Source organism: Papaver somniferum, chromosome 5 (assembly GCF_003573695.1).
Source record: "Papaver somniferum cultivar HN1 chromosome 5, ASM357369v1, whole genome shotgun sequence".
In the NCBI taxonomy this organism is placed as follows: domain Eukaryota; kingdom Viridiplantae; phylum Streptophyta; class Magnoliopsida; order Ranunculales; family Papaveraceae; genus Papaver; species Papaver somniferum.
In genome coordinates this window covers 171,252,550-171,324,638 of record NC_039362.1, presented here as the reverse complement: position 1 = coordinate 171,324,638, position 72,089 = coordinate 171,252,550, and the positions used below count along the sequence as shown (strand labels likewise).

The following is a 72,089-nucleotide window of genomic DNA, read 5'->3' as shown; positions in this document are numbered from 1 at the left end:
TCCGAATATGCATTATTGAAATATTGGGGAATGCATTGAACTATTCGAGTGACAACTTGAACATATCAAGTGGATAGTGATAGTATGCGTGTATAAATATTGTCGGTAGACGATAACTACAATGCATTGTTATAAGTCATAGACTTAGGGTTGTGAATTTTACTAGATATCCATAAATTTGTATGTTAAAAACCCATAAACAAATAAATAAAAAATCAAATAAATAAATTAAACCAAAAAAAATGAAAAAACGTAGTAACAACGTTATTTAGACCCGTTGTAACCGTTTTCACAGCTGTAATTACCGTTACATAGGAAATTCAGATCACAAATTATTTATTTTTCTTATTTAACCGTTATCACACCCGTTATTTTAAAAAAACGTCAAAAAAACGCGTTTTATTCCTACATAACGCGTTTTTGACCCAAAACGTGCTCACACCCGTCAAAACACGTTATAACGGTCACGCCTAGTACCTGTGACCTGGGCTGTGACCCGTTTTTCGAACCTTGTTTGAAACTCCTATCTGACGGTTACAACGTGCGTGAAAGCAGTTATAACGGGTCTAATAACGTTATTATATATTATTATTTTATTCTTTTATATTTAAAATATTAATTGTAATTTTTTAATCTTTAATTTAAAATATAAAGAAGTGTAAGAAAATATTTTTATATTCTTTTTTTTTCTTAAAAAACGGTTACAACTGATGTGAAAACGGAAAAAATGGTCTAAAAAACTTGCGTTAAAATGTTATTTAGAAGGAAAAAACGTAAAACTCAATTTTAGAACAACGGTTATAAGTGCGTGAAAACGATTATAACGGGTCTAAAATAACGCCGCTATTTTCTATTTATCGATAATATATAGATACGGGTGTCGGCGACCCTCACGGACACGCTACATAGGCGTGACCGTTTTAACGGACGTTTTTTTAGGAAATAACGGCCGCGCTACATAGGCGTGACCGTTTTTCAAACCTTGTTTTAACCTAAAAATTGGTCGACTTGAAAGAATGATAATAACTTTTTTCCAGAAATATGGCCCAACAGTCAAGTGAAGGCTGCCGGAGGCAATAAGTTCACCGGTCAGTTATCATATGGCCGCCAACGTAGAGAAACGACTACTTCCCATGTTCAGATTATGATGTTATGACTGTCACTAGTGTGGCACTGTGTATAGACAACGATTACGTCTATGATGGGTTAAGCACTTAAGGTAAGGTAATTAGTCGTAAATAATTATATGCATATGAGAAGAATTATTAATGCTAATAGAATTATTAAATGGGGAAATAACATGGGAGATGAAGAAAAAGAGAGACAAAAGCACTTCTAATAATAGGCCCTATATCATGTCTCCTTAGTTGGACTAAGATGTGATCTTAATATCCATTTTTTCCTCCGCACTATCTTTTCTTGATTTTACTTTACCCATCTCCTTCTATAACTCCTACTACTTCCATTTCTTGCAACATTCTCTTACCCAAACAAAAAAAAAAAAAACACTAATATTCTGTTCCTATCCAAGCTATGTCCTCGAGTGATAAAGGAAAAAATTACTCAGAAGGTTCCTCATCGAGATCGGTTACTAATCCTGATATCCATCACCACCAACAACAGCATCAACAGGCTCCGCTTAGTCGATACGAATCTCAGAAACGAAGAGATTGGAATACATTTGGGCAGTACTTGAAGAATCAAAGACCACCAATTTCACTATCACAGTGTAATTCCAACCATGTGCTTGAATTCTTGAGATATCTTGATCAATTTGGAAAAACCAAAGTTCATATTCAAGGTTGTGTTTTCTTTGGACAACCTGAACCTCCAGCTCCATGTACTTGTCCGCTTAGACAAGCTTGGGGAAGTCTTGATGCACTTATAGGTCGGCTTCGAGCTGCTTATGAAGAAAATGGGGGGTCTCCGGAGACAAATCCTTTCGGTAGTGGTTCAATTCGTGTTTATTTACGTGAAGTGAGGGAGTGTCAAGCTAAGGCTCGTGGGATCCCTTACAAGAAAAAGAAGAAGAAGAGAAACCAAGTAACCAGGGCAGCGGAAGAAGATGAATCGAATCAGCCCGCCATGTAGAACGGTAAATCTTATTACCCATATACAAAAGTTCAAGTAGTAGTTGATTAACTGAATTTCCTCATATAGCAGCTTGATCTATAAAATGTTGCTGTCCATATAAAAACCAAGTTATTCACATAAAATCACCAATTAAACTTATACAATTTCGTTAGATCGTTGTTTATGCTGATAGTTTTCACTGTTAGAACAAAAGAAATGTCCAGTATATTCACATATATAAGTTAACCATTAACAACGGCCTACAGTAGTACTTAAAATCCACCTGATCAATTACTAGGATTCACTCAGAAGAAGCGAATCTTACCATCAGAAACTAAGGAATAGCTGAAAAGTCCCTAACAGTATCCATTTTACTGAACACTGACTGTAATCTGTTATCCTTAGACGCCCCTTTTTGATAGAGATCTTTCAGTAGATAGCTCAATGCCCATCACCCCATCTTTTTGATTAGAGATCTTTCAGTAGTATTTTTATTATCTCTCTCTTGTTAACGTATATTAGATTAGCAGGAGGTGGAAAAACGTTGCTTTAGCCACATTCCAAGTAGGTCACGACGAGCATATTAGTTTGATTTGCTATTAACTACATCTTCATTTTACGCCTCTATGGACTCTAGGAGACCTCAAAATATACACAAAAGTAACCCATCTATGAATGAAAACACCATAATCTGAAAATCCTTCAACTGTAAAAATGCAGCAGGCTTTGGTGGATTTGTTTCAAAAATAAAAGCATGGAAAGCAATATGCTTTATTCGCTTTTGCTGTTAATTGAATCCTTATAACCTCAAGTCGGATTTGATTCATGGTTTTAAAATAGCTTGAGCAGAGCAACAGTGAGCTTCTTTCATGATCGTATTTCACTAAGTTGCATTATAGCTTAGACACTGTATGTGGGGTATTCATGCACATACCGTATAGTGATCTTTCAAGAGTACATTTTGTTTTTCACTCTTTATACGTTATCTAGTGTGTTGATTGTTATAGATTCCCTTTGACCAGTTTGAATGGAAAACTTCTCGCTTTTTTCATCTTAATTGGTTTGTTTGTTTAGTTGCATTACTGGCATGTCTTGATTTTCATATGCATAAATGTCTAAGAAATGATGCAAGATTTAAATTTTAGGCATATCCTTCACCTTTGTGGAGCTCTAGAGCTTCACTAATTAAGAGAAACCCTAGAGCAGAGCTTTCTATTTTTAGTTAAAAATAGTCCTAAGCCATGCAATTTGTTTCAGCCCAAATAATATTAAACCTAACTTTAAAGCTACGTCTACTGTGTCATGTTAAAAGTTCATTGTTTTTGTATGATACGATACCAAGTACACGCAAAAGAGCCTGAAAAAGGTAGATAGTTTTTCTTTTTTGAATGTCTGTACTTTTCAAACACACAGTATAGCATGTGCAACAAGGAAAACACCAATAGATGAAACAGAAAAGCACCAAAAACATCAGCGTCAATCCTTCCAAAAATAGTAAGCACGATCAATTATACAAATATACAGGTGTGTACAATATGCTTCGCCATTCATGGAAACATATTTCTACTAATGGACAAGAGCATGTTTCCAAATTTTGTACTAGCTAGAGAGTGATCTTTATCTAAGATGCAGTACGTTTCATTACACCCTACTTGCTACAATTTGTGTTGTTGATATTCTAGTCCATTACCCTTACAGTTTATGCTTCAATTAGTCTGCATATTGTTTAAGGGTTCATAACATCTGCAAGTATGGGATCGTATTTAAGTAGTATATATAATTAAAAGTCTCTGCATGAGGTGAACATATTTAATGGTACGGTACTCGTGACATATTTTATTAGCTGCTAGAGGTTTTTAATGTGTACGTACTCACAGTAAGGAAGCATGTCGACCATCTTGCCTGGGTAACAAAACCACTATGAAACTAGAGAGTAGTAATTCAGACCATCAGTACACCTTCAAATAAGTTAGCCACGCACATCTGTACTGAACATTGAAACTTAGTGACATACATATGATTCTTTTCTGTTCTTATTTCTTTTCTTATTTCTTTTTGGTGGATTTTGTGTATAATTGGTTTGTGTGCAAGTTACTCAAATATTTATGATACAGAAAGATATAGCTAACGGATTTTGAATGTTGCATGTTGCTAGTTTCATGCAGGACATATCAGTACATCTAGAACGCAGATAAAGATACGTGGAGGAAGAAAACTTACCTAGCTCGAGATTGCAGGCAAAACTATGTTGCTTGGAATGACTTACAACTTTGCTTCAAACTTCAAGTTTTGCTTCCTTTGGATTTGTTAGGCAATAAGGTTATCACTGATCAAGAACTCGTTCGTATATCTTGTCGCAAGTAATCGATTATCTTAATTAGTTAAATTATTAGTTTATTATTGCCTTTAATTCTCTAGATAGCTAGTACTCTGTAAACCTAGTTTGATAAAAATTTCTGCATAATTGGTGTCAAGTTATGCCTCATGAAAAGATGGATTATATGTTTGTTTTTCGGAAAAAGTAGCGATTTTATTATCCCTTTTCATCATCTAAACAAACAAAATTCTGTGCTGTCGAGGATGCTTCTAAGTTCTAACTCCTAGAACAGCCAGACTTGAACATGCCAATTATTGGTTAAAACAAAATATGGAAAAAATCCTACCAGTACAAGCAAAAAACATTTAATAATACATAACTACACAACCCCATTATTCACAAGTGAGGATACTCACATCATACCTTAAGAAATGGAATAAGATGCTATATTTGGTTAAGTCTCTGAATACAAGTACATGCTGGTAATACATTCCGAAGAGATTTACCCCAAAAAGATCACCATTCAATGATTTAGGGTTTTCTTGAAGTGTTGCGTCCCATGAAATAGTAACAATTTACAAGTTGGTGATGTCACACCCGATTCCTCGTGACAGCAGCATGACCCAAAGCTTTGATGTAGTGAATTCATCCATTCGTGCAGTGTGTTGCTTTTGTGATCCAACGGGTCTGTCAGCAGGACGAGTAATCAGAGAAGATCCTGATCACTAAAGACATTGAGAATATTTTATTCTTTATTTTATTTTTGAAACAAATGGGCTTTTGTTATGTGTTCTTTCTGCCAAAAATAGCCGTGTTTGGAGGAAGGAGTTGAAGCCCATCCAACAATCAGATGTGAAGAAATTGAGATGTCAGATGATGAAACTTGACAAACCATCATGTAATGGAAGGTTTTCCGTAGGAAGATAAACAGAAGAAGAACACAACCAGAAAACATGAGAAAGCCCGAAGAATATGTAACCCATTATACAAAACAATGGTTGGTACAAGTTCATGAGAAATAACAAGGAGAGTTTGAGGTCATCGAGTTACAGATGACTGAACTTTGTTACAGAAAGACACTGGCTTCCCCTTGGAGCTTGGTTCATGATATTTCATACATAGAAGAAAGAAATTTTGTTTTACTGGGAAACCAGTGTGTTTTACTATTTTGATTTCTGCAAGATAAAAATTTATACAAGAAATCGCTATAGCGCAGTTATAACTTCAGTAAGTAAATGTACAACCCTAGACTAGAAAAAGAAAAGATGCTCTAGCCTGGAATGTTGAAGGGACGTCAGTAACTGTTACACCATCTCCACCAGATCTACACAGGTATTTGAGAAGTTATATAGAATTTCCGAATCGGGAACGGTAGTAGGGATGGAGATCATTTCTACTAAAAACGGTTTTTATTCATTAACAAACATTCAGAAATGCCACATCTCTAACAAATGAGAGAATAACAGGAACCAAATGATCATACCTTTTTCACTGACTCAGTGGCTCGTGTTCAGATGTTCCTTCCTTCTTCAATACCTTCTGTACACACGGTAGCTGAAGCACGTAGCTTTCGAGCATCACCATATAGGCTGTATCCTTACTTTTCCCCCTTTTACCTCCTTCAATTCTCTCAAGTTCTTCAGTTTCTTCATTTCCTACACAAACTTACCGAAGGATATGTCTTACACTTCAATATTCTGTTAATTCAGATTAGAGGTCACCAGGAAAAAACAGAGTAAAGGGAAATGGAGTCACCTTTTGTTCCACTTTGAATTGGCAAAGGCAAGCCAGCATGGAAGTGATGTCTGAAACAAAGGTATGTATGCTGAGTACATACACAATTTCACAAAAAACATCGGATAAAGAAGTAAGTATAATTACCGTGTGCCATCCATACAGATCTCGTGCTTGTCGGGTATCTCCTTAGTAGCACATGATCTCTCTTCTGAGTTTTCAGACGAATCTCTTGCTTTTGATTTCTCTATCAGCTCTGGAGTTTCATCGCGTATTTCTTTGTACTTGCTTTCTGAATCCTTAGAATCTGAATCGTCCAGTCTTCCCATCTTGTGATAAGATACCATTGATTCCAACAGAAACTTCTTTCTCAGTCCCAGCAAGAAACTCAGAATGATGTTCTGGTCTGTCTTTACATTCTGAGTCAGCCATTCCTCTCTTTGGGTAAAGCAGGAAACGCTGCGGCTCCTTGAGAATCAATTGTGTGAGATGAATATGAAGGCTCACCTTCTGACCTGGACATCTGAGGTGTATCCAGCTTCCTTGAAATAGATTCAGTGATTGAAAAACTATTTGGATCAGAATGTACGGGACTGAGTGATTGCTGAAATACATCTTCCTCAAAGCTGAAGGGAGGGGCCTGTTTTGAAGGAGCATCAGGTGCGCATCTCTTACCAAGTGCCTGTTTGTTGGAGCATAATTTGGAACCAGGTGTATCCAGCTTCCTTGAAATAGGATCAGAGTGTACTGGACTGAGTGGTTGCTGAAATAAATCTTCCTTGAAGCTGAAGGGAGGGGCCTGCTTTGATGGAGCATCAGGTGTGCGTCTCTTACCAAGCGGCTGTTTGTTGGTGTATAATTTGGAATGAGGATATGCACTGGATAGACCTTAAGACCCAAACTTGCATTCAAAGGATGTTGGACTTGACTCCAATGGAGTCCTTAGGAAAGAATTGTTGCTTAATTTCGTATCTCCCACGGTGTATTCTTCCTCATACAAAGCATTGAACTTCGGTTCCAAATCCTTCTTGGCCTTATAGATGTCGTTTCTCCTAGACAGCTTAGTTACCCCTGTTTTCTTTCCTGACTCTTTCCCTTCAGCATATAGATGCTTCGGATTGTACATCCTTCCTGGACTCAGGTCGACATCATTTTCATGTTTCCTCATGCTGCCTTCCGGTCCCCCCATTGGGTTCAATGTGGAATGTTCAACTTTGTCTCCCTACACTAACAAAAACCAAAACCAAACATCATTACAAATAAGGCATTAGAGATAACCTGCAGTAGATGAGGAGGACTCTTCACTGTGTAAAATATGGAAAAGGTAGAGGAAACAAGTTAACATCAAACCAATTGGAAGGGGAAGAGCTTATAAAGTGAGAAGTTTGTGAGAAGTTACCTCAACAAGCTCAAGTTTTCCTTTAGGTCTTCATTTTCAAAATAAGACCAAGTGGGTCCGTTATCCCATTTCCGGTCTCTACACCTGCCAAGAGAAAGGATAAATCCTCAACAATTCAATTGCAACCTAAATACTGCTCAAGAAAATGTGGAATACCTGGTGTCATCAAAAGTCATGAAGTCCTTGTCCTTTCTTGAATGCAGGTGCCCAAAATACGGAGCAGTCGGCTCAAATTCTACAGACAAGAAAGCAAATTGATCATTGTAAATTTTAGCAGTTTCAATGTTCCTCTCTGTTTCTAAGTGGATGCCACCATGAGCAAGGGAAAGTGGAGACAGTGAGAAATATGACAAGGGAAAACAAAAACAAAAAATACCAATAGCCGATTCAACGGGGAAAGTGATAAATGGATACACCTATTCATCTTATGCATCAGTTGTGTCAAATACCATAATGCATTGGGATATGCCTGTGTTGTGAAAGGTGCCCTAGGCGCCTTCTTTTTTCTTTCTTTTTTTCCACAGGCCCCTCGCCTCGCCTAGCGCCTAACACAACATAGGGATATGCTACAAATCACGTCGGTAATTATGGATTTATCACCCAACAAATGCAACATTAATCCAAGGACAAGGTAAGACAATATGCACCGACAGCACTCTTAAGTAAGGGTTATAACTTATAATTTTATAAAACATCAATCCTGTTGAAAATTTGAAATCCACCACTAAACTGGCAGGAATCCTGTAATTTTATCACAAGAACTAGATATTGTAAAAGCATCCGATGCCTTACAACTTTATAACTATTGGTACCATCAGAAAACTAGAGGAGGAAATCATTGGAGTACCAAATTCTCTACACATGCTTGATTTAATTCCTAACTCTTTCAAAATAGTTCAAATCAAGAATCACCTGATAAGATGTCTCTTTCTGTTGTTACTGAGCTCCTGCATCTGTGTAAACACTCAGTTATGTATACAAGACATGAGCTTGACAAATGAGAAACAAGTTACATTTCAAGGAAATAACCTTTTCTGCAAATAGGGATCCTCAAACTCAAACTCATGTGTATTGTATGCGTTCTCCCTGCAGATATCAGCAGCAAGCAGCTCAGATATTGATATAATGAATATGAGCATGGTAAATGGGAAACATGACTTTTTTTGAGGCAACCTTTTCTGCAGATGGGGATCTTCAAAAGAAAATGCATGCTTGTCGGGTGATTTCTCCCTGAAGAAATCAGCAGAAGCAAAGCTCAGATATGGATACAAAGAATATGAGCATGGATGTGGGAATGAAGACACGTGTTTGAAAGACAACCTATTCTGCAGATAGGTGTCTTCAAAAGCAAATGCATGAGTGTTGTGAGATTTCTCCCTGAAAGAATCAGCAGAACGAAAATTTCAGATATGGATACAAAGAATATGAGCATGGCAGATGAGAAACAAGATATGTGTTCGATAGTCGACCTTTTCTGCAGATATGGATCTTCAAAAGCAAATGCATGCATGTCGTTTATCCTCTCCCTATGGAAATCAGCAGAACCAATAGCTCACACATGGATATGAACAGTATGAGCATGGCAAATGAGGAACAAGACACGTTTCGTAGAAGCAACCTTTTCTGCAGATAGGGATCTTCAAAAGCAAATGGATGCTTGTCATACGTGTTCTCCCTACATAAATCATCAGGACTGTAATAATCCATTTCGAACAGTTGACTCGTCGTAGATTCATCAAGCATCTTCTCATCGGTAGAATCGTCATCAAGGAACCCTGACCTAGCTGATAAATCCAAAGAAAATAAGCAATTTCATGTCCTAGTCTAGTACGCAGTAAGGCAACCACAGTAGCTAATAATTTTCTGAAGAAGCATAGGTGACAGAGCTCAATGTGACGCGAGGATGATGGCAGATTCAGCAGTTTGCAGAACAACTAACAGATATCATGTCATGTTTATACAGTGCTTTTCTCTGATGCTCATTCACCACTCTGGAACTAAAGCTAGATAAATTTGCATGGCCGGTTCTTTAGTTTTTTAATGTGTATCACATGGTCTGTACTTGGCACTTTCAAATAACAAAACTAACATGGAAAATAAAATTCTTACGAGAAAAATGAATACCATTCCATGGGTCTTCACTTTTATCTTCCAAATTGTTGTTCAAACATCCTTCAGAGAACAGGCTGTCCAATTTAAAATTAAGACCATCCAGGGGCTTGCAACCTTTTACAAAGAGATTGTTGCTCCTTGTATTGCCATGGTTATCCCTTATGTCTCTTGAGTTGAATGGCAAGTCAAAAGAAGTGTGACTAGTTGGCATGTCCGTATCATATAACACAGCATTCTGCATTTTAAGAATCATTACAGATTGTTTTAGTATACTGAAGGACTATTGGAGTGACAAGTATTAAGCTCTAAGATAGAGCAATCCGGTCCATTTCGTATCATGTTGAGAAAAACACAGGATGCAAAGTTTATATATAAATACATCCTACTCACTAACATTTAAAGTATTAAAAGATGAAGTCACGCTAACAGAAGCTTCTAATAGTCATAGCAGTTGCATATATAGACATGAATTTAAGAACAATTCGCCAAGGTGCCCAATTCTTCTTATAAGCTATTTCGCATGGTTATCCAAATGATAAATACTTATAGTGCAAACTATGTTACAGTCAAATACATACAACTTTTGACTATCAGACACACTACAGAGTACCTATTGGCTAAATGTAAAGACGTCTACAAAGGACTTTTAAGAAAATTTAGTGAATGAAAAGGATGTCTCACAAAAGGACAAAGATAGCACAATTTACTTAAACAGGCTGCTAGTCATATAAGGAATCTAGATAACCTTATCCACATGGACCAATACTTTAAAAGGTACAAATCTATGATGACTATGTCCGGACAGAAAAGAGAACAAAGGAAGAAGAAGAAGAGGAGCAAACATCGATTGCAGAAACTAAGTACGCTTCTACAAAAAATCTAACCTGTTTAAGCCCATTCGTCTTGTATTTATTAGATGAGAGGTGTCTCTTTGCAGCCTTCGGTGGTGATGGCAACCTATTGAAGAAAATATGATATTAGATATGCATAAATTATCACAACCCTAGATGAGTGAAGGTGGTGATACTAGTAGCCGTGAGTCTTTAAGATATCTTTGATTCTTTCAAAGCTTCATATATAAGTGCATCTCAATAAACATTAACAGTTAGCCAAAAGCTTCAGCAGTCAGCATATCAGGACATCTAGGTCACATAGCACACTGACATTACCTACATAATTGTTGTGGTGAATGAACTGGAGTTTCCATCCTTGTTTTACCTAAGCCTGATAAAAACGGAAAGCATGCCATAAGTAAGGTGGAAACCAACCACGTCCATATAGTCACATTCACCCCTGACAAACAAGATCAGTTGCTTTTCCTGAAGTTATTTTCCGTTGATCTTCATAGTTCGCAGCACAAGCATTTTTCATTCTCTTATTTACTTCTTCATGGAAGTATTGTGGTAACATACATGCAGGTATAACTCTCATGAATCTTTAGTGGATGAAACCGCTGTACCTTCGACTGAAAAGGCAACATGACACTCTCGCACTGGACTCCCTTCTGCTTTTCCATTTGACCCATCCTCACCAAGTAAATCGAGTAATGAGAACTCTGAGGAAGTAAACCACAGGATTAACATGGAAAAAAAAGGAAAGGAAACAAGAAACAAGAAACAAAAATCAAAAATGAAAACTGAACAACAAAATAACCCCAGAAGGCCACAATCAAAGAAAAAAAAGAACAAGTATCTTAGGCCAAGACTTGCAGAAGGGCTGAAATTGCATCAAGGGATTCAAGGGGGAAAACCTCATTTTGCAAAATTCTTAATAGCACCGGCTAACAGATCAATAAATAACAGTATAAGAAGAACGTGAGATCTTACGAGTTTCAGTTGCGTTCTTCCAGCAATCCGACTTATCACCATTTTTGTTGGAAGAGTACTTATGAAAAGTTGCTGCGTTATGAGGATCACTGGAGAATTTCCTGTTAGAGAAGAGCATAATATCAGTTTCCCAAAGGAAGAAAACATATGCAAACACAACAGAAAAGAACGCAAGAACCAGAACTCGCAAATGCAGGGAAAGAGTTATAAGTCCAGACATGAATAGAAGCATGCATAGACATAAAAATTAGCTCATCTCAAGACACATACTATAAAGAAAAATTGGTACGGTATGAGATCTCTATTGATTAATGTGCACAGTCCCGTATGATGAGATGCTTAACTACAAGAAATAGCTCACTTACTTTTGGGGGGATGCACATTTCTCTTCTTTGGCTGGTGATTTAGTCTCTACTGCAGATAAGAAGGACGTTTAAGCACGTCAAATATAGCACAAAAGAAAGAGACTTTACACAAATTCAGCAGTTAATATCTCAGCCTAGAAAAATCATTTTGCATTTTAAAGTGATATGAAAAGAAAATAAACAAACTTACTTGTGTCCTTCTGAAGCTGGTAGTTCACGGGTGAAAATCTCAGGACTGGGATTTCCGCTACCTTATGTATGTCCTTGGGGACTTGAAAATTGAGCGGGGAAACTCTAAGCGCCGGACCATCCGTTGCTTTTATCAGCATTGTTACAGGAAGGAAAATGCAAAGGGGGTGGGTGAGCAACAGCCAGAAAGTAATATGATCCTATAAAATGACACGTTAAATCAGAATTACCATTGTTGCAGCCAGAATTATCCCCCTTGGCCTCTACCGTCAAGTTCAACAAACTTAAGATATCCAACGATTTAGGTGTCCGATGGTATTCAGCAGACCCATGAGTTCCTTCAGCATCGTCATCTCCATTGGAATGTTGTTGCCGTTTCTTTTGCTCGAAATACCGTCTTTGCCTGAAATTTTGCAAGAAATGTCTCAACATCCAAATATACAGCATAACACACTCACATTAAGTCTTTCTAGAAAAAACTTACACATGTAGAACCAACCACAATCAAATCTTAACTAGGAAATTCCAGTGCAAACTAACTTTATCAATCATGATTGTAATAAGTAATCCACCAGAAACGAAAACAAATTCACAAGTTATTCAATCACCTTTTATGTGTTGATTTTCTTGTCTGAAATTTCACCATTCCATTGCCAAACAAACATGATGAAAAATCAAAATTAGAGTCACATAATCAAACATATAAGAGATGAAACCAAGAAATTAGCATCATAAATCATAATACTACAGATTCGCTTATCAAATTCAAGCTCTACTTCACTTACATTTGTAACTTTCCTCCTCGATCCACCCATCCATTGTAACATCGTCTCAGAAGAACCAAACCTAAAACCAACAAAACGAAACTAATTTGTGTAAATCTAGTAACGAATGAGCATAAAAACGTGATAATCAATCTAGATCTAAACACTAAATCCACAAAATGAAGCAAATAATCAACTAATCAAGCGTGGAGGAGATCGAAAACAGAAAAGATCGAGTTCAATTCCTCTTTCAGAAACTCTAAAACTCAAAATTGGGAAAGGTTAGATCACCTGATCGGGAAACTAATCGGAATCTGCGAACATGAAATTAGGATTTTGGGGATTTGGAGGGAAAGTGATGCGTCTGTAAAATATTTTGGGGTTTTAAAGTTTCAGATCGGGTTTCTATTTTATACTCCGAAAACTCCAGAAAGATCGGCTAGTGGTTGGGTCTTGGATCGGTCGGTACTCGCTAGGAACCGGAAAGAATGATTCTGTTTTTACTATTCCGAGTTGAATTTTGTATTTTCAGGGCTTTGGGAATTATATTATGTCGCAATGTCGCCCAAAATGAAAAAAGAAAAGAAAATTATACACAAAACGATGAATATGTTCAAGCAATTGAGGCGAATTATATTCCTGAATTTCTTTTTGATAGCATGACCAAGATACTCTTAAAACTTCATCAAAGTGCATCTTTTATGTTGTGCAAACCAATTCAGTTGATTTATTATATGACCTAATCACGAATTGTACTTTATAGTACACATTTAAAACGAGGTCGAGTTATTTTAACCAATGTTATGTAATTTCTTATGTGATCCGTTGATAATAACATCAAGCTTTTTTCTTTTTGATGATAAATTTAAGAACGTTGAGGCTACAAGATTGAGTATTACTTCATGTATGCATATTACAAGGGGCAATCATTCTTTCCGGTTCGTATAATGGGTTCATATTATTCAGATTAAGGCAGATATGATTCATCGTTTTTCTGGAACAAGAATATGAAGTGGTCAAGATATGTAACCTTCATTTCGAAAATTTTGACTTTCAGATTCTTATTTTAAGAACTAGGTATAAAAATAATGGTGGTAGTTTCCCATATTTTCTAATTAATTAAAAAAAATCACGTGTATTCAATGGTTGATTGTACGTTGAATTTGATGGCAAGCGGCTCCCTAGCCTATCAGACACGATATTTTCATTCAATATACAACCTGTTCGAAACTGGCAAGAGAGAAAACTATTTGGATACAAAGTTACTTAGTATCCAAGAAATCAATCTCTTGTAGTTATAGAAAGGTCACTCATGTTGTTCTCTTAATAATGACATCAAATGGGGGAGAGTTCATTTTGAACTTGTGCTTAGTTTTTATATCCTTGTGGGAAGTGTGGTTTGTGGAATTATAGGAGATGATTGTACCTTTTGTGTAATCTCTTATGTGATCGTCTTGATGAAGACGCTAAGTTTACTTAGTGTGATCGTCTTAAAAAGTTGGTATGTAATCTTTAATCTTGATAACTCTTTTGTATAGTTCATCAAGATCCATTTTCTTTCACCTTTTCCAATTTTGGGGGAGAATTATTTAGTAGTATCCAGAGGAATGAATTGCAAGTTGTGGGTTTCACCTAATATGCAAAAGGAACAAGTAAGAACTAAGGGGGAGAACATATCACCGCAGTATTACTTCTAAGTTTTGGTACAATTAGACCTTGAGGTAGGTAAAAATATTACGCACCGAGGTAACATCTGGACCTACGGGGAGAACATATCACCGTAGTATTACTTCAAAGTTTTGGTTCCATTGAACCTTGAGGTAGGTAAAAATACTATGCACTGAGGTAACAACCATTGAGTAGATTGACTTTGTCATTCTAGAAAGCTCTAAACGGGAATTTCATAAGTGGTTATCACTATGGATCTTTAGCAACAAAGGTGCTGAAACAATCATAGAAGAACTTGAAGTAAAAAGAATTCAAGAAGACGTTGAAGATTCAAGAAATCAAGCATAACGGAAATTTGAGCTGAAAGGTTTTATTTGAATCCTGATAGTTTTTTCACTAAAATTGATAAGGGGGAGATTGTTAGAGTATCGCTCGATGGAACTCATAAGTTTTGTTATATCAAGCTTGTTGTACATGTTAGATGTACAAAACCATATATTGATTCTAGCCTACTAAAGTCAAGTCTCTGACTAGGATTAGAGTAAAGTTGTTGAGAATAAACTTCATCAACAAAGAGGTATGTGAAGCTGACCTATCATATTTACTCACGGCATTTACCATTCTATCTTATGAGACTATGTCGTATGATTTTAGTAGAGATTTAATATTGCAAAGAAATTTTTTTGAGTTCAAGCTTGTCTTGGTTAAACTTGGTTAAACTCTCGAAATATGATTCAACAAATGAATGTTCTAGATCCTTATCAATCTAAGTTAAATATAATTTATTGTTCAAGAACTATTTTTGTTGCAAGTTGATCATTTATAAATTTTCCAAGCAACAGTGCATACTGTATACGGTTGTTGGAAATGTTTCAAACTAATTATGTGAGAAAAAGAACAGTTTGGCGATAAGTAAACATATTTGTATGATTTAGATAAGTCAGTATGAATTTCGCAGACTTTAGAGGTTCACAAAACCGGTTTGCGAACCCTTTACAGCTAAGCTTGAGAATTATACAGGTTCACAAATCCCTACCATCTAACTTTCGTGAACTTCCAAAGTTTGTGAACCCTTGTGGCTTGACTTCGCAAACTGTCAGAGGTTTGAAAACTTGCCCAGTTCCAGTTTAGCATATTTCACGAACTATTTTATATGTTTATGTTTGATTTTGCTATGATTCTCATAGACACTTCTAAGACAACTTTATTTACAAAATCACTTTATGCTTGTGGATCATTGATTAGTCTTGAGTATTATTAAACATCATATGTGCTTGTAAGTTTAAAAGCTACTTTTCCTCTATGAACCATCATTGCGTACGGTTTCAGAACCCTGGACCATAACGCATATTCTTCTATGTAATTTCAAGGTGGACTTCTCACATGCTTACACGAATTTATTTTATTCTTTTTTGTTCAATTATATACTAATAATTGATTTGTCGATCTTGCTAATAAAATATGTATTTGATGTCATTGGGAAGTATGAGACAAAATCGTATTCTCTAAAACACAAATTCAGCAAGGATTACTTCAAATAATTTTTTTCATCTATTTAATAGTTTACTAATGGTGATAAAGAGAATTTTGAACAGTGTATTACTATTTATTCAACTTATATTTAGTGTGAACAATGAGGTAAAGAACAAGTGGGTAGACCGGAACAAAAATGTGAACAATGTGTTCCTACTGTCAGTTATGATTGTCACTACTCGGTTTTCGACGTTATTGTAACTTCCATTGAGTTCGAGTATTTCTTTAGATTCTTACTATATATCGAATAAGTGTAGATTTGCTAATTTAACCAACAATTTTATTAACAGATATTAGTTCTTCCGAGTGAATTCTTAATGTTGTGGGTCATAACTTTCTACTGCTTCTTTTCTTTTTATTATTTAGAGGTTAGATGGTTCGCTCCATGTTTGGGTGAGTCCGATCGTTCCTAATGGGGTCCAATTATTGCACTGGATTCCTCCTCCGCCAGGCTTTTTGCAAGTAGCAGCATAAAGGTCATATAGTCTATCCAGGGAATCACCGAGCTATGGTGTAGTGTTGAGAGATTCTGACTGTCGTATTTAGGTTTTGTTTATGGAGGTTTAGTATTTTTGCCTTCACCTGAACTACAAGAACTTCTAGGAGCACAACATGGCCTGAAATTTGCGCAAAAAAGGCTAGCCAGAAATGTTGAGCTTGTTATGGATTCTCAGTTTATGTTGGACGTTATTCGAAATGGTCAACTTCCAGATTATATCCTCTTCTTCATCCAGTTCCACCCCCAGTTGAGGTTGTAGATGCTGGAGGTTTCACTTATGTGACTTTGGTAAGGGAAAGAGAAAAAATTTCGTTCTTTATTATTTATCGACTACTTCTGAAGAGAAACACATTATATTATATTTAGATTGATTATCAATCTTCTTCTGTGTGTAGATTCTTCAAACATGTGATTGGTAAATATCTCATCAATCCATGCTAATTATTATTGTTTACCATAAAATAAAATATATATGTATATATAGAGTCTGAGATAGGTTTTCCTTAAATATCTAGCTTAACTGAAGATTTCCTTAAGAATTTGACAAGATACACACTTAATGTAAATGATAAAATGATTGAGGTAGTAATGCAACTAATGCTTATAGTTTTTCAGGCGCAAATGTTTATATTAATGATCAAATATGTTTGATATTTTGTGAAAAACATTTTAGACTTTAAAAACAGTATCTTATTGTCTTTTTTTCTCTTTTTGCAAATCCAAATATGTTTGAAATTTTTTAATAACATTTATAACTTAAAAAAGTTATTGTTTTTTCTCTCTCTCTATTATTATTATATTATTTTTTTTGCTTGATAATCACAAAATTGTATGTACAAAATAAAAGATAAAACATATTTCTTCATTTATCCTATTTTCCTTTGTTATCTTTAAAATGAAAGCTTTCGAAATATCTTCAGTCTTATACATGTTTATTTATCTATTAGTGAATATATGTTTATCTTGATTATAATGATAGTTTACTTGAACTTTTTATCCAAACAACATGAAGATCATATAATAACATGAAGATTGTCAAAGATATTTATGATCTAATATATTTTCGGATAGTAACAATTGTTGGAGAAAGGAGCCTGGTTAGCAATTCGGGACACGAAGAGGAGTTCGGGACAACATACGTTTGAGAATTATACGGATTCAGATAGGTCGGATTCAGTCAAAAAGTCGGTCAACCGGGGAGTAGTTCGGATCGGATACGTACGTGTATAATTCGTTTTAGTTATGTGAGTTCGGTACTGAAAATTCGGCCTACGTCAAACTATGAGAAAGGATATTTTGGTATAAATTACATAGAAATATGGCTTGAAATAGGATATATAAAATGTATCTAATAAATTATCAACAACCAGTGTATGGCTCAGTGGTTGGAGTGCTCCCGTACATCCCAAAGGTCATGGGTCAAGTTCCACCTCCTTCATTTCTTATTTTTTCTTAGAATCGTTGGTTCTACACAGCGGATCGGCACTGACTCGGCTGAGTCACTACCCGAATCAAATTCGCAAATTTGATCGGATTCGCTAATAATTCGCGTATTATTCGACGCATTCATATTATACGCTACCCAGTTTGGAATTTGAATAATTTGAATACTCTCAGATTCAGACAGTTCGTTTGGATTCGTGAATTATTCGCGAAAAAATCGTTGAATTCCTAACTAGGGAAAGGAGATCGAGATTGCTATTAACAACCTCCACCGGATTAACACATATGCAACAGAACATGCTATGAAGGATGTCGAAAGCACTTATATTTTTTCATCTAAGGCATACATAACAACTTTCTAAAACAAAGACTCAACCTTGTCATGTTACGCCACTTGTCTTTCAGATCTCCAGCTCTTATGTCCACAAATACATCAAAATACTTCTTCAAGATGTATGTCCAATGACCTTTTCCATACTTGTTTAACAGAGTCCTAATGGTCTCTTCTTCTTCGACAATGATATTTATCTAATTAAATGTAGTATTATTTCTTATAAAAATTATGAATACTTTATTGAACCACCGCCACCACTTCCACAACCACCAAACATAATATACTTTATTGAAGAAACTACTTGGAATGTGAATCATATCATGAAAGAAGACTGATAATTAATGTAGATTTGTAAGTCGGTACGAATTAACTTGTTCTTTGGACTTTGGTAAAAGTATGTAATTTTAAGTGTTTATCTGATTATTACTCTTTTAAATACAGCTCAACTGTTTTAGATGGAAAAATAATTTTATATGTATTTATTGTGTGTACCGATACTAAGTTAACTATGAAAAATATATCTCATGTGTCAGAAACAAAGTTGATCTTCATTTGGTTGAGAGAACAAATATCACCATGTACTGTAAACTTTTTTTGTTGAGAAGTTCAAGATCACTTAGCAATTTTGTATTCTCCTTTTTGAGAAGATCAGTTTCCTTTTCTAGGTTATTATTCTCATTAGCAAACGACTCAATTTCATTTTCCAGAATAGTCGTATTTTAACGAACAAATATCACCTTGTAACGTAGATTTTTCTTTGGTGAGGAATTCAAGATCACTGGACAATTTCATCTTCTCCTTGTTTAGCAACTCAATATCCTTTCCCAGGTTCGTCTTCTCATTGGAAAGCGACTCACTTTCCATAATAGTTTTCTTTTTCATTTGTATTGTTGATTTTTTTTTGATGAGAAATTCAATATCACTTAATTAACAATGTATTCTTCTCCTTGTTGAGCAACTCAGTCTCATTTCGTTCAACTCTCCCTTGAACTGAAACACTTGTAAACATGGTGGGGTAAGGATTGACATCAACATCACCTCCTATATGACGTTTTCTTAATGTATTGTATATTCCCTCTCCACGGCGAAAGTAGAAGGCAATATGTCTAAACGTTCTTAGAAACGAATTAAGATGTGAGCCATCTTCACCCTCATAATCAACTTCCAAGTGATTAAATTAAAAATGATTGTTCTTAATATTAGGTGAGTGTTTTAGAGTTCTTCCGAAAAGTCTAATGTTTTAAAGTCCGAGAGTAGTAAATCTGAATCAGCCTGAATTAGCAAAGTAGGTTGAATTTGAAGTAGAACCCCTTATTGTGAACGAAATCAAGTGAAATAATTTGTTTACAGCTAGCATGAAGTATCAAAATTTCGAAATCAGAAACAATTTAGGGGTTTTTGTGGAGTTGATGTAATTTTCCCCATTGAATCAAACAACTTTTATTATGGTTGGAACAACATTGAATTGGGTTAACGAATTCAATTCCCCATATCTGTTGTTTCTCTAATTCAATATATGAGGTTTTCTTTGTTCGTCATCTCTCGTTTTTTTTTTCTCAGAGTTCTTTTAGAACGAAGAAGAAAGAAGGGAATGAAAGTCGTTGTTCTAATGTACCTTTGAGAATTATGAACTTTAAATCACTTTCTGGACCTTCACAAATATCGACGTAATTTCTATTTTTGGTTCAGTTATCAGTATTCCTGTAGTTTTTGAGTATTAATTTAATATCACATTAGATCAAATCTTTCGGGAAAAAAGAAAAGAAGAAGTTAGAAAAAGTAAGTAGTACCCATCTGGGGTTAGCCCAGTTGGCCAGGAGTCTGACTCTCAAGTAGGAAGTCACCAGTTCGAGTCTCCGCTCAAACATTGGAGATCTCGTGTAATTATACTAACTTTACTATCGGGAAGGGGGCCGAGTTTGCTCAAAGGAAGTAAGCCGGTGGCTACGCTGTCGGGACAAGACAGGCCTATGCCTAGTTTTTTTTTTTTTAAAAAAAAAAAGAAAAAGCAAAAAAAACCTTTAAAAAGTTATTTTAGTTTTTCATAACAAAACAACCCATAAATAAGTCTTCAAATCCGTTAATACCATTATTTGACCTTAAATAAGTTATCTTTAGTGATTTAAAAGCGAAACGACTTCTTTTGCTAAAGTATTTTTTTCTTTTTATAATCTTAGTATATTTATAACCCGTGAGTTTTTCACCTACAAAAAAAGAAAAAAAATATAGTTTAGCTTCTGTTGAGGTATATGTCATTCTGGTGCAACCATGGGTGACTAGATTGACATCATTAGACACGGAAATAACCAAATCTTCTTCAAAATGGAAAAACAATAATGCAAAAGAAATTACCTCATAGTCATATATTTCGTACTCCGTAGTGGACATATTTTATGAGACAAAAAAAGAACAAAGTTGTTTTAGAAGGCTATTATTGGGGCGTCGCACTCCAATAGAGGGATTTCACTTGGATTTTTAATGTCCAAAAAAGTAATTATGGGATATCCTAACACATATACAAAATGTCTAGATTACCCTTTAACTAAAATAAAAACTTAAAAATCGTAGAAGTGATTTTACGTCCAGATTATGATTAATTCCAATCGTAAAATTTTATTTGCATGTAGTTTTACGTCCAGCTTTGGATTAGTACCGTAGAAGCTCATTTTACGTCCAGGTTTCTTTTAATTCCAACCGTAAATTCCGATTTTACGTCCAATTTTCTTTTAATTCCAACCATAGAAGTGATTTTACGTCCAGGTTTAGTTGAATTCCAACCGTAATTTTCAATTTTACGTCTAGGTTTAGTTTTCTAAATTTTCCTTTCGTCAACCTAACCGTAAATTTCAATTTTACGTCCAGGTTCCTTTTAATTCCAACCGTAGAAATTGATTTTACGTCCAGGTTTTGATTGATTCCAACCGTAAAAATTGGTTTTACGTCCAGGTTTGGATTGATTCCAACTGTAGAAATTAATTATTATCTAATTAAATTAAATAAAATTAAAATTAACTAAAGGGTTATTCGGTCATCACAAAATTATTTGAGATAAGGGGTTTTTGATATTACTTCTGGATGATCCGTTTTTGTCCTATTAGATGACGTCCCTCTAATGGAATTGACACCCTAATAATAGCCTTCTTATTTTAATATCCTACGGGTTTAAGACTTGCTTTATGTACAATAATAATATGAATAATTTTTAATGGATGTTTTCCGCGCCATGGAATGGCTCTTCTGGTTGACCAAAAACTACTGTAGTCGGCCATGAAAGGGCGACTAGACTATTTCTGCCACTTCTTTTGGCATATGCTATCTTGTTCCATGTGATCTTGGGTCATTCTTCACTTGTACTAACTTTTCTTATTATTGATTTTGGAGCCATTTCTTTTATATGATTTATTAATCTATTGGAATTCGCGTTTTTAGGGGCCACCCGAAAGGATTTAGGGACCATCAATTTATACCCAGCCAAAGACTCTAGTTAAGGGGTACCCTATATGATATTGAAGTTACATTGTCCTTATGGTAAAATTGTATAAAAACCAAATCAAAAAAAATTATACTCATTTCAACTCTTCTTCTTCCAGTTTCATATTATCTTCCGATTGTGGAAGAAAAAAAAACTTTCCCTCGTTCTTGTGTTCAACCGAAACATCACCGCAAATTGTAAAATCAAAACATCGTCGATTCGTTTATAAAACAATGGATAAGGGAAATGAAACCCACAGACCTAGAACCAAAAACGTTGCTCGAGGTATCGATCCAAAGATTGAGATTTTAGCAAGAAATAAATACATTCTTGCTGCAAATGAAGAAGAACGCGAAGAAGAAGTACCCGTCAATGTAGTCGGTGGTGGCGATTCCGATAGTCAAACACTTCTTCAACTTCAAATGACCCCAATTAGGTAAGAATCTATCATTTTTGGGGTTTATTTCGCTTTAATTCGACGAATCGAGAAAAAACAATTCTAGGGTTTTCGGTTATTTATCCAGATTCAGGCGATATTCATGCTTATTTACTTCCGAATGTAGTCGTGTTCTTCATTTCTCAAGAACATCGACAATATTCGGGAGAAATATTTGATGGTTATCGGCCGAATATTGTTGGCCATATCTTCCTGGATACAAACTGGTAATAATCGGTAGTTTAATGAATTTTTTGGCTCCCGAATATATTTAAGTAGACACACAGTATTCGGAAGTAAACTCACTACCGAATATATATATATTGAAAAAATCTCAAAATTTCTGATATAGGAAAAATCCCATTTTGGGGCCAGTATTTATTCGGAAGTCAATATAATGTTTTACACCTCCGATTGTGTAGGATAAAATTTTAGATTTTCTGAACTCCAGTTGATAAATATTCGGTTGTAAACATGTTTAAATGTATTCCGATTGTTTTTCATTCGGGAAAAATATGTGTCTTCTTACTTCCGAATTTGTTTATTCGGGTTATAGTTGTGTACTTTGTCTTCCGATTGTGTAGGATGAAAAATTTAGAGCTTCTGAACTCCAATTGATGCATATTCGGTTGTATATATGTTTAGTTAGCTTTCGATTGTTTTGTATTCGGGAACAGTACGTGTCTTCTTACGTCTGAATGTGTACATTCGGGTTATATTTCCATACTTTGTCTTCCGATTGTATAGTTTGTAAATATTGTTCCTTTCTTTGTTGTTTAGACAAAGTCGAGAAAGGAGGAAGAAAGTGACAGCTAGTGCTAGGAGGGAAAGGAGTGCCAAAGATAATTCAAGTGCTCAACAAAGATTACAAGAACAAAGTAGTCAACAAGGAGTGCAACCAAGTGCTGAACAAAGTGTAGAACAACAAGGCAGTGAACAAGGGGTGCAACCAAGTGTTGAACAAGCCGCCCAACAAAGTGCAGAACCAACTGCTCCACAAGTTACACCCCACCATGAAATTGAACCAGTTGATCCAGTGCCAAGAGTAGAATAAGAAGGACAACCAAGTGGTACCCAAAAAGCCAAAAAAGGAAAAGATGGTGTAAAGAAGGATATTGCTAAGAAAGCATCACATCTTGTCCCTCAGCACTTAAAGAAGAAGGGTATTCCAGCAGGCACAATCCTTGGGCTACCGGCGGATGGAGGAAAATTTCTATTTGGATACAAAGACTCATGGGACAGAGAAATATACGAAACCGAGGTAATAAAATTACTATTTTTTATTAATGTATTGTCTATGTGTTATATCGTAATATTTGTATTAAAGATTTTTTTTATGTACTTTAATTGGATCATCAAGATGCGGTCCGTCTACTCAAACCTACCGCCGCACCAACAAAAATGCTTGCGTGGCCTTTATCCGGTGAATGTGAAAGGTTCAAGTCAATTGTTGCCGACTCGGGGTTAGCTAATGCCGCCGAGAATTCATTGTTGGAACATGATCGTGTGGCCATATCGGCGTTCGTGGAGAGAATGTATCCTGAGACCGATACTTTCCATACGCCGTTTGGGGAGATGACGATTACTCCGGATGATGTTGTGCATATTCTTAACCTTCCCGACCAAGGCACAACTGTGAAGTTTAACTACACAAAGCAGTTAAGTTGGGCACAACTTTATGCTCTAACTAAAAAGTTCTTAGGTTGGGATGAAGAGACAACAACAGCAGAGTTTAGGAGGCATGCAAGTTACAGAACAAGACAGATCAACATTACAGCTTTGATGAATATGTTCCGAGGCACCTTGGAGAAGGAAAAGAATGGAACGTTAACTGATGAGCAAGTGAACCACGCTGCCACCGCATATCTCCTTTGTGTATTGGGATGTGTCATATTCCCCAATACTTCTGGCAACCGGATCGACGCCAACCTTATACAACTTTTGGATCCTCTCCATGAAGTGGGTGACTATTCTTGGGGCACGGCATGCCTAGCATTCTTGATGGAAGAGTTGAGAAAGGCTTCGAGGCTAGGAACCTGCCAAGTTGCCGGGAACGTGGCTCTATTGCAGTTTTTTTCTTTAATCTATAACTCACTCTATAGTTATTCGGTAGACAATACATATGATGCATATTCATAACTCCAAATGACGCATATTCGGTAGGAAATGATCCATCTCTTTTTCCGAATGTTGGTTATTCGGTGGCTAGGTACTTATTTTGTTTTCCGATTATATATAATCGGAAATATTCTTTTGATATTAGAACCGAATATACAGGCCAGAAAAACTATAGGTTACTGAACTCCAAATGACGCATATTCGGTAGGAAATGATCCATCTCTTTTCCGAATGTTGGTTTTCGGTGGTTAGGTACTTAGTTTTTTCCGATTATATAATCGGAAATATTCTTTTGATATTAGACCGAATATACAGGCCAGAAAAACTATAGGTTACTGAACTCCAAATGACGCATATTCGGTAGGAAATGATCCATCTCTTTTCCGAATGTTGGTTATTCGGTGGCTAGGTACTTAGTTTTTTTCCGATTATATATAATCGGAAATATTCTTTGATATTACTACCGAATATACAGGCCAGAAAAACTATAGGTTACTGAACTCCAAATGACGCATATTCGGTAGGAAATGATCCATATCTATTTCCGAATGTTTGGTATTCGGTGGATAGGTACTCAGTTTTATTTCCGATTATTATAATCGGAAATAATTTTGGAAATTACTACCGAATATACACAATCTATTTACTAAAACTTGGTTTCTTATGTATATAGGCATGGATCTATGACCACTTCCCTATCCTGAAGTTGGCCGGAGAGAACCCGGGGTGGTGCAAAGGTACTCCTAGAGGAACAAAGTATATTTGAAGACAACCGTTCTAGGACAAAAGAGCAGCAGTTGATTCGCATGAGGGAGATTTTGGACCAATTGAAGGCCTCGGACGTATGCTTTGATCCATACAAGGAAGATCGAGCCAGTGGGCATATAAATGTTCGGTCGGACTTGTCCCTTTATTTTGGACCATTGTGGCACCCCACAGGATATGTGATGTATAACCCTCTAGGGTGATGCGACAACACGGGTATATACAACATCAACCTGTGGAGAAAATGGGGGATTACTACAAATTGGAGTTGGAGTTGTGCTCTTCTAGTGGTGATAATCTCACGATTGTTCACACAGGCCCACCTACTGTTCTTGATAACTGGGATAAGAGGAATGACTTCATTATCGACACTGGTAGACGAACCACCCGAGGTGATGAAAATTCTCCAGACTATATGAGTTGGTATAACAAGGTATCACATCCTTTGGTTATCCGTGAAATCAAATCCAACACTACTGCGGCGGGTTCAAGTTATAATTGTATCATCAAAGACAAACCAGCTGGTTATGATAGACTGGTGCGTGTTTCTTATATTTTTGTTCATTTTATATTCCTATAAATCTTAGGTAATTACCGTTTGATGTTATGTCATTACGTATAAAAAACAGGTGAATAGGTTCAAGCGTGTTTCCAAAATGTTAACTGCATGCCTGAAGAGCGGAGATCCCATGCCAGCTGAGAAGATCAAAGAGGCTAGAGATCTAGTTGATAATATGGATAACGAAGATTATGCTGCCCAGTTTGGGGAGAAAGTCACGAAGAGGCATCCCCAAGGTGGCAGTATCAAAGACGGGTAAAAGAACTCGAGCTTCATCGAGCGCTGAAGGTGCTCAAACCCGTGGTCGTGCAGGACTGGGAGGTAGTCACGGTCGTAAAGTAAAGAAGAGCAGATAAATGACAATGATTTGTGTTGTACATTCGGAAGTTTGGGTAACTAAGTTAGACAAGTTCAAATGACAATGATTTGTGTGGTACATATTCGGAAGTTTGGGTAACTAAGTTTACTTCCGATTATTTTAAGTTCAAAATTTGAAAAGTATCAGTTTTTCCCAAATTCTGATTTTTGGGCCATCGTACATTCGGGACTTTACAAAAAAAAATTATCCTCCGAATATTACAAGTTCAAAACAAACCATGCCATGGCTCTAGGTGGTTCCAAGGGCCAATATAGAAGGTTAGACAACCCATATTCAAAAGTTTGGGTAACTGAGTTGACTTCCGATTATTGCAAGTTCAAAATTTGAAAAGTATCAGTTTTTCCAAAATTCTGATTTTTGGGCCATCGTACATTCGGGACTTTACAAAAAAAAATTATCCTCCGAATATTACAAGTTCAAAACAAACCATGCCATGGCTCTAGGTGGTTCCAAGGGCCAATATAGAAGGTTAGACAACCCATATTCAGAAGTTTGGGTAATTAAGTTAACTTCCGATTATTTCAAGTTCAAAATTTGAAAAGTATCAGTTTTTCCCAAATTCTGATTTTTGGGCCATCGTACATTCGGGACTTTACAAAAAAAAATTATCCTCCGAATATTACAAGTTCAAAACAAACCATGCCATGGCTCTAGGTGGTTCCAAGGGCCAATATAGAATGTTAGACAACCCATATTCGGAAGTTTGGGTAACTAAGTTAACTTCCGATTATTTCAAGTTCAAAATTTGAAAAGTATCAGTTTTTCCCAAATTCTGATTTTTGGACCATCGTACATTCGGGACTTTACAAAAAAAAAATTATCCTCCGAATATTACAAGTTCAAAACAAATCATGCCATGGCTCTAGGTGGTTCCAAGGGCCAATATAGAAGGTTAGACAACCCATATTCGGAAGTTTGGGTAACTAAGTTAACTTCCGATTATTTCAAGTTCAAAATTTGAAAAGTATCAGTTTTTCCCAAATTCTGAATTTTGGGTCATCGTACATTCAGGAATTTACAAAAAAAAATTATCTTCCGAATATTACAAGTTCAAAACAAACCATGCCATGGCTCTAGGTGATTTTTGGGCCATCGTACACTCGGGACTTTACAAAAAAAAATTATACTCCGAATAATATAGTCGTTTTTAGAAATACCAACCTAATCGGTAGATAAAAATTTAAGTTCGCTACCGAATGTCTTGTTCGGAGGGAATACGTGTATCGTTAGCAACCGATTGTGGTGCATCATTGATACGAAACCTCAACTGCCATATTTTCAGAAACCTCAACGGCCATATTTTCAAAAATTAGAGCCGTTGGAACTCTAATCTATATAAGGAGGGTAACCCCTCTCAGTTATTATTGAGTAAAAAATCAAAATGAAAAACCTTTTCAATGGCAAGTCCATCATCAATCGACAACATACTTCGAAGATGCAAGCGAACAACTACATCAATTGCAGCAATGGAAGAAGAAATACAAAAAAGGAACAAACAACCCAAAACAAATTAAACCATCGTTAGTGGCAACGAAGGAGGAGGAAGAGGAAATCAAGGCTAAGAAGCGAGGTGCAGAACAATTCCATCATAGAGAAAGATTAAAACAAGTTGAGGAAGAGACCGAATGGATAAAAAATTATTACATTGTGAAAGATCTACCCAAAGAACAGCAGGACGATCGTATATTTTGGATTAACGTTTCATTGGGTCCTTTTGTTGGTAAGTACAAGAAGCCACACCATAATTATGAACCATCCCATGTTTCTTCAAGAGTGCACCATGTTATAAAATTGTGCACCGAGTACAACCGTATTCTTGCTAGGCACAGAGACGACAGGTTTGCGGCACAAGATGCTTATTCCAAGTGGAGAGGAGAGTCGTTTCTACATTTCGAAGCTGCGTTGATTGTTGCATCTCGGACTGGGAAAAAGAATAACATGTGATGTTTGAGTGCTGTAAATTCAAATTTTTAATATTAATCGGCGGTTGATAAAATATGGAATTCCCGAATATGATTAATAGGATTGAAGTGTTGTAATACTGTTGTTCCGATTACATAGTTTCAAAAAAAATTATAGCCGTGCCTCGAAATACACACCAAATCGGTAGATAGATATTTAAGAGTTCTACCGATTAAATCATATACCTTCACAAAAAAAATTCCAAAAAACTTGTACAAATTACATGTTCAAAAAAAAAACGATCAAACATCGTCATCATCCGAGGGGATCAATTCGAGTAACTCAGCGGGAAAGTTGTTGTCCATAACGCGATCCCAATCAACCATGTTGGACTCATATTGTTTCACCCAATCCTTGTAATGGTTCATCGGGAAGTAATCGTGCCACTTACTCAACGGAGGTAACAGACAATCTTTCTTTACTCTTAAACCAATAAAATGCATTTCATTCACAAATGCCATTACGATTCTTCTATCTTTAACCGACTCGTCGCAAGCCGTTCTTGTGGGTGCAAACGTCATGGTAAGTCCATACATAGGAGGAACAAAGAAATGTACCACGCAATTCAAAACGTCCGCTAGGAGATATCCAAATTTAGGCATTGTCATCCAATACTTGGATCCGATTGTCTTTAATCCCTTTCGGAACTTCACACGCGCAACTAAGTCTTTGAACTCTTATTCTTTGTCGTATCTATCTCCTCACCTCATCATCTCCATATAAAAACCCTTGTCCTTCAGTAGTTGTACCGCCATTTTATTTCTTAAATATTGGCATTGGGTGATATCTTCGATATCCGCCTCTCTAAAGTAACCCATTTGTTCCGTAGCAACGTGAAACCCACAATTTCCATCCCCATCAACCTCGTCAGTCGACAAAACAAATTGAATGATAAGTGGAGGGATTTGTTCCAAATACTCATTGTATATTGTATATGTGGATCGATTTGGTCTTCCATTAAGATCTCTAGGGCAACGAAGAGTACCTTTGTCCTCTTTTATAGTAAGAATTTCCATTGGTTGGGTTTGTTGCGAGGCGTTCATTTACTCAACAACTTCTTCGACAACATTGGGTTGACTTACTTGAGAAGGCTCTGTAGAGATCTTTGGCCTTACTTGTCGGGTGGTTGGTCCACTTTGATCATTTCTTGGACGACCTCTTTTCTTAGGTTCCGGCTCATCTTCAAATTTCGCTTCTGAACGCTCGTGCCTAGACAATATTCTTTTATTAGACAAATACTCCTTCGACTCTTTTCTTTGGATGATCCTCGACACTTCGGTGTTCGGCCTACTGATGAGTGCCAAATATTGTATATATTTATCCCTTTTTGTTGGCATTTAACTCATCTTTTATGCATTAATTCTACATTTTATCCCATATTCTGTATTTTCATTGTTTTCAAGAATAAATATTTTTATTAATTAATTTTGCATTTTTAGGTAATAAATAAAGTTCGGATGAGTCGCGGAGCGAAAAGAGCAGAAAAGTAGTGAAAAGCCGGGAGAAATTACGCAAGGAAGCCGCGAAGAATGGTGCGCACAACCTCATTTTCTACACACAAAAGCGCCTCCTTTCTCAGCCATCAGATCAGTTCTCAGAAGCATCCGATGGTCGCTCCTTCATAGAGCATCAAAATCTGAAGTCTCTGCCAAGCACCACAGCGCTGAAATTCCAAGCCTTCAGATTAGATGGTAGTTGAATCCAACGGTTGCTCCCTTGCTATTCATCAAAGTTTGATATCCCCGCCTTACACTACAGCACCTAACCTAATCTAGCACCGTTCGTTTCGTTATATCCCTTCATCCGACGGTCGCTCCCCGCTTGCCTCCGCATCACCGTCCGATCTACCTACCAGCTCCACATCCCACGGCTCATCCTCGCTGTTCATCCAATTTGATGAAGCCGCCTAACACCCTAGCAACCAAACCCTATACCAGCCACCCAAACGCACCCTTCTCCCAAACCATCGAGCCCCTTTCTTCTCCACCTTACCCTGCTGCAAACCACCTCTCCCTGCAACCGTACCACCACCTTCTTCACCTCCACTGCCACCACCACACCTCCACCATCATCACCCTATCGACCAACAACCAAAACCCATCTTCCCCCTAGCCCTCTAGTTCCCTATTTTCTCACTTTTTCACGCTTCTCTGCCTGAAACCCTAGGCGTGAAAAACTGATGAATTAGGTAACCTAGAGTTGCAATTGGCGCATGAGAAGAGGTCAGGGAGCAATTACAAAGCATGGGTCGACGATTTCAAGGATCAATTTCAAAGAAATTAGGTAAACCTAATTCAACTGATTTTTGGGGAAGAACCCTAATTTTGTAGTTTTGAGAAATTGGGTATTGGGTATAAATATGGGTGTGGGATTAGTGTTAAGGGTATGCTTGGAGTAGCCAACATCCAGGACTTTCATGTCCTGTTAAATGTTCATGTTTCAGTTCAATTTCATGTTCATGTTAACTATGTTCTGTTAAGGTTCTCCTGTTAATGTTCAATTTTAGTTTCACTGCATATGTTAAAAGTGTTATTTTCCTGTTAATGTGCTTATGTTAAATGTGTATGTTTTAATTTCTTGTTTTCAATTCCTGTTAGTGTTGTTCACTGTTAATGTGTGATGTTCCTGTTGATAGTTATCCTCATTGCTTTGTCACTGTTAGTGCCATGTCTAGTTTAGTGTTAAGTTTGTGCACTGTTAGTTTGATGGAATGCTAGGCTAGATACATTTGAAGCTTTGATTTGATTGTGCAATGGAAGAAATCAGTGCTCATAGCAAGCTGATTATCTTGCCATTCCTTGTGTATGCTTAGGTTGCACTGTTGATTGAGCATTGAGAGAAATTAGTGCTCATAGCAAGCTAATTCTCTTCCCATTCTTTTAGTATGCCTGTATTCTTGCCTTAGTTTTCCTCACTTTCATTTTCTCCACACCCCTGCCCTTGGCCTTAGGCCTTGGTTCACTTGCTTTGTTCCTTGTTTTTGCCCTGTGTTGCTTTTGTTTGCTATTTTCTCCTGTTGTGCATTTTCTTCACTGCCTTGTGCTGCTGCTGCTTGTACATTCTGTTGCTTGTGCATTCATCTTGCACTGTTTTCTGTTATTTGCTGATTTACCTCTATTGCTGCTACTTTTTTTGGCTTGCTGCAACTCTGTTGCTTTTGCCCTGCAGCTGCTGTGCAACACTTGTGCTGCTGCTGCATTCCTTTCTAGTGCTGCTGTGTTGCCTCTGCCAAGCCTGCAGCCAAGCAAAAGCCCATCAGTCCATTTCAAAGCTCAAGTTCAGTTCCTCAAAGGCCCAAAGGCCCAGATCCTTAACTAAAACCAAAGCCCAGTTCATTAAGGCCCCAAGCCCAAATTCATTGTTAAGGCCCAGCCCAATTCATAAGTGAACAACTGAGCACAAGACTCAGTTCACTGTAAGGCCAAAGCCCATTTACATTTCAAAGACCAACTGAGCCCAAAGCATCAGTTCACATTACAGAGCCCAATTCATTCAAAGGGCATTCAAACCCATTAGTACTCAAAGCCCAATTTAAGCCAAAAGGCTTCATAGCCCAATAGCAATTTAGGAACCCAATTAGCTAGAAACACTCCAAACACACCCGATCTCTGTGGATCGACCCGTACTTGCACGAGCTACAACTGACGACCGTGCACTTGCGGTATTACTGTAGGCCCCCGTTTCTTTGCGCTTAATTTTATACACATCTCCGGGCCCACCAAGTTTTTGGCCGGGGATAATTTCTATACCCTTTTAGAGGCCTATCACCTACCGGTGTTCTTTTGCTTAATAGGTTTATCAACCTCCCTTAAACAAGGGTGAAGGTCTTCCTCCAAATTATGCATCAATATTTTCTTTTTGGTGCCGTTTGATGTAGCGTAATGCTCAACTATTCGTGCACACAATTCCGACTCAAAGAAAGACGGACCATCAACTACCGGGGTGTTCGGAGTGAAATTTAATTGCTTCCAAAATGGATGAATATCATTGATGTCAATCACTTCAACATACCTACCCAACTTATGACGACATGGGAGTCCAATACCTATCATATCCTTGCAAACACAAACCGTATTCTCGTCATCATAAGTTTTATATAACTTCAATTGTTTCATCATGCGATTTATTTCCCATCTTGAAACTTTATGAACAACTCCCCTTAGAAGTAATTTTTCCTTAATATGTTCCATCGGGAATTGGTGTACACTAAATTGCATACATTTCCTAATCTTTACGAGATCACGATTGGTGAATTCATGGATTGCTTCTTGGATCGACACAACTCCATTTGACTACCAATTAGTATTTTCTTTAGTCGACCATGAGACCCCTCCAATGCTTGTCGCCTCGTTATTGAAGTTACGATATTCATATGTCCATGCAAACACAAACCTCTCCTTAATCGTTAACCATTGTTTTTTACAATACTCAACCGATTTTGGGTAGTCTGTGCCGTATTCATCCTCAAATTTCTTCAAGTTACGTTCGTAAATTTCCTCGGTCATCGACCAAACGATTTTGTCCCATGCTTTCATGAACATTTTCCAAATAATTCCATCCTCCTTCCACTTTTCTTCAAATAACCTATCCTCTTCCTTACGTTCTTCCACGGTTAATTTACTAATGCGCTCATCCTCTTCCTTTGACCTCTTGGTACCCTTCCTTGGTCTTTTAGCTTGGAAATGATGATGGAAATTGGTTTTGAGATTGCATTGAATGTGCCACGTACATTGCAAGTTTTGGGCTTCCGGAAACACTACCGCTATTGCATGCATTAAGGCTTGATCGTTATCCGTTACAATAACCCTTGAAAAATTATCACCGTTATAAATGGACCTCAACGTCTCCAACATCCAAATGAAACTCACATTGTTCTCATGATCCATTAAACCCCATGCAATCGTAAACGTGTTTTTGTCCGAAGTATGGCAAGCAATGTTCAACAACGGCATGTTATACTTGTTTGTCTTATAAGTAGCATCTATCAACAAAATTTGATGAAAGCATTGAGCCAATTGGATCATTTCGGGATGTGCCAAGAAAATACGAACCACTATACCATCATTTTCTTCCCTTCTCAAGGTGTAGCCGTGTAACTCCGCTAACCACTCCGATTGTTGCATGACCGTTCTACCATCCCATTCATTCCTTTTGATCGTAGCTAGGGCCGACTTAATTGTAGACAAAGAAGACAAGTTGTCGGGGTCGTCCGCCTTTATTTTACTTAAGATCGCACTCGCTTTTTGGATCCGCATAGACCTCACCGTATGCATTTGATGTGGTTTTAACTTGGCAACCATTACATATCCAATTAAATCCAAATGATCATCATGGTTGTGACAACCGTTATCAAATTTATACATTTTATACTCTTTACCTTTAATACCATCGGGCTTATAGAAGACAATCTTAAATGGGCATCCTATCTTCTTGGTATTGCTTCGGTATTTCCTATTCGTCTTCCGTACGTACTTACTATTCTTTCCCTCGTGACTCTTTCGCGTCCCACCTCGCTCACAAATCATTTCAAATCGAGTGTCACTAACATGATTATTTTGAACTACCACGCACATGTTATCTTTTTCCTTGTTCATAAGCCATTTCTTTGCCTCCTTCTTACTTCCAAATGTCTAAACGTGCATAAAACAAAACAAATCTAATAAGCATAACCATTTAACATATAAATTTTGAAAAAAAAAGAAAAGTAGTAATGAGTATACCAAATCGTTTGCATAGTATAGGGAAGTGTCGGGCCTCAAATAGAAATCATCAACAAACTCTTCAACGGCCTGCATATGAAAGCAAGAAATTATTATACAATAATCGGAGGTTATTAAATAAGTCAAACTGCCGAATATACTATATTCGGAATCTTATCGGTTACCCAAAACACCCGATTTATGCAAATGAATGTACACAGTTACTGAGTGCAAAAAATGATATAATCGGAATCTAAAATATATAGTAAAACATCCGAATATAAACAACCGGGAGATAACTTTAATCGATAAACATCCGATTTTCAAGTTTTCGGAAATTTTATTTTGAGGCCACTGTTATATTCGGCAGTCAAATAATGTTAAACTATTACCTATTGTAAAGGATAAGAATACTGAGTTTTGAAATTTTTTTGAGGAATTCATTTTTGGGGCCATTCGGGGGTAAATAACTCTACATAACTACCGAATGTAGATTTTTTTGGAAAACCAGTTTGGGGTTTTTTCTCATATTCGGCAGTAAACTACTATCTTGGAACTACCGAATATACATATTTGGTACTAAGTGTGTTATATTCGTAAGTTTATTCGAGAAATTATCTTCCGAATCTGGGTATTTCATGGCATTCAATGCATGCAATAATCGGTTTTTCTTGTTTACAAAAGCACACAAACGCATGCAAATCGAGTATTTGAGTTTCTTAACACAATACCTGTGTTTTACATGCATCGTTAGCTTCAATATCAGGCGACTCTCCATTTTCTTCCATGAAAGGGTCGTCTAGGTTTTCCTCTCCACAAAATTTTGGATCATTCAACATATACCCCAAATCGTCTTCGCCATGATTCTCACCTTCTTCTTCATATCCATCCATTTTTGCAGTGATAAAATGGGTTTTCCCTTTTTTCCTTCACCTTCTTCTCTATAACTCTAACAACTCAAAAATGAAAAAGAAATGGAAAAAATGAAACATAAATCATTCTAATACTGCACTGACTACAATCAGAAGTCTGGGTAAATTTTTGTCTTCCGATTGAAATCGGAGGATAAAAATGTTATCATATCCTCCAAATATATAAGGGTAATTTTGCCATTAAGAATTACGCGAGATAAGGGCTGGCTATATTTTCCCTTTGGGTGACCTTTTTTATTTTATTGTTGGCCCCTAAATCCTTTTGAGTGGCCCCTAAAAACGCGAGGCTATTGAAAGCCATAAAATAGAAAACAAACATAGTATGATATGATTCACACAAAAACTAGTAAAGAGCTAGCTACCTCTTGAATCATATTTCTTTTTTGAAAGACGAGAAGTTGAAGCTTATATTAACATGATAACACACCAGAACCAGTACTAGCAATACGACATTTGCAAATATTGATAATCGAGATCAGCCAAATGACAAGGAAATTAATTAACAATTTGTTTAATTGAAATTACTTTCCTCAAAATACTTTTATTCCGAAATTTGGTAAATATGAATTGGATGATAGGTTAAACTTGGTAAATGTTATTCCTCCCGAAACCGAAATTCATTAGATAATGGGTTTAGGATCCTGGGAATGTGATTCCGTTCCCAACGCCCATCCATGCTCTAATAAAGAATGATTTTTTAGGGACCATGGTTTTTCTGAGGGGACCATGGTTTTATTAGGCCACCTTCCCTATAGTGATAAGGGGTGTCCTAAAACGTTGAAATGAGTAACCTGTCCTTAACCTAATTTAATTTAAAACCAACCTAATAACCACCTATATATATATAACCACCACCTCCTCCCACCACCACTTCCCACCACCGCCGATTACCACCACCACCACCGCCCACCACCGCCGACTACCACCGCCCACCACCGCCGACTACCACCACCACCACGGCCGATTATCACCACCACCAACCACCGATTACCACCACCACCTCCTCCCACCACCACCACCGCCTATTTAATAAATGTAACAACATCAATGCAATCACAATTAAGTTCGGTTACATAATAATTTTATCGAGTATAAAAGACGCCAGCCGCAACCTGATTCTGCCGTGGGACCACTCCGTAGGTATTTTCCAACAAACCCTTCGCTTTAATTTGATTTTGATTGCATCAATCGAATAGAAATCATCAAAATAGGGTTTTCATAGGAGTTACAGAGCCATGTTCGGTTAGGTCGATTTTCCAAAAAACCCTAGTTTACTAACCGAACTTCTTGAAAATGAAAAACACGAAGAACAGTTCGGTTCTATTGGATTTAAAACAAAGTAACCGAACTCCACCCTTAGAACCGAAAAAACAAACAAATCCAGTCTAACCGAACTGTGTTGTTGTGGCCACTATATTGAGTTCCAAAATAACCGAACTTAGCCAATAGAGTTCGGTTTGTTCGCAAAATTTTTTAAAACTACAAAGTAACCGAACTTAGCCAATAGATGCTGGAACTTCACATTTTTTTTGTTTGTTAAGTTCGGTAACTTCACAATTTTATCGCAGAAACCGAACTCAGAGTTCGGTTGGTTAGCTGTTAGGTTCAAGTTTGCGAAAGAACCGAACTTTGTAAACTTATATACTCTTATATTACGTAAAGTTCGGTTAGATCAAAAGTGCATGCAGTTTGCGAATGATGGTGTTTCAAAAGTGATTGTAGTAGTGGTAAAAAGGTTCTTTTCAGACTTGTGAAGAAAACAATTTTTAGATTTAAATTAAACTAGACAATTAAATAAAGTTGTTCAAAGTTATAGAGAAAAACACCAAAACTTTGGATTCCACCATTGTCCCATTAAATGATAAATTCTATTCAATATTCATGCAATTTTTTCCTTTTCAAGTGATTCTAATATTCGCCTATAATAAATTTTTGAAGTAATAATTGTAATCACAGAGTATGAAACATCAAAAGTTTTAAAAACCCAGCATGCTTCATCAAAATAATTCACAACTACTCAATAAAAATCAATTTATCTATTTGAATTCCATGCAAATAATCATATAAAGAATATTGCAAATAAATAATAAAAATAGAATTATACCAATTAATATGGGAAAATGGCTTCCTCCGTTGCCTCGGATAATAGGTTTAGCTCCTCATCCCAAAAACACACTCACAAGATAAATTCATGGCTAAAATAGGTGTTTTTATTGATGTATATAAGATGAAACAGGAATTAGCAACGCTGTAGAAGTGTTACAGCGTCACTGTTACAAAGGGGTAAGTGCTATTGAAGACTGCTGTAAACGATAAGCCTTTACTGCTGTAAAAGAACGACACTGGTATTTTTATTTAAGACTGCTGAAGAACGACTGACTATGTGAGTCTGTTCTTCGTGTTCTTGAAGCTCTTCAATGGCAGCAGCAGCAGCAGCAACATCACTGTCTTCTCTGTAATCGCTTTTCCTCGGCTCTCCTGGACTCTAAACTCTCTCCTAAGGTTTTCTAACCCTTCTTTGATGAAAACACAGCTATTTATAGTTATCCAACTCCCTAGAAACTCGATCAAATCCGAGAATAATCTCATTATTCTTCTCGGGCAGTTTGGAGAAAAATCACTTTTATGTTGATTCACGTGGTTCTGTTGGCTATTCTCTCGTATCCAAACTATTCTCTGACTTGGAATGAATTGAATTGGTATATATCCATGCAAGAATATCCCATAAATCTCTCTGACAAATCCCAAACCCTAAACAGAGAAGTCGTATCCTGTTGGGACTTTGATCAATTATTCCGACTTATCTAGCCCAATTGGATGGGTCTAGACGATTGCATTAGGCCTGTTATGTCTTCTAGGTTCCGTAGGTACCAAATACACCCGTTTAATCTCCTCAGAACTCGCTAAGAATTCAACTCCAAAACTGTTGTCGCTGCAGCCAATTCTTCCCGACAATTTCTATTTTGAATTTTGAAGATGACCTCCCCCTATCCAGTTCCGGTCTCCCTTTAGTAGATGCCTGGAAATGGGTCACCCCTTAGTAATTAGGTTACCCCTTATCCAAAGTGAGTGTCTGTATAGTAATTTTCTCCCACGGGCGCAAAAACCATTTTTTTAGCCAATTTCGCCGCAAAAGCTTATTTCTCCAAAAATACCTACAGGGATATAAAAAGCCATAATAAATATAAAATCGAGCACTAATAATATATACAATTGAGATTATATAAGACATAAAAATGGGCCTATCAAATACCCCCAAACTTATTATTTGCTAGTCCTCGAGCAAATCAAATAGAAAATAAAATCCTAACTCACTGTCGCAGGCATCGTCGATTGCATTTAGCGTATTGATGAGTGCTAAAAAGTGCATATTTCTATATATTTTTCTTGGCATTTAACTCATCTTTTGTGCATTAATTCTACATTTTATCCCATATTCTGTATTTTCATTGTTTTCAAGAATAAATATTTTTCTTACTTAATTTTGCATTTTTAGGTAATAAATAAAGTATGGATGAATTGCGGAGCGGAATAGAGCAGAAAAGTAGTGAAAAGCCGGGAGGAGTTACGCAAGGAAGCCGCGAAGAACGTTGTGCATAAGACCAAGAGGCTAGGAATGGGCTTGAAGAAGAAGAATTGTCCTTAAAGAAGATATGGGATTGGCATACCCAAGGCCCAAAGCCCTTTCTCAAACCCATTTCCACTATCCAAGCCCGTCTCGGATTTCAGCCGTCAGATCGAAGCATTTCAGCATCCTACGGTCGCTCCATCATTGCACATCAAACTCCGAAGCTCCCGCTTTACATCGCAACGCCCATCTCCATCTTGGGCCGTCCTTTTCGTTGCATTCCTCCATCCGACGGTCGCTACCCACAGCCTCCCATCTCACCGTTGGATCCACCTACCATCGTCACATCCCACAGACCAGATCGCGAAACGTCATCCCTCGCTGAAACCGCTCAACACTACAGTACCAAACACCCTACACCTCTACCAAACGCCCCCTACCCCAAACTCAGTCGACCTCTTTCTTCTCCACCTTACCCTGCTGCAAAACCACCTCTCCCTGCAACTGTCGCCACCACCTTCTCCCTGCCACAGCCACCCTAGTTCCGCCACCATCATCACCCTATCGACCAACAACCAAAACCCATCCCCCCCTAGCCCTCTAGTTCCCTATTTTCTCACTTTTTCACGCTTCTTTGCCTGAATCCCTAGGCGTGAAAAACTGATGAATTAGGTAACCTAGAGTTGCAATTGGCGCATGAGAAGAGGTCAGGGAGCAATTACAAAGCATGGGTCGACGATTTCAAGGATCAATTTCAAAAAATTAGGTAACCCTAATTCAACTGATTTTTGGGGAAGAACCCTAATTTTGTAGTTTTGGGAAATTGGGTCTGTGGGTATAAATATGTATTGTTGGGTTGTGTTAAAGACATGCCTGGGCTAGCCAGAGCTTCACCCAAGGGGCATGGAATAGCCAGTGCTTCCAAGTTCTTTTCAGTTCATGTTTTGAAGTCAGTTAATTTCAATTTCAACTGTTAATTATGTTTATCATGTTTTAATTTCATGTGCTAGGGTTTAGATGAAACTCTTGATTTTATGTTAAGATAGTTAGTAATTTGTCATTGTTCTTGTAGTGCTACAAATGAGTTAGGACTGTTAGAAGCCATTTGAGCAAGCAAGCCTGTGATCAGCTGTGCTGTAGAAAGACAGCTGATGCTAGGGGTAAGTAAGTGATAATGGTTAAAAATTCAGTACATTAGAAGGATTGAGCCCAAATGCCTTAGAGTTGATAGATTAAGTGGTTGTGCAAGTAAACCTGTGATCAGCTGTGCTGTAGAAAGACAGCTGATGCTAGGGGTATGCTAGTAAAATTAGTTGATAAATCATCCGTTACAATCTTCCCTGAGATGAAACAAGAACATGATTGATTAGGATCTGCCTTAGTTTAGGATCAAGAAGTAGATTCAAAGACCCTAGTACCTTCATTCTTTACTTCACTGCCTTTGGCTCATTGCCATTGTAACTGTCACTATCTCACTGCCACTTAGTTACTTGTTTAGATAACTTTAGCTTAGAAAACTTCAATAGCCCCCTCCAAGTCCCTGTGGACAAACCCTTTCTTCCCATCACTAGCTACAACTGACCCTGTGCACTTGCAGGTCAGTTTGTAGGTTGTTTTCAAAACCCACCACGTATGCAATAAGCCTTTAAACCCCTAGGTGTCCCTAGTGGCCGAGTTATAGTCTCGGGAGGGCTTATTAGAGATATACCCACAAAACCTTAATACTCCAGACCCTAGCTATCTACAACGAACCTTGGAAGGAACTAAAGAATCTCCTTGGTTGGCATACTTATTGACTACAAGAGGAAGTACCCTGATGCGAAATTCCAATTGATGTACACAAGTTTGCACTCAAGCATACTAAAATTCATATAAAGTGACAGAGCTCTACTCAAATAGTTGCACTATGGACATCAATATCCGGAGTCAAAACTAATCACATGGATAGATCAAGAAGATGGATATAGAAAAACATAGATGGTTTTGATGTTTACTAAGTGAACGGCGTTTCCCATATCTGTCTGAAGGCCTCCGCCAAATGGAACCTATCCTAATGGATTGAGGTACTAGTATGACTAATATCAACACACTGGCATATACAAGGGAACCAGTGGTCGATAACGTAACTCTAGGTCAACACAACTGGCATATACAAGGGTACCAGTGGTCGACTTTATTGAATTTATTTCTTTTGGTCAAATGGTTTGGTCTCAATTTTTTTTTTCAACTGTCTCAACTTTTTTTTTTTTTGGTATCTCAATCACTCTAATTCACCCTAGCATTGGTAACAACTTGAATCGTGGGCCCCACCTATCACCTAGAGAAACATAGTTTAAAAACAAAATAAAATAAAAATAGAAGTGAAAAGGACTCAACGAGATATGGTGAAACCATCATGTTATTTCTAACACCTGAGATCTGTGCTTTTATGAATAGACTCTTTATATGTTTCCATCTAATCAGATTGGTTCCTCAACTCCTACAACCCAAATGCTTCCATCCACTTAGATTAGTTAGTGCAATCCTTAATAGGCATATATTTCTAGGCTCTGGAGTTTGTTTATTCATACTGCAACTAAAAAGTTTCTCCCATACCCTCAAACTTAAATCTAACATTGTCCTCAATGTTTTAAAGATGAAATTAAAAGCATGAACAAGGAGAAACTGTTACCATTTGAAGCAAAAGAGATAAGGAAAGATATTACCGTGTCGCATAAATGTTGGGTTACCTCCCAAGAAGTGCTAAGTTTAAAGTCTTCAGCCAGACTTAGGAAAGTATTAGTCAAATCGAACCATAAAGTAACAGATGAAATAACTGCGGGTCTTTAAAACCAAAAAGAGATAACAAAAGGAAACTGCAGTGAACCAAGAAAATGAACAATACTAGCATGCCCTTACCTAGTTTCCTGATAACTATAGTTATTTGCTATTCAGGTTATGGTTCTATGAAAGGGTCTAAATAGAATATTTTCCTCGGATACATTTCCTCATAGGTTGGATCCAAATTATTAGGTCCTAGAGTCTGGAAAAACTCAAATAAGAACTTAGAATCACAAAATAATAACCTAAATAACTGAGGATCCACTAAGTCAATCAGGTTTGACTTACATAATTGACCACAGTGAGAGTAGAGGTCATTCTTAGGAAAATGTGTCGATTCTATTAACCGAAAGTACTTAGGCTTAGTCTCAGAACTTAATATTCGACTCATTTTAAATACAAACGTTCCCACATTTGGAAGAAAACTATTTGGTGGGAAAATAAATTCAAACTTGGTGTTATTGCCTGGGATAACCACATCTACCAGAAGATGGGTTTCTAACGACTGAACTTCTTCTTGGACATTATGAGGTTCGGGAGAGCGAGTATGAAGATAATCTTGTAAGATGGTTGAGGCATTGATGTCAAGTCCCAAGTGAGGGACCTTTCTAAGAGTTAAAGCATATGGAGAATGATAATCACCCCCAAACTTAGAGTTTTCAGTGTCTCTAGTTAGACTAGTCACAATCTCCCTAATTCCTAGGTCATCAGATTCCTGAAAATGGGAAATTGATTCTTCTAAGTCAGGTTCATCCTCATTAATCTCTACGAGTTCATCTAAGACTATTGTTTCTATACTGTACGACTCTGAAACAATATTCTCAGGATAAAACCGTTCCTCGAAACCATCATCGATTACAGTTTCTAAATCGTTCGACTCGAAAACAGTAGTCTCAAGATAAACCGGTTCCTCTAAACCTTTATCGGATTCGTAAACAGGACATACTACATCGTCTAAAACAGGGATATTTCTAGTCAAATCCTTGTCCTTTTGAATAGGTGAATAATTGTTAAAATTATTAGGATCTGAACCAGAAATAATATAATCATTATAAGGCTCAATTGGGGTAAGAAATTCCTGATCACTATTCCCACATGTTTCCTATTCTTCATCAGCACTATCCTCATCACAATCGTTATTATAATAACATGAAAATGGTTGAACCTCATCTAAAGTAGTGTTATCAATTCTAACCTCGTCATCCTGATTATGGAAATAACTATTCTCAAAGGTATTATCGGAAACACTATATCGAGCATTCTGCGCCTCTAACAAACGCTTCTCAATCCACTCACAAGATTTCCTGATGGTATCATGTATCGAAGGTTCACTATTAGTTGCGATTCTTTCGTCCATAACTAAGTCATTTATCTCAGTTGACTCATATGTTGACTCAAGTAACCTATGACGTGATGACTCAATTAGCCTACGCGCCTCATCTAGAGGAGAGGAATTATAAGATTTTTGCTCGTAAGACAAATTCGCGTGTGGATAGTAATTGGGCTCACCATGGTATGAACCATAACCTTGAAAAGGTTGGCGTTCCCAACTACTATTCTCACCATGGTCATAAAATTGATGATGTTCATATTCAACTTCAGGTCGATACTCATTGTATTGGCTTCTATTATACCAGTTTGACATTCTTAATTTCAAGGGAATTCTACAAAATCACAAACAAGGCCGATTCAACCAAATCAAACCTATAAAATATAGAAAACAAAAAGCATGATGGCTCCACTTAGATTGTTTCTAGACCAGCTTCTATCTCTCGAAGGGGAATTCGTTACATTTTGAGAAACCCCTCTGGATCAATCCGAGCTAATGTGAGATGAAACTGAGGCGAGGGAAGCTCAATGGAGCTTTGATACCCAAGGCCTCACCATCGTTACAAGGGGGCTTGTTTCAACTCCCAAAAGTCATCATGAACTTTGAAATTGCTTAAAAGGTAATCAATATCCTTCGAAATTTTTTCCTAACAAGCTCGATACCCTATAGGTCTCTTTCTAATCAGATTTTTAAGCTTGGGTTCGCGTTAGGTTTTGTTTTCCTAAAACGGGCAAGAAGGGAACGGTGATGAAATCCGAACCCTTATCTTGTTTAGGCCAGGCCTTGACCTTTACTAGGAATATAAAAACAGTCTGGTTCGTCCTCAAACAATTAATCACCTTAAGGAATACAGTAACCCGCTTGCAGGAGATTCGCGAGTGTTTCGATTGGACTTACCTCCCGTACCAGACGGGCGATGAACCGTTGTAGTCGACTCGGGCCACTGACTCCGATGTCAGTGTGCGAACCCGAGGGGCCGAGACAATATTGTAATCGTTGTCCTTCCCTGCAAACAGTTTGTATTTAAACTACCCTTTCGTAGGGTATAAAAATAAAAATAAAAATTTCCAAAGTTTAAAGTCCACAGTCCACAAAAATAAAGTGCAAAAACAAAAAGTAAATTAAAAAATATTTCCTAATACAATTCTAAAAAATAATAATAATAAAACTAAATCCTAAAAAAAATTCTTTTTTTTTGTCTTCTCTTTACGCTTTAAGCTTTTTTTTTTCTCCAAGTCCTTAGTGTTCACTTCAAACCTGTAAATCAAAGACAAAAAGAAACGTAAAAAGGAACAAATAAAAATAAACAAACAAAAAAAAAATCTAAAAAAAATGCTACCTAAAGACAAATCCGCGTCGGCGGCGCCAAAAATTTGATGGTGTTTCAAAAGTGATTGTAGTAGTGGTAAAAAGGTTCTTTTCAGACTTGTGAAGAAAACAATTTTTAGATTTAAATTAAACTAGACAATTAAATAAAGTTGTTCAAAGTTATAGAGAAAAACACCAAGACTCTGGATTCCACCATTGTCCCATTAAAAGATAAATTATATTCAATATTCATGCAATTTTTTCATTTTCAAGTGATTATAATATTCGCCTATAATAAATTTTTGAAGTAATAATTGTAATCACAGAGTATGAAACATCAAAAGTTTTAAAAACCCAGCATGCTTCATCAAAATAATTCACAACTACTCAATAAAAATCAATTTATCTATTTCAATTCCATGCAAATAATCATATAAAAAATATTGCAAATAAATAATAAAAATAGAATTATACCAATTAATCTGGGGCAATGGCTTCCTCCGTTGCCTCGGCTAATAGGTTTAGCTCCTCATCCCAAAAACACACTCACAAGATAAATTCATGGCTAAAATAGGTGTTTTTATTGATGTATATAAGATGAAACAGGAATTAGCAACGCTGTAGAAGTGTTACAACGTCACTGTTACAAAAGGGTAAGTGCTACTGAAGACTGCTGTAAACGATAAGCCTTTACTGCTGTAAAAGAACGACACTGGTATTGTTATTTAAGACTGCTGAAGAACGACTGACTATGTGAGTCTGTTCTTCGTGTTCTTGAAGCTCTTCAATGGCAGCAGCAGCAGCACTGTCTTCTCTGTAATCGCTTTTCCTCGGCTCTCCTGGACTCTAAACTCTCTCCTAAGGTTTTCTAACCCTTCTATAATGAAAACACAGCTATTTATAACTATCCAACTCCCTAGAAACTCGATCAAATCCGAGAATAATCTCATTATTCTTCTCGGGCAGTTTGGAGAAAAATCACTTTCCTGTTGATTCACGTGGTTCTGTTGGCTATTCTCTCGTATCCAAACTATTCTCTGACTTGGAATGAACTGAATTGGTATATATCCACACAAGAATATCCCATAAATCTCTTTGACCAATCCCAAACCCTAAACAGAGAAGCCGTATCCTGTTGGGACTTTGATCAATTATTCCGACTTATCCAGCCCAATTGGATGGGTCTAGACGATTGCATTAGGCCTGTTATGTCTTCTAGAGTCCGTAGGTACCACATACACCTGTTTAATCTCCTCAGAACTCGCTAAGAATTCAACTCCAAAACTGTTGTCGCTGCAGCCAATTCTTCCCGTCAATTTCTGTTTTGAATTTTGAAGATGACCTCCCCCTATCCAGTTCCGGTCTCCCTTTAGCAGATGCCTGGAAATGGATCACCCCTTAGTAATTAGGTTACCCCTTATTCAAAGTGAGAGTCCGTATAGTAATTTTCTCCCACGGGCGAAAAAAATCACTTTTTTAGCCAATTTCGCCGCAAAAGCTTATTTCTCCAAAAATACCTACAGGGACATAAAAAGCCATAATAAATATAAAATCGAGCACTAATAATATATACAATTGAGATTATATAAGACACAAAAATGTGCATATCAGCGAACCAACCGAACTTTGTACACCAAAGTTCGGTTAGTTGAGAACCTACCGAACATAACGCTGTAACTCCTAGAAATTATTAGAGAGTTCGGTAACCTGCGTGTTTGGAACAGGTATCCGAACTACACTTTCAGATGAGTTCGGTTACTTGTTCATCTCACGGGGCAACCAAACTACAGCTCCAGATGAGTTCGGTTACTTGTTCTTCATATAAAGTAACCGAACTGTTCAAAATCCAGTTTAAATCGGGATCATTTTGAAGATTAACAAATATTCCAGGAGAAGATGGAGATGAAGAATCAGATGAGTTTTCATCATTTGAATACTCAAACTTAGTGAATTGGAAAAAAAAATTATTTTCCATTTTTTTCTCCTTCATCTTCTCTAACTCTACTCTCTCAATAATTCTACTCAACTAATAATAAACCCATCTTTTAATTTAATCTCACTAATTGTTTTTAACTAAATCATTCACTAATCATAACCTAAAATTAATTAAGAGGGCAGATTAGGTGTTAAATAAATAACTAGATATGGGATGACCTAGAATTACTTCTAATGCCTTTACCCAAAATAAAACCATGATCCCAAAAAAACCATGGTCCCAAAAAAATGGTTCCTAACAAACTCCCCTATAAAACAAGAAACGGCTTTAGAAATCATACAATCCGAAGTAAAGGCCATGGGCCGTTATTACATCATTGTGCGTTGATGGTTTAGGCCCATCCTGCTAGACCTTGGAGCTTCCTCACTAACCTCCGAAATCTAACAGCGAAAGGATCTCCATATGAGAAATTGAGAGAGAGAGAATTGAGAAAAGGTAAAAACATATTACTGGTAAGAACAAAGTGAAAGAATTGAGAATAGCTAGCCTGGATTCATACCCCCACAGATACACTACAGAAAAGGTGAGAACAAATTACTGGTAAGCAAACAAATATGTATTGAAAGATAATACTGTGCAGTAGGACTAATGAGCCAGCAAAACCATATCGCATCCGTCAGACCAATGAGAGACTACCCAAATAACAAGGTAATACCAAGACAACAACTTTCTCTTCTACTGTACTAGGCGTCTCCAAATTGGCTGTTAAATTGTTTGAAATAAATAAATTCCAAAGCAAAATTTAAGAAAATCCCAGCAAGAAATCAAAGATTAACAATACAGATCCAAATTCCGCCAGCAAAAAACAAGGAACTCCGGAAACAACATGAGATCCTTACGCTTGCAGAACCATGACAACAACAACAACAAAATCTGAAACATATTTAACCACTAAATACTGCATTTTCTCACTGTGCAAGTAAAAGGGAATATAGTTATTGTACGCATACCTATGTGGATATATACAAAGCTGATGCGCACTCGCAAAGACTAAGAACATGGATCTATCATCTGCAGGTAATGGAGGAAAATGTATAACAAATACCCAATTTAGATGGTTGAAAAGTTACCCTTGAGTGCCTACTTGGTGTTGTACGACCTCTGGATTGAGCCCATTTTGGCTTGTCCACTTCAGTGTATAGGCGCTTGGATAGTGTAGATAGTAAAGTATCATCATGGAGGAATGCTTTGCTCTTCCAAGATTATCAAACTGATACTGGTTTTTCACGCAGAAATCCATGAAATTATCCCTACCATCAAAAAGACTCCCCTCGATAACTTCATCTTCGTCACAATCAGTATCCTCAGCCATATGTTGTGTTTCCAAGTGCACAACGATAAAATTTTCCTTCAGCTTCCATAAGCCTTTACCAAGCTCTTGCATCAGCTGATTGTCCACGAATGAATTCCTAGAAACATCAGGGCATCCATCAGCTTCAAAAGAAGGTTTCTGCTTCCTTGCCTTCCTTACTGGTGGTGGTTTACCATCTGCGAGCTTCTTGAGCAAAGCCTCAGCAGTAGGTGGCCAATAGTCACCATCAAAGTACGGCAAACGAGCTGCTGTTACTTTATGTTCCCCATGAGGTACAAAGAAGTGATCATATAAGTTAGTGACACTCGCCACAATTTTTTCACTCGCTGCTTTCCCAAGCATCTTTCTGTACCAGTCTCGCAGAGATCCAACCTTAGGGCTCTTCTGTATCTCCGGATGACAGTTAAATATATAATCATCATCGGCAACTGAAGGGGGGTAAGACCATACATAGCACGTAGAGAACCCCCTTGTTTTGCAATAGTCTAGGTATCCCACCAATATTTCATGGTACACAAATGTACGAAGAGATTCTCCAGTGGCAGCTATGACACCGTCAGGTCTGAAGTATTTGACAGAATCCAAAAATGAGATATATATACTGCGTTGATTAGGATGAGCACATTTGGACCCATATTCCTGGACATACATTCCAAACAGACACACATCTACTCCGTCAATCTTCTGAAACAACAAAATGACCTTTGATCTGTATGGGAGCTCTTTCGGATAATTCTCTTCTTTAAAGACATTGAGAAGCTCTTGCTGCACCAGCAATCTCTTGTCAACAGATAAAACAACTCTTACGACAAGATCTTCTGCTCCCGGGACCTCTTCAGGATTCTTTCCCATGCCCTTTGCTCTATCATACCGTTCTTTCTTCAAACGCGAAAAGAGTCTACCTTCTATGAAATCACTAAGCTTCGTTCTTGGTAAATCTGTTGCACCACGAATAACACTCTGATCCAAGGGAGTAAGAATCCCATTTTTGATATCTTGAATATAACATTTTGGGCAAACGTATTCAGCTTTCCCACCAACGTTTCTTTCATTGTTGAACAGCGCACATGTATGGTGTTGCCAACGGTCACATCTATCACACTGCACAAATGGTTCTTGATACAGGGGATCAATATCCAGACTTATATTTTCTTTGCTAATATGAAGCCCAGAGACACTGACTTTTTCACCTTCGATTTTCTTTAAACATTTATTGCAGATTCGGTACTCCACACCAAATTTTGATGCACTGTGATATGTGTCCATCTTCTTGAAAACTGTGCGGCACAAGAAGCAGCCGCCTATCGCGAAAAAAGCTTCTCTACTCCACATAACTGACATGCATAGTCATTCTTACACTCTCCCATTGCCCGTTTCTCATCCACCTTTGGCTTAGTCTCACCAACCCATTGCTTGAGAGTTGCAACGTGCGCTTCCAACTGACACGGAGTAAACATTTCAGTCAAGGAAGCTCCCCTTATCTTCGACTGCTCTGATTCCCCGTGAGCTCCTTCCGCAGCATCGTCATCTAACCCATTGGCATGCCGTAGGCGTTTCTTTTGCACCAAATCCTGTTTTTGCCTGAAATTTTGCATTCAAAATGTCTCAACATACACATGTACACCAGAACACACCAAATCTTAACTAAGAAGTTCAATCCAGTGCAAATGCCAACACCATGAACCATGATTGTAATAATAAGAAAAACTCAACAGAAATAAAATCAAATTTCACAAGTGCTTCTTCAATCACCTTTTATGTGTTGATTTTCCAGACTGGAATCTCACCATTCCATCAGTAAACACAAACATGTTACAAATCAAAATTAGAGTCAAATAATCAAACAGGTAAGAAACTAAAACCGAAATTCCAAACCTAAAAACTTCACTCAACATCAGAGAATCGATTATCAAATTCAAACTCTATATTTACACTTACATAAGTTACATTTGCCGCTTTCCTCTTTGATCCACTCATCCGTTGTGGTGACATCGTCTCTGAACCAAACCTAAAACCAAAAAATGAAACTAGTATGATAAAATCTAGTAACGAAATGAACACAAAATTCAAAAAATGAAGTAAATAATCAACTAATTCAAGCTTAGAGGAGATGGAAAACAGAAAGATGGAGTTCAGTTCCTCTACCAAAAACCCTAAAACTCAAGACCATACCTGATCAGAAAAACTAAAAGGAAACTGCGAACATGAAATTAGGTCTTGAGATCTAAACTAATCGATAATATCTCCAATGATTCTGAAAGTATAGAGTTGATCTACGCACTCAGATGAAGAAGAAGAAATGGGGTTTGGGAGGAATTTGGAGGGAAACTGAGAGCGTCATTGAGATATTCTGGGGGTTTAAAGTTTGAGATCGGGGTTTATATCATCAAACAGGGACTGGGTATCGATCGGGGGTTACTCGCTAGGAACCGGTGATCTAACCGCCGAGTCGCTTATTCCCGTTTTACCAATGTTGTCAATCTCGGCAAAGATGGCCGAGATATCGCCGAAAGTTCCGGTTTCGGTTCTCAAGGTAGTGGAATGCTTGATTTCGTTGAGATGGAATTTGGCCGGAATCATCGGAAATTTTGGTTGAATTTCGGTCGACTCGGTCGAAAATCATGGTTGAAATTTTTGAAATTTGTACGAATCTTGAGTTTTCTACTATTTTGAACGAGGACTTGTTTCTATTTTTAAAAATTGATGGCATTTTATTATATTTATGCAGAACTATGTGTGAAAAATGTTTAAAAGATGCTTGATATACATTATATTTATACACAACTATATATAAAATTCGAAAACGAAATTTCGGTAGTTACTCCAAGTTGCCACCGAGAATCTCCCTGAGACAAAGTTGTCTCAACGTCTTGATTGGGACCTAGACGGACCGGAATCCGGAATTAAGCACATTGATCTGAACTGGATGGAACTTAACATCCAATAAAATTCAAGATTATTCATCAAAACTTGCATTAAAAATTAAACATCAATTGGGTACAAAATTAGATTGCATGTTCCTCATAAATGGGGTAGAAATTTCGCCACAATACCAATGTACAATGAATATGCAACCACACAACTATTTCAAAATCTGCTTTTGAATTTTAAATTATTGCACATCTTAATATATACCAATTAATCATATTAATGGAGGATTGCATATCCTCAACAAGATAGATCATAATATTATTCCTCTTACTTGTTTTTACCACATATCTTGTTAACAGCTACTCTATAAACAGAGCACCAACAAACAGATGTAACGTATTTGACAAGGGTTCCACTAGGATATACAGTTCATGGAAGCTAAGCTCGAAACCCCTTTTTTTTACACAAGAAAGAAAGAAACAGAACTAGACAAGTTCTGTAATAACAGGCGCCTCCCAAACTTGAGGAATTGGATGTTTGCTACTTATTACAGTCAAATTTAAAAGATCAACAAGAGACATAACCAAAAGAGGGGAGTTTCACTAGAATCCTATCTAATTTGTTATTTGTCTGCCAATTCGTAGTTTGCTTTCCTCCTCAGAGAGTTTGAGTTAGAGCAACAATTGTTACAGCACTACTCGGTCGAACTAGCAAGCATTGCTATCTCAAGCTTCACTACAAAAAAATTGTCCATCAGCGACGAATCTCGTTGTTGCAGAATATTCTAATTTCGTTGCTAATAATTGTTGCTGACCAAACTTTTTTGTCGGCCAAATCGTCGGTCATAGTGCGTCGCAGAATGTAAACAACGACTAAAAATACAATATCGTCGCTAAATTTTTCACAGCGACCATAATTGATTTGGTAGCTGAAAAAACAGTTTCACCGACTTGGGAAAAAGTTGTCGCAGATTAGAATCTTTTGGCGATGATGAATTTTCATCGCGGAATAAAAAGATTTTGCTACCAGATTTATTTTGTCGGTAAATAAAATCCTATTGCGACGAAATATGTTGCAGCTAAAAACGAACTACCAGCGACAGTACATCTTGTCGGGAAACATTTCACTTTAGCGACATCTGAATTTTGCAGCCAAAAGAACCCGCGACCAATTTAAAATGGTCGGAGAATGTAACAATTTGGCGATATAACAAAAATGGTCGTAGAATGCAACAATTTGGCGATACAACAAAAAGTTGTCGTAGAACGATTTTATTTCAGCGACCAGTATTGTTATCGCCAACCACGATTTTTGGCGACAAAAGGAGGACCCAAGGATATAACACCTTGCATTGATTTAATTTAATAAACTAAAACATTTGAAAGCAACTTAATTGTAACAGGGACTCATTTAACATACTAACCAGAACAACTGTTTACATAAAACATGACAGCAAACATAGAAACAAAAAACATAGAAAGAAAAGCTCCAATTTAACAAAGTTCTCTAATACCTACAGAAGCAACGGAAAAACAACCTATAAGATGACGTTACTCATTACTGGGTATTTCGATGCCTTTTGCACGCAACAATACCTCCAATATTGACCAGACACTGCTGTTTTGCTCTAATTTCTCCAAGCGTTCCTTCTGATCTTGAAGTGTTTCAATCACTATGTCCTTTTCCTTCAGCCTTGCGAGCAATTATTCATTTTCCCGCCTCAATAGCGCCGCAGAGGAGGAAGAGTTGTTAGGCTTTGGTCCGTAACCTAGTCCTTTGACATATCCTGATCTGGATCCAAGTACTTGTTCACATATCTGTTCCTTAGTCGCTCAGATTCTTCTTTGTTAGCCTGTTCCTCTAGGAGAGCCATCATTTCATCCTACATGAGTGAAAATAATAAGTCAGTGTTGGGTGTACAAGATAATTATGCATCAGTTTCTTTAAATGCAAATTCATCGATTTTCAATGTAGATAATTACGTATCTCGATTCTGCCACTTCATTAATCCACCCTTTCTTCTCACTCCAGTGTTTGTCATGGAATAACTTGATTGGATTATTTTTTGGTGGTTCTTCAGGTTGTTCTTGTGATGGTTCTTGCAATTCTTCTTGTGACGACTCTTGCAGTTGTTGTGGTGGTTTAGCTGGGGTCTTTTTCTAATCCATTTCAAATAAAAGCACATTAGAACATGCAACGGCAAGAACTAGCAAGGCTTCAAGTTTTCAATCAATACAGAACTACACATTCAAATGAAATATAGAATAATTCTGCACCTTCACACCCAGCTAAATGCTACTACATGCATAAAAACCTCAAGGTTGAACTGATACAAAATGCAAAATTATACAAAACTACGTACCGGCTTAGGACCACGACTAATAAACGATCGAGATCCTCCCCGATGGAGAAATTGAAGACAAGCCCGACTTTCAGCATTCTTAGCAGATAATTTTTGCACAATAGAAGATTAAAATAAAAATGTCAAACCAAAGAACACAACTATGCCTGATCAAAGAGAGTATGTTCGCACTTTAGTTAGACAAAACTACTGATTATAAAATTAGTTTGTCTGGAATATCAATTAACAGTACAAAGAAATTCAAACAAAAAAATAAAAAATATATTTTGATACACCGAAGGAATTAAACAAAGTTATCATACCTGAAATTCTGGTGTATTGAAAAGCTGAGTACACAGATAATTCCAATCTTCTTCCGAGAGGTTAGGGAACTCTGCTTGTGCTTTGGCTAGTGATCTTGATTTTTGGTACTGTAGGTGAAGATCATATCTGTAGTCTGCATACCTTCTCCCCATATTGTGATTCAGGAACTTACAGACATGTGGCGCATAGATGTCAATGTCAAATTTGTTCTACATGGCATAAAAAACAAGAAAGAAATAAATCACTGGATTTCTTTCTATGCGGCCAAAAAGAAAATGAAAAATAAGTTAAAATCTTCATAGAATGCAAATATAACTCACCAACAGGTAGGGAAACAAAGCTTTTCTGTCGTTCACTGGAATCTTGCTCCATTTCTGAACTTGGAAAGGAGCGAATTGGCGCACTATACATCCACATTCCCTAGAAAGTTTCTGTGCGTTTTCATCAGTGGGTTTTCCATCTTCTTCTTCGGTGACAATGGCTATTCTTCCATAATTTTCCACATGTTGTTCAATCCCCAGACCTCTTGTAGTTCCACGATGCCTCCTCGATCCTATAAAAAAATAGATGCCTGTATAATATTCATTGAGTAACCTATTCAATAAATACAAGTACTTAGTAAAAATCATGTACCATCAGTATCCGTGGTTAAAGGATCGACATTAGCATCACATCCCGTAAAATTACACGATAACATTCATTAATAAGTTCTTGGGTAGATAACATTCTACTGTAACATGTAAAATTAACTCTTCTATACCTTCACCTTCAAGATGAGTTGAATAATCAGTTGAACAATCCATGGGTGAAGATGGATGTTCACCATTTGTGCGCTCTACAAAAAAAAATAACGAACAATATTAACAAAAAGCACAACTAATATGCCATAATCATACATGTCAAATATTTGATAATGTTCATACCGATGTTAGTGTTAGCTGCAGCCAAGTTTCCTGTTGTAGCCGAGTTTCCAGTTGTAGTCAAGGTCCCTGAAGAGCTTCTTGTAGAAATATTCCGAGGTCGGTTCCTAAGCGCCATATGTAACCTAATATTATTTAACAAAATCATTATTAGTAAACAATAACCCATAAACTCAATTTGTAATCAAACTATAGTCATCTCTCTTCAATCAGGGTGACACTTTTTGAAAACACAACCCTACACAGATTTCTATCATAGACAGAGAATTAGAAAACGAAACAAACCCTAAACTTATTCTAATTTTGAAAGTAAGAAAAACTTTAAACCTTACAAAAGGATCATAAAAACCTGAACTTGTTTGTATAAACAACAAAACAAACGGGTATTATTGTTTAACAAAAAAAAATCATTACCATTGCTTCAGGCTGAAAATGATTAGGATACAAAATGAAATCACAGTGGAACAGATCAAACCTGGAGTGAATATTTAACCACAAGAAGAAAAAATACAAAGAAAAAAATGGTTAAAATATTACTACTTACTTCTAGATCTTATTCCCTCTCCAATGGAAGCAGAAATTCTAGGTGGTTAAAGATAAATTAGGGAAAGATATAATGAGTGGGGAGTTATGAGAACAGGAGGAGTGGGGAGATATATTAGGAGTACACAATCAATTAGAAATACAGGCGGGAATATGAAAAAAAAATTGAAAAATTGGAGGGATTTGGTTTTCACTTTTTATTGAAAATTTTTAACCAAGGTAGACTCCCACTACCTTAAAACAAGGAAAAAGACTTAACTGTTATCCAGCTGACCCGCTCGCCCCTATGTCATCCATATGTATACAAGCATAACACAATTCCATTCGGTAGAACCTAAAATACATCATATGTAACCTAAATAAAATGTAACGTATTCATACATACAAGACAATAAAAAGCTTACTTGCATAGTATTATGAATTTAATTTGTTTCAAGGCCTTTGGTCAGTTGCTTATGCTCCTCAGACACCTGCACATTTGTAAAAGTTATTAGTGATTCTTCATCGTTTTGGAGTATTTTGGAACCAAATGATTTTAATTTTGAGAAATTAGGAAAATAATATTACACTGAACCTTAGAGGAATAAGGAGTTAAGGATGTAACCGAAGACCACTCTTCCAAACCATCAAAAAAAAAAAAAAACTTTAGAGAAATAAAAACCCAAGCATAATCAAATTAAAAATCCACATCTAAATTGACATAAACAATAAAAACAGTATCTTAGACCTGCTCAAAAATATTCCAAATTAACGATTTACCTGAATCAATTCATATCACTGTCGCCCTCCAACGCTAAGCAACAACATTACCAATCCCATTTGTACTCTCCAATTTCTCATAAACCTATTCATTGATTAGTTTGGAAAACGATAATCATCTCCCTTCAATCAAACTAGCATATAGGAAACTTCCCCACAACCATCGTTCTTATCAAAAGTTTAAAATTTTCTACCAATAATCCCTCCTTTATATACCAATACAAACTCTAATTTCTTCCCTTAACCCATTAATCTTACTTTCCCTCTCTTGTACACTAATGTTTTCTAACGAAACCATCTTTCTTTTCAATTTTTGTATTACTTTCTTGACCATCAGACCCTTCTCAATCCGTAACACATCAATAACCATCAAATCTGCCATCATCCAAAACTGATTCCCTCTCTTGTGCAACTAATATTAAAACTTACCCAAATCCACAGATCTTATTAAAGGAAGATGATAAAAGAGAGATTTCCTCGATTCAAGAAATTCCGACAATAAATGATCTGAAAAGAGACTGGAACTAGGAGAAATCGGAGAATCTATTTGCCCTAACCTAACTAATTAGGTGCAATGGAGCTGTTCTAGTCTTGAGCTTCTTAGTCTTAGCTCTATCCGATAAGTAACGAATTTAGAAGAACAAAAAAATGATAATAAAAATACGTGTTGGTCTACCGACCAAAACAACTATACGTGTCCTATTTTGGTTCATTTTGCTAACAGGTGTCATATGTCTATGGTGTTTATACGTTTTTTAAGGAGTAGTTTTAATTTAAAAATCACATTTTTTTTTTCATTATCAAATATTACTATAACTTTCTGGTCAACCTAGATATATAAGGCGTGATTTTTGACAAAATTTTTCCAGAGCCAAATAAATTAGTTGCTTAAATTTCAAAGAATACACCGTTGCTAGAGTCTAATTTAATCAGGACAAATAAACAAAAAGAATGAGAATCAGGACCTTTCTAACGTAATAGAAGGTAGAAATTTTAATTGGTCCATTCATTTTGATGTTTCATATCTGGAGTCTAATTTAATCATGGGATATGCAATTATAATTTAAGATATGCAATTATAATTCAAAAAGGAGTTGGAGCCCAATTTGTCGCTAAGCTACCAACCAAAAGTTTTGTATGATTCTCCTAATTGTCATTTGGAAATAGTAATCTGCAATTACTATATCGAATTATTATAAAAGACGTCAATTGAGAAATTGCAAGGGCGAAAGTGGAGGAGCTTCCAACTATGAACCGTGTTTTGTAATTGCCAATATTATAATGTAATGCAATGAACAAATGCTTTCATAGTTTCATCTAATTTTTATTTTTTATATTCTTTTCTATATCATTGGACATGCAAAATCTCTTCGTCAATGATTTGATGAAATATTTTGGATTTGAATTGTGTTTCATTAAAAATGAATCCCATTTCTTATTTTGATGAGGGAAAAAAGAAAACAAGTCTATTAGGGACGGTCTTGAAAAAAAGTAGGAATCTCTGTCGAACTCATTCCAATTCCAACAGCCCAGATTCGGATTCTGTGGATTTCTATACTACTTCGTATCAACAGATACATACTCGATATATCAACATCACTTCGAACCGAAATCTCTTATTTAATTGCTTATTCAATGAGCATTCTCAATATCATGCCTTGAAGAGGACTTGAATCTCCACGCTCCTCAACACAAGAATTTGAGACTCACATGCGGAAGTGGTCTTGGTTAAGGGAGAAAGAGTTCTGATTGATTGGTATAGAAATAGAATCCAGTAGATGCAGAAGCAAAAGCTTGTTTAGGGGCTAAGTCGGATGAAGGAACCAAAACTAAGTGTTGTGTCGTTAACAATTGTCCAAACTTGATAAACATATTTATTTTACATTATTATATTATAAAAATTCAACCTTGGATAGTTTCCTAGTTAGGATGGAGGTGAATGCATAATTTTCAAGTCAATGTAGTTACTTCCCATGAATGTTATAAGAAAAAACATCTTTTATGTTGTCTTAGGTGGAATTCGGTATACTCTTAGGACCTATACTGATACCTCTTATTAGTAACCATGAATTTTTAGCCCAAAATTGAAACACAAGAAAAAGAAGATGTGAGTTATATGGCCACTTCAATTTTTCAAAGCAAATAGTCACTTATCTAGAAAATATATCAGGACCAAATGAACTGCGAATCCAAGCATACGTCTACAGATCTAGCTTCACTAAATTGATTTTTTTTTCTTTTTTTTTGAAGCATGAACTTTATTAATCTCTTAGAGCCATATTGCATGAGGGTATTGTATACCCGAAGATTCGAATACAGTTGCATCGAAACGCCAAGAAATTACTGAGATATTATAGTTGAGCAAAAGGTGAATATCAATCTCTGGATTAAAACTGCAGATGAGGGTAGATGTTGTAGTTGGCGTGCTGGATATGGATGAGGTTGCTGATCATAGGCCTTCGACGAATGTTTTCCACAAGAAAAGTTGTACGTTTGATGGACATGACTGAGTCCACTAGGACTTGGTTGTTGGTGAGGGGTGTTGATACAATTGATCCGAAACAGATATATCTTTGTACCCAATTGTGGTGGAGAACTACACAAACGATAATTGTTTACCTCCTTTTTTCCGACCATATCCAAAGCTTCAACCTGAGTTTTTTAGCTTTGAATGTGGCTTGAAGTATCGTCCAATCTTTTCCCTAGAAACATTTAGCGCTAAACTAACTAGCAATGTTACTACAAATGTTACAAAAACTGAAACCCAAATATAAGTAGAGTTACAACTATTAAGTTACTACTGCTAATAAGCTGCTAAACTAAAAAAAGGAACAAAATGAATTACAGACTTTAATACCCTGATTTCGGCAGTGTTTCGCTGAATAGAATATAGGTAATGGTTTGTCCTTTCCTAACACCGTGGCCTTTTCAGTACAATTGGCTCCAAAGTTGGCAGAAAACTCTGCAGTTAAGCGTGCTTGGGCTGGAGTAATCCAGGAATGGGTGACCTCCCGGGAAGTTGCTGCAGGATAACTGCAGCGATGCCCGTTAAAAAACCCACACTGTCGGATAACCACAGTGGCTAAGTGGGGAAAATATCGGTGAATGGACGGGTCATTATAAATGGCTCCAATTTAAGGTGTCATTATAAACGGCTCCAATTTAAGGTGGTGGTATTTTAATATCCCAATTTCGATAGTGGTTCGCTGAATGGAATATAGGGAATGGTTTGTCATTTCCTAATACCGAGCCCTTTTCAACACAAGGGAAAGTTTTATTAAACTAAAGATTGTGATATACATATGCATTAAGCAAGTCCATTGGGGTGCGCATATTTGCTAATTTTCACCCCACAATGTGAATGCTAAATATATATATATATATATGCATTAAGCAAGTCCTTCGACACAACCAACATCATATTGAAAAATACGAAATTACTTTCGCACATAGTGTTGAATTTGGGTCACATAATAAACTTCGGATCAGGAATAATAAGGTGTTATCGTATGGAAGGGTATTCATACTCTTAATATGGAATAAGTCACCTTATTGAAGAAGAATTTTTGCCTCCATTAAGTTATAAAATCAAAAGTGCTAACATTGTTATTTATTTTCTACAAAATGATGCCCGTAAAGTAAACGCTACTTCAGATCATGGGAGCTTGGTATTGGTTCCTCAACCCATCTAGGAAAACAATGTAGTGCTTTTTTTTAAGCAGGAAAACAATGTAGTTTACTTGATCAAAAAATAAAAAATTACAAAATTTTATCAAACAAAGAGTGGAAAACTGATAAAAAAATTTAATTACACAATTTAAAAGAATAAGGAATTTAAATGAAGCAAGCTAGTAACAGTGAGGTCTACCTCTACTTTATTTTTAGAAAGACATTCACTACATCTCATCATCACTCAGGATAACTTCTACATCACTGTCAATGTACTCGATTGCAGTTTCATCTTCTTCATCACTTTCTACATCATAAATAAAATTATCATTGAGATCAATAGGTGTGTCTACTACCTCTGCTTCTGCATCATGTCTACTAAATTCTCGTGCATCAAGATCTTCTTCTTCAACAGTTTCTAAAAGGGTTGAAACCTCGTTATTTTGGTATGCTTCTTCAGTGGTTTTGTATGTTTCTGTTTCTTCTATCTCTTCCACCTCTTCTAGTTCTGGAACATCCCACAAATTCCTATGTTGCATCCTTTCTGCTACTTTCCAATTCGATCCAAATTTATAATCATCTAGGTAAAATACTTGTTGGGTTTGTCGGCCGACAGCAAGTACAAATGGATCATCCTTATACCACCTGCCGCATACATCTATACAAGTCAAGTTGTAATCCTTTTTAACTCTTTTCTTCTTTGGATATAGATCGAACCATTCACACTTAAATAGCATCACCCTATATGGATATACATACTGCAGCTCTATGATGTCGGATAAAATTCCATAAAAATCTACATGTTTGCCTTCATGATCCTCTTCTACAACCAGTCCACTATTTTGGGTCGTACGGATGTCATCACGAGATTTGGTGAAAAACCGAACCCCATTCACAATACAACCTGAATATGATTTCACACGAGAATCCGGGCCACATGCTATAGAGTATAATTCATCGGTTGCATCAGCTGATCCTTTGTCTCGCAAAGCCAAAACCTGCATTGTAAAACATTACAAAAAGTTAAACTAGATCAAATCACATATTACATTAAATTTTAACTTGTTTGCATACTTGCATGTCGTTTAAACCATTTTGGGAATTCTTGTATTTGTCGTTGATGTAAATTGACATTAGACTGTGCTTTTAATTCATTCATATGTTTGTTGCACGTGAACAGGTGATAATAAATACCAAATTATCATTATCAAAGAATGCCAAACTCTGCATAAAGAATAGAGGGAAGTCACTTACTCTAAATACGGGCGTAACTCATCGCAATTATTCAACAGATACCAATGAGCCATTTCTATCTCTTTTTTCGATAACTGTTTGTAAGTTGTACCACTAATTGGACGAGCAGTTTGAGAAAAGACAGGCAACGAAGTCCCTTTTTTACCATGGCCATCACATGAGGTATCGTTATTCCGTTCTTCACGGTTAAATTTAGTTCCAATACCACGGAGATACATTGAAAAGTAAGTTAAAGATTCCTTCACAATGTATCCTTCTGCTATAGAACATTCTGGACGAGCTTTATTTTTCACAAACCTCTTAAGTGATCCTATAAACCTGCAACCATATATAGATATGACTTAAACACATAGACATTCGACTTTTACATGGAAACTTGAATGTAAAAGCATGTAGTTTTGCGAAAAATACCTTTCAATTGGGTACATCCAATTATAGTTCACAGGACCAGCTATTTGGGCTTCATGCGGCAAATGCACAGCCAAGTGAACCATAACATCAAAAAATGCCGGTGGGAAGATCCTTTCCAATTTACAAAGAATCAAAACTATCTCTTTTTCTTATTTTTCCAGATGCTTCACACTCAATGATTTTGCGCACAAGTCTCGGAAAAAGTTGCTCAATTCAATCAAGGCATCACAAATATCCTTACGCAAGTAAGCGCGGATTCCAACATGAATAAGTCGTTGTAGCAAAACATGACAATCATGGCTTTTCAAACCCAACATTTTGCCGTCCCTGATGCTAACTTTCCTCGAAATATTTGATGCATACCCATCCGGAAACTTTACTGACTTTAAAAACTTAAAAAACTCTCTTCTTTGTTCTGGTGTCAAAGCATAAGAAGTACGAAGATTGATACACTTATCCCCTAAAACTTTTAGATGAAGCTCTGAACTAATATTCATATCTGCGAGATCTAATCGAGCTTTTTCTGTGTCTTTTGTTTTCTTATCAAGTTTTAGCAATGTTCCCATAATGTTATCACATATATTTTTCTCAATATGCATAACATCAAGCTTATGTCTTATTCTAAGAAATTCCCAATATGGAAACTCAAAGAAGATACTCTTTTTTACCCAATTAAGCTTGTCACTAACACTACGCTTTCTTTTTTACTTTTACGATTTGGGTTTTTTCCTAGCTCAACATGTTTGAATTCCTCTAACTGGTTTACAATATCATATCCATTCAATTCTTTAGGTGGAGGTCGAAGATCACTCTTACCATTAAACTGCTTGCTCCTTCTCCACGAGTGACCACGAGGCAAGAAGCGACGATGACCCAAGTAACCTATTTTACTCCTCAAACGTTGAGATGATGATTCAGAATTACATACTGGACATGCCTTGTACCCTTTGGTACTCCAACCAGATAAATTCCCAAACGCTGGAAAGTCGTTTATAGTTAAAATGACTGCGGCATGCATTTGGAAACTCTTCCCTGTAGAGGCATCGAAAGTATCTGCTCCAACTTCCCATAACTCCTTCAATTCATCTATTAAAGGACGCAAATACACATCGATATCTTTTCCGGGGGCCTTGGTCCCTGGAATAAGTAATGACATCATGAAGTATGGCTCTTTCATGCACATCCAAGGCGGAAGATTGTACGGAATAAGTATAACCGGCCACATGTTGTAGGAGTTGCTCATATTTCCAAATGGATTAAAACCATCAGTAGCGAGTCCAAGCCTAACATTACGCGGATCTCTTGCAAACTGTTCATACTTGCCATCAAAATCTTTCCACCCTTTAGCGTCCGTTGGATTCTTAGTATGTCTTCTGTTTCGATGCGCTTATCCTTGTGCCTATCCTTGTGCCATCGCATTGCAGATGCCGTGTGTTTTGACATAAATAATCTTTGTAATCTAGGCTTCAAGGGAAAGTAAGGCAAAACCTTCTGTGCAACTTTTTTACCCTTACCCTGATGAAAGATATATCTAGGCTCGCTGCAAACAGGGTAGTCATCTCTTTTACTATGCTCCTTCCAAAATAAAGCACAATCATATTTACATACATCAATCGTTTCATACCCCAACCCCAAGTGCTTTAAAACCTTTTTAGCATCATAAAAAGTTGCTGGTATACTTGCACTAGGAAAAGCTTCATTTAATAATTTAAGCACCATATTAAAAGCTTTAATGCTCATATGATTGAGCACCTTAATATGCATAAACTTAACCAAAAAATTTAAGGACGACATGTTGCTGCAACCTGGGTGTAATTCTCTCCTTGCTTCTTCTAATAATCCCAAAATTGACTCAGTTACTTTTAGATGATCATTATTAGCATCAGCTCTTTCCACGGGCTCTCCTGAAGATCCATTATCAATAGGTATTGGTAAACTTAAGCTATCTATCATCTCAAACATTTCATCCGGTTCGGGCTCTTCATTGTGCTGCATACTAGAGGAAGCTTCATCTTGCCTATTTGAATGTGGTAAGAAATCATTAAGGTTTAGATTTTCACCATGATGCACCCACACTTGATAACTCGAGGAAAACCCGTTAGACCTCAAGTGTCGTTCAATCAAATCTAACTTACGTTTCGGGTTTTTATTCTGACAACTACGACATGGACATAGTTTTTTCGGGCTTGGCATCAGTGTAATTCTTTGCTACTGCCATAAAAGACTGGATACCTTTTACATATTCGTCGGAAGTTCTATCTTTTAGCCGAATCCAACTCCTATCCATCTTTGGTTTCCAGTAGTCACTAGCAAGGCCTGTTAAGGTATCACCCCAAAAGTAAGTAAAGGCATATAACCGGTATACTTATACTAATCAAAGAAGTATATATAGCTAATGTTCAAATCTCAAACTTGAAGAACAAAAAACAATCCCTCTTATCATAAAGTTTCTTTTTAAATATTACTAAAACATAGAACAAGCACACAAATATGATCTTCAGTTTTGAGAGAAAAAACTCTGACATCAAAGTTTTTCTATTCCTCTTTGGCCTGTCTAGCAGTCTTCAAAGCAACGGGTTAAGAGCAAAAACAGTAAAGAAAGCTAAATATTATAATACAACCAGGGACAAATTTAAGCAATATAGTGACACACTGACACTAAAAGACAACTGATAACAATACCAGATTGCTTCAATCTATTTTCTCACTGTTACAGGGAATCCGTGATAACTGACAACAGCAAACAGAGTTCTCTCCGAAGACATTATCTACAAATAAACCTTTGAATAGTGACATGGAAATTTGACATGTCTCTTTTAATGTTGTCTCTAAGATATTATAAACCTCCACCAACAGAAGCCGACCAAGACGAAACGTAAACAATTGGAGGAACCTTATTCAAAAATGACATCTTCTAAATCCACATATGGTGGACAAATCCCGAACTTTGTTTCCAATTTTTTTTACTAGACCAAGCAATTCATTCACCCAGACCAAGCAGGTCCGGCCAACCTTAAGCAAAACACATTACCTATCGATTCAAATGCTAAAGACACTAACACCTCACATGCCACCACTGGTGTCATCGCTTAGCAGCACAAGGTCAGGATTTTGCTGCTCAACGGTACAAGGTTTGGAACTAACTACTTCGTCGTACATGGTCCTCATTTGTAGTCTCTTACCAAACTACATAATTATATATAACAGATGAAAGTTAGATAGTCCAGTTATGTGAGCTTAAAATGCACCTTTATTCGTGTGTGTAGCCTTGAGATTATGGAGTTTTGATGGAAAACTGTAGGGTAAAGTGGCGGCAATCCCTAACCATAACATTTTATCTCTTTTGTACTAGTACAGGACATTGGTAAACAAAGACGTAACCTACTAATGGGTTCAAAATATAGCTGATCATGGAAGTGCGTAACATGAGTACAAATCTATATATATATATATATATATATATATATATATATATATTACTTTTTAGCCCCAGCAATCTTTGACAAACTTGGACCAAATAAAGGGAAACAGATTGCAAAATAAAAAACTAGCTAAACCCTTATAGAACCCCTTTTCTCATTCATCCAAAACCAAATTTATCGTTCAAGGTTTCTCTTTCTAAGCTAATCAATTAGGTTACACATTACAGAAGTTTAAAAGAAACATTAAGATTTACTAAACAATCTAGGTAATCAAAGAAGTAATCAATTATAATTGTAAGTTACTAAGGTAGAAAATCTGCCTACAATTTTTATGCAGAACATCCGCAAAGTAAATTTCAGTTGGGAATTTCAATTTAGGTCCCAAAATTGAAGAGCAACAAAAATTTACTTCAATAAGAATATAAAAGATTCAAACAATACATAATGGAGCAAAAAAAAACAAAATGAAATTGCAATTAATGGAAATAGGTTGAAGATAATACCTGCAACTTCCAATTGATTTGTAGCAGCTTAATATGAAAATACTCTTTTAGGGAAAAAAACCTATTAAAATTGCATAATAATTTGTTTTTAAATGTTCAAATTATCAGACAGAATTTGTTGAACAATAATTATTTGGTAAAGGAGAATATCTATGGATAAAGGAGAATATCTATGGATAAAGGAGAATATCAGTTAGTGGAAGAGAAGGTGTTTAAACCCTTCGTGGGTTTTAGTAGTGGCGATGGTTGGTTTGGGGAGAACGGGTATTCAGGGGGAGAAACATCATTTTGTGGGAAATGTTATCATTAGAGGGTCGCCACATCTGCACACGTTTTCCTCCAGGTCGTGGTATTTTCCTCGAGATCCAAGCTAAAGGTGAATAACAAGATTCACAATATACGAAGCATCGTGCCACAGTCCATTGAGATTATTTTATATAATTATAGGCAGTCAACGAAAATGCGTCCATTTAGGAAAAAGCTTATGACTGGAAAATTCTAAAACATAAATACTCGTGTATTGGGGTAATACCAATTTCTGAGAGGCTAGCTAACCACAGCGGCAGTATAATAGGATTACTCTGGGCAATTGAGAGTTAAGATCTTTAGCTTTCGACTGGAATTTTTTCAACTAGAAACTCTGAAACTCTATTTTGCATTTTATTTTGATTACACCAGTTTGATAATTTGCTACTCAAATGTAACGCCGAAACATTAGTGTGCGCAAGGAAGTACTCAAAGAATGAGTAATCAACTTGTTCCCCTCCATAAAAGTAGAGAGTAGCAAGCTTATTAAACTAAAATTGCTTCATAAAAAAATATGAGATTAATTGTTCTCTAAAATCATCTACATTGTTAAAAAATACACCTTTGTAGTGAACATGGCGATTATGATTAACTCTATTTTTTTAGTCATTTTGTCGAATGAAACCAGATAGACTTGTTAACTCAAACATGGCGTCAGAAGCGGCATATGCAATGTTCGTTTTGAATTGGTACTAGATTTGTAAATTAAAGCTTATTTTATTTCTATTAGATTCTCTAGCTCATTAAGATAACCTACACCTGCAGCAGCAAGTTCCTGTTAGTCCTACTGACAGTTCTTGAAATTAGCCATTTCACATACTGAAGCAGCTCTATTCCATCCATACTTTATGAGAAAAAAAATGAAAAGAAATACATAAACGCTACATGTCATCATCATCATCGATCTCAATACGTGTGTCTACGACCTCTGCTTCTGCATCGTGTTTTTTAGATTCTCGTGCATCAAGATCTTCTTCTTCTTTCCACACTTTAGTGTCCGTCGGGTGTCTTAGTATGTCTTCTGTTTGGACATGCTTATCTTTGTGCCATCGCATTGTTGATGCCGTGGATTTCGAAATAAATAATCTTTGCAATCTAGGCCTCACGGGGAAGTAACGTGCAATATTTTTTCCCTTACTCTGATGAAATATATATCTAGGATTGTTGCAAACGGGCTCATCACTGTGATTCTTTGCTACAGCCATAAAATATTTGATATCTTTTGTATATTCATCCGACGTTCTTTTTTTTTTGTCGAATCCAACTCCTATCCATATTTGTCTTCCAATAGCCACTAGCAAGGCCTGTTAAGAGTTAGACCAAAGTTAAAATTGGGCATATACCACATATACTTGTCCAACTCCTATCCCTGCATCTTCTTAATTAAACCATTCCCATCGTTGTTAATTTACAGACATGGGAGTATACAGTTGATACTCTAAAATTTAACTGAAACAACGGGAAAGACCACAGGATGACTAATAATAGGTTCCAAACACAGCGACAAACATTACTTATGCTTAAAATAAAAAACGTTATCAAAGGGGAAAGTGCTAGTGCTATGGTAATTAGAGATTACTACACTATGTTAATAATTAAATTAGTTCCCCATCTCATAGAGAGAATTAGAATATTGAGCTACATCCCTAACAATCCATCAAGGAAGTGTACAATTATAAGAATCAATCGGTGAATTAAAGTTGCACTTATATAATGTATAAGTAAAAAACAAAAATTCTACCTCTTATGATTAGTGGTTGTTGTTTCACGTAAGCTCCTAATTGTTCTTCTCCTTCTTTCTAAAAATAACACCTAGGATTCACCTCCACTCTATTGGTTTTATCTCTCTCTTATTAGTCGAACAATAAAATGTGTTGAAGTAGTCAGTCGTAAATCGAGTGATGTGGTGTTTAGAATAATCCCTATTGTTCTAGCTAGGGAAGTGTTTACTGTTGACTCATTCTTTGAGGTACCACTTGTAAACGTGGTTAGTTGGTTTTCCTATTTTTTAGCTTATAAGGCTACTAACCATCTTTGTTTTCATCTAATTAAGAAAACCATCCTTCCAATACATTGTTCTCTAAAAAATGAACCCTCCTAATACTAATGAGTATAGGACACAAGGGGGTTTATTCGGCCAAAAAAAAGAAAAAAACACGAACCTAACTCATTCGTTTTCACTCTTTCCTGATAATCTCATTTTCTGCGCTTATAATTTTCCATAAATATATTCGTTACTTAGAACGAACTTATTCTGGAAGCTAACCATTGAGCTACCAAATTGGATTATGTCACTAAAATTTTATTTTCAACGACCATCAATATTGTCGCTAAAATTTAATTTTGGCGATATAATTGATTTATGTCGCTGTTTATATGATTTAGCTACGACATCAGACTAGGTCGCTGATTATATGATTTACCGACGATTTTAGCTACAATTTTTTCTACATGTCGCTAAAACTATCATTTCGCGACCACATTTTTTTAGGTCGCTATTTATTATATATAGCGATGAAAATTTGCATGTAGCCAGGAATTTCGTCGCTAATGCCATGTTTTGTTGTAGTGCTTATTTGTCAAGTTTAGTTGTCAAAACTATAAGTCTTGATTTCTAGTCTACTTATAGCTTAGTGTCGGATTAGGATAGAAAGTTTAGTAGAGCATTAGACTTCACGGCGTTCATCGATTGAAGACGAAGAACTACTAAGGGGAGCTTGAGGAACTTCATCAACAAAAGGTATGTGAAAACTTCAACTCATCTATCACTCAAAATTATACCTACTCTATCTGCTATTTGAGATAAAATTTGTATAGCTATATAGACTTCAATTATGCACATTTGATATTTCGAGCTCAGTTTAACTCGCTTACATATTTCTCGAAATATGTGTCGATAAGCTTTCGCTTTAACCAAGTTCATCTTATATTCTTGACGAAAGACATAAGATGATCATGTGAAAATCGCCTGGTAACATCTTACATGATTTGTGTGAGACTGTCATTTAATGTAGACTCGGAATGTTTCGTATTGATAATTCGATCACTTGAAAATTTCTTTGAAGCTAATAATTTGTGTGAGACAGCTATTGTCGTCTTCCGAGAATGTTTCAATGGTTGAAAAGACAGTTTAGAACAATTGGATATAAGCACAGTATGCGTACTTGAATATGTGTAATCCAAGTCCGGGAACCAAGGTATGCATACCCGTGTGCGTACTGATTGGTTTAGTAGAGGTACATGAACTCAGTACGCATACCGGTACGCGTACTGGCGTGAGGTTCAAGTTCCGGGACTTACTGAGTTTGGTGGTATACGTACCCGTTCGCATACTGGCGAACACAAACTTAGTCCGGCCACTAAGGTATGCGTACCCGTTTGCATCCTTGAGTGGGTTGTGTTCTAAAATCGGTTGTTCATGAACTAATCATATCTTGTATACTTCTATGAGAATATAAACAATTGAACAACTATATGGCTAAGATGAATAAGTTTGATATGGAAGTGTTCATATGGCTAACTTCGGTTAAGTATTGTTGAGCTAACAAAGGTATACACGTTTAGGTACGGTTACTCATATCTAAATGAAGTCACTTTCCATTTGTGTGTAACAAGCTAAGTTTGATCTAACGGTTGAAAGATATTAGCTTGAGTCTAATCAGGTTTTCATCTAACGGTGAATATTGAATGTTTTGTTACCAAGGTAACATTGATTTCAAACCCTGATTTGAAGACTATTTAAAGGAGAACTCTAGCAACTGGGAAACCTAATCCCCACACCTCCTGTGTGATACTAGTTGTATAAGCTAGAGTCAATTCTCTTTTAACCTTAGATTTTTCCAAAACCCTGTAGGTTAACGACTTGAAGACTTCATTGGGATTGTGAAGCCATACCCAACTATTTTCTTTGTAGTTGCGTGTTCTGATCTTGCTATTTTCTATCGTGATTGAGTACTATCTTCTCTAAGATTTTCTCGAGATTTAATCTCCGATAGGTGATGAGCACGAAAGTGCGACACATTTTCACCCATAAATACATTAGCTGGGACTCATTTTATCACTAATAAACTTTTTTTTGGTGTTTTTGTGAAATAAGCTCTTATGGAGAAAGTTGCTCGAAAAGTGGTTTTTGGACCCCGGAGGACACGTGTTATTCGGACTCTCACTGTTGGTTAAGGGGCACCTCAATTACTGTTTGCACCCCAGAGCATCCCATCTGTTAAAGGCGCCCACAATTTGTTTAAGGGCATTTCATCTTCAACATTTCAAATTCGGTTTTGGCGGGAAAACTGGCAGCAAAATTAGGGCTTCGGTTTTGGAGGTGTTTGGGTGAGACTAAATGGCTAAAATCAAATGGGTTTTTTCCTAGTACCCAAACAGAGCTGGTATGTGTCTCTGTTTCGATTTAAATTGGCTAGAATCATGGATCTGAAGCATCATAGTTTTGGCGGGAAAATGGGTTTTAATGGAACAGAATTAGGGTTGATGTTTTGAAGCTGCTGTACTGAGACTCAATCGCTGAAATTTCATGGGACGTCTTGATTAGCTTTACAGGAATGGTATGATCATTATTTTTGGATTAGAATTGGCTGGAACTTCAATTTGAATCACACAGGGAGTTACGGGTTTTTTTTAATATCCGAGAGCTTATGTGAAGAATTACAGGGAGTTTTGGCGAGATTAAATCGCTGGGGTTGACTTGGAATATCCTGTTTTGACTAATCAGGAGTGGTAATGGTGTTCGAATTGAAAATATTGGGTTGTCCACGCGGCTTGAAGTAAAACATGGAAGATATTGTTTTCACGAGGATATATCGAGTATACTTATCAGTTAAGATATTTTTGGAGGATTTCGTGCGCTGTAATTAATCACACTCAATCAAGATACGTGCAGCTTCGTGTTTGGAGTGTGTAGTCTGTCAACAGACGTGAGAATGAGATAAAAAAAGGGAACTATTCCCGTGAAGAATAATTAAAGTTTTTGCGAGATATTGTGGAGTAATTACGAAGATTTTGAAGTACTGTGAGTATAAATAGAGTTCCCTGGGAGCAGAGAAGATCATCGGGAGTTTGGGGCAGAGACTGGGTGTAAAATAGGAGGTTGCAGAATGAATCATCACCTGTAGGAAGAATAAGCCACGAAGAAAGTAAGACTGCAAACTGCAGTCGTTATTTCTAGTGTCTTATTTTTCCAACATCCTAGCGTCTTAAATTTTGTAATAGTATATTGTAACAAGTAGCTTCAGTTTGCAACAAATATTATAACATTGATTTCTGTAACGCCTATACAGCGTTGCAGATTCATTGTTTTATAATAAAAACACCATTTGATCTATAAATCATATTTTTTGAGTGTGTTATTATCATGAGAAGCTAGACCCCAACACTGGGTCGACGGAGGAAGCCGGACTTCATACATGGGTGAATTTGTTTTAGTTTCTATTTGACTTTTGCACTTAATTAAAATAGAATTATGATTTGAAAAAATTAGTTATTATTTTATTAGATGGGTCATGTTTGCTTAGATGTTTGATGTCCCATGCTTACGATTTATAACTAATGTTTGGAGAATCTACCTTGGCAAGAATAAGAGTCGATGTTGTTTTATTTGTCGAGCGATAATTGTTTGAGAATGAATAATTGAACCTATTGATATGAGTTTGGCCGAATCCTAGACCCAGTAACTCTCTATTTTTTTCCTTTAAAATTAATCTTAACAAGTCTTAGAGTTCGAATCCTATTTACTAAAAATACAACGACAAATCAAAAAGTTTATCATTTTGGCGCCGCCGACGCGGATTTGTTTTTAGATTAATTTTTAGGTTTTTTTTTTTAATTTTGTACAGTATTTTCATTTTTTTTTAGATTTTTTTTTTCCTTTTTATGCGTTTCTTTTTGTATTTCTTTTCAGGGACATTTTGAGGATGATGATTTCTTATGAGGAGACGTCACCTACGATGACGCTGGAAGAATATAAGCGTAGAAAGTCAAATTATCAGGAAACCTTATCTACGATGACGCTTGCTGAATATAAGCGTAGGCAATGGTATGGAGTTTCTGCTCCACATGAGGTAAGTGAAGAATCTCCTCTAGAGATATATGAGAAGTATTATAAACACACACCACCTAGTTAGGAACAAAGACTGAGATTATTGGAATGCCAAAAATTATTTAATGATGATGATGATCAGTCTTGTAGTGACTTTCTGTTCCAAACAGAATTTGAAGATGACCCTATGGATGATTGTGTTGATGATTTGCCTAATTCCGTAGATGAATCCATCCCACAAGATAATTCACCCAACATAGAGGATGTTTCTAGACCCCTAGACTTCCAAAAGTTTCCTAATTTAGGGTTAGAATTGCTTGCTTCTAGAGTGTTGTTGGATTACTGATAGACGCATTTATGTGTCTATTTTGTTCTCAATTTTCTGTATTGTTAGACTCGATTAAGTACTTATTGTGTTATTTTGTGTTCTTGTAGGAAATTTTAGAGAAATAAGCCCTTGCGGCGAAATGGGCTTAAAAAACAGTGTTTTACACCCCGGAGAAATGTACCGTAGGCACCCCAGAAATGCACCGGAAGCGTCCCAGAAATGTCCAGGAGGAACCCATAAAAATTACTATTTCCACCCCAATTGATATTCGCACCCCAGCACTCTGGATAAGGGGCACCTTCTTCAACAATTTGAATTTGTGTTTTGGCGGGAAATGAAGTTTTCAACTGGCAGAATTGTGATCGTCAAAATGAATGGGTTAGAGTGCGATTCAATCGCTCAAACTTGGTAGGAAGTTATGATTTAGCCTAAGGAAGATAGTTTGGGTGTCGAATTTGATCGGAATTGGCTGTAAATATCGATTTGATTCTCGAGCTCAAAACAGAGCTACACGGACTGAACACACCCTGTACACGCTGTTGTGTGTGTTTTGGCTATGCATGGAAGTGATTAAGGGACGTTAGACGACTTACTAGGCGTGGGAGAGCTGAATTGGAGTGTGCAGAACCAATTCTAACGTGTGACAGAGTTAATTTTGGAAATTTTCGTTATTATTGGCAGCCGAGAATATTTGGATTAAATGGAGAATATATGCAATCAATGGTATGATTTTTGGCTCCAATTCACTATAAATACAAGGCAAAACAGTTTGGAAAAGGGGTGTCGAGAGTTGGGAGGAGAAGAGAGGAAGCTGCAGAGAAAGAATGACGAATTCTCTCTGCTGCTGCTGCTGTTCGTGATGAAGATGAAGAACATGAAGTACGGACCTGCATCAGCAGTCGTTTATCAACAGTGAAATGACTCGCACACGTGGGTCGTAGGTGTGGGTCTTAGAGATACAGCAACAATAGCACTTCTTCTGTGTCGTTCATTTTGGACGCTTTCTGTGGGTCGCACATTCACTGTTTTATTATTTCATCTCCATTTTCATCCTTCTAAACACCCTTTGAGCAATAAATAAATACTTTGAGCGTGTTTTTATCATGATGAGCTAAACCCAACACTGGGACGACGGAGGAGGTCGAGCTTCATACATGGGTAATTTAATTAATTCTTTTTAAGACTTTTGCATTAAAAATTAATTGAAATATGATTTGATTAAATTGGGTGTTATTTGATTAGATGGGTCATGCTTAGCTTAGGTGATTTGATGTTCCATGCTTAACATTTACAATCAATTTTTTGAGAATCTACTTTGGCAAAATAAGAGTCCATATAACTTATGTTTTGAGCGATTATTGTCGAGAATAATTCATTGAGCCCTATTTTATGAAGATTGGCCGAATCATTAGTCCCACTACTCTTGCCCATATTTTTAATATTTTTTGTATATATTTTTATTTTTAAATCTTTACAA

At 36.6% G+C, this 72,089-nt stretch overlaps 4 protein-coding genes across 5 annotated transcripts; 1 reads left to right on the top strand and 3 right to left on the bottom strand.

Annotated features, from left to right (window-relative positions):
- Window positions 1-1,416: 1,416 nt before the first annotated feature.
- LOC113283643 (protein LIGHT-DEPENDENT SHORT HYPOCOTYLS 10-like) lies at window positions 1,417-4,609 on the top strand. 2 transcript variants are annotated; one of them, XM_026532975.1, is made up of 2 exons: window positions 1,417-2,095; window positions 4,239-4,609. In XM_026532975.1, the coding sequence occupies exon 1, from the start codon at window positions 1,534-1,536 to the stop codon at window positions 2,089-2,091; it is 558 nt and encodes a 185-aa protein (XP_026388760.1). In that variant the 5' UTR covers window positions 1,417-1,533; the 3' UTR covers window positions 2,092-2,095; window positions 4,239-4,609. The 2 variants fall into 2 exon arrangements, with proteins under 2 accessions (XP_026388760.1, XP_026388759.1); XM_026532974.1 differs by having other exon boundaries at window positions 1,430-2,095; window positions 4,229-4,609.
- Window positions 4,610-5,566: 957 nt separating this feature from the next.
- On the bottom strand, window positions 5,567-13,146 carry LOC113283642. The gene is made up of 23 exons (XM_026532973.1): window positions 13,071-13,146; window positions 12,801-12,861; window positions 12,624-12,646; window positions 12,246-12,418; window positions 12,017-12,142; window positions 11,827-11,875; window positions 11,462-11,562; window positions 11,095-11,190; window positions 10,805-10,859; window positions 10,520-10,592; window positions 9,648-9,870; window positions 9,142-9,307; window positions 8,993-9,049; window positions 8,844-8,900; window positions 8,697-8,753; window positions 8,553-8,609; window positions 8,436-8,470; window positions 7,680-7,758; window positions 7,524-7,607; window positions 6,272-7,346; window positions 6,146-6,195; window positions 5,874-6,054; window positions 5,567-5,714 (listed from the first exon to the last, which is right to left on the bottom strand). Exons 2-20 carry the CDS (start codon window positions 12,840-12,842, stop codon window positions 7,319-7,321), a joined length of 1,581 nt encoding a protein of 526 aa, XP_026388758.1. The 5' UTR covers window positions 12,843-12,861; window positions 13,071-13,146; the 3' UTR covers window positions 5,567-5,714; window positions 5,874-6,054; window positions 6,146-6,195; window positions 6,272-7,318.
- Window positions 13,147-46,033: 32,887 nt separating this feature from the next.
- LOC113278130 (probable histone acetyltransferase HAC-like 1) lies at window positions 46,034-49,233 on the bottom strand. Its single transcript, XM_026527053.1, has 4 exons — window positions 49,085-49,233; window positions 48,851-48,920; window positions 48,665-48,687; window positions 46,034-48,493 (listed from the first exon to the last, which is right to left on the bottom strand). Exon 4 carries the CDS (start codon window positions 48,251-48,253, stop codon window positions 46,667-46,669), a length of 1,587 nt encoding a protein of 528 aa, XP_026382838.1. The 5' UTR covers window positions 48,254-48,493; window positions 48,665-48,687; window positions 48,851-48,920; window positions 49,085-49,233; the 3' UTR covers window positions 46,034-46,666.
- A 9,333-nt stretch (window positions 49,234-58,566) lies between these two features.
- Window positions 58,567-62,915, bottom strand: LOC113280039. The gene is made up of 9 exons (XM_026528678.1): window positions 62,849-62,915; window positions 62,167-62,320; window positions 61,324-62,021; window positions 60,673-61,141; window positions 60,005-60,115; window positions 59,594-59,911; window positions 59,414-59,477; window positions 59,099-59,337; window positions 58,567-58,984 (listed from the first exon to the last, which is right to left on the bottom strand). The coding sequence occupies exons 1-9, from the start codon at window positions 62,913-62,915 to the stop codon at window positions 58,567-58,569; spliced, it is 2,538 nt and encodes an 845-aa protein (XP_026384463.1).
- Window positions 62,916-72,089: the final 9,174 nt, after the last annotated feature.

Coding starts and splice junctions, on each gene's coding strand:
- LOC113283643 (XM_026532975.1), top strand. CDS start 1,534: ATGTCCTCGAGTGATAAAGGAAAAAATTACTCAGAAGGTTCCTCATCG.
- LOC113283642 (XM_026532973.1), bottom strand. CDS start 12,842: ATGTTACAATGGATGGGTGGATCGAGGAGGAAAGTTACAAAT. Junction 9,050..9,141: donor GATCCCTATCTGCAGAAAAG/GTTGCTTCTACG, acceptor TGATTTCCATAG/GGAGAGGATAAACGACATGC. Junction 7,759..8,435: donor AGAAAGAGACATCTTATCAG/GTGATTCTTGAT, acceptor TCTTGTCTGTAG/AATTTGAGCCGACTGCTCCG.
- LOC113278130 (XM_026527053.1), bottom strand. CDS start 48,253: ATGTCAGTTATGTGGAGTAGAGAAGCTTTTTTCGCGATAGGCGGCTGC.
- LOC113280039 (XM_026528678.1), bottom strand. CDS start 62,915: ATGTCATTTTTGAATAAGGTTCCTCCAATTGTTTACGTTTCGTCTTGG. Junction 61,142..61,323: donor TGGAAAGATTTTGATGGCAA/GTATGAACAGTT, acceptor TACTTATTCCAG/GGACCAAGGCCCCCGGAAAA. Junction 59,478..59,593: donor GAGTTACGCCCGTATTTAGA/GTAAGTGACTTC, acceptor TTAAAAGCACAG/TCTAATGTCAATTTACATCA.